The 72089-nt window shown below is 38.9% G+C and overlaps 1 non-coding gene across 1 annotated transcript; it reads right to left on the bottom strand.

Moving 5' to 3' along the window:
* Positions 1-36136: 36136 nt before the first annotated feature.
* Positions 36137-36245, bottom strand: LOC118347816. Its single transcript, XR_004800963.1, has one exon. It is a non-coding gene; the product is annotated as a small nucleolar RNA R71 (small nucleolar RNA).
* Positions 36246-72089: the final 35844 nt, after the last annotated feature.

Below are 72089 nucleotides of genomic sequence, written 5' to 3'. Positions count from 1 at the left end.
CATTCATTAGAGGTTGGTGGGCACCAAGGAGTGAACAAAACGGTAGCTAAAGTGCTCCAATCAGGTTTCTATTGGCCCACCATTTCTAAAGATACTTATGCTTTTGTTTCTTCTTGTGATAACTGTCAAAGGAATGGTAATATTTCCTGGAAAAATGAAATGCCATTAACTATTATACTTGTTGTTGAGCTATTTGATATTTGGGGCATAGGTTTCATGGGGCGATTCCCTCATTTTTTCTCTAATCAATACATTTTAGTAGCTGTGGATTATGTTTCCAAATGGGTAGAGGTCGTGGCCCTCCCTACAAATGATTCTAAAGTTGTGATGAATTTTTTGAGAAAACAGATATTCACTCGATTTGGAACTCCAAGAGCAATAATTAGTGATGGGGGAAAACATTTTTACAACCGGCAATTTGAGGCACTCTTGAGCAAATATGGTGTTACACACAAGGTTGCCACTTCATACCATCCTCCAACTAGTGGACAAGTAGAAATTTCCAACCGAGAGCTGAAACGAATATTGGAGAAAACCATGAGCAACGCAAGGAAATATTGGTCCATAAAGTTAGATGATGCACTATGGGCATACCGGACAGCCTTCAAAACTCCAATTGGTATGTCCCCCTATCGTCTAGTTTTCGGGAAGGCATGTCACTTACCGGTGGAGTTAGAACACAGAGCCTATTGGGCTATCAAGACTCTTAATTTTGACATGGAGGCAGCAGGTGAGAAGAGGATATTACAACTTAACGAGATGGATGAGTTTCGACATGCATCCTATGAGAATGCTCGCATATACAAGGAGAGAACCAAGAGAAACTTTGAAGTTGGCTTAAGAGTTCTACTTTATAATTCCAAACTTCGCCTCTTCCCTAAAAAATTATGATCCCGATGGTCCGGACCATTCACGGTAACAGGAGTTTTCCTCGTATGGTGCCGTTGAGGTTTCTAACGACTCAAAAGGCATTCAAAGTTAATGGTCAACGTCTAAAGCCTTACTTCGAAGGAGATTTCAACAAGCAAAAAGTCTCCATTGATTTGTTTGATCGGTGATTCAAAGAAGGAAACGTCAAGCTAAAAGACTATAACCAAGCGCTTTTTGGGAGGCAACCCAAATTTCTTTCCATTATTTTATTTTGTTTTCGTTTATTTTTCTGATTATTCCAATTTTATTTTGTTTTTCATGCTCTCACTTTTCAAATAGTGCAACTCCGCGCCGTTGTGCTTGAAGAGCCTTCCACAACATTCCTTTGAAACACACCCAGGCACACACACATGAGAGTCAGCACCGCAGTGCCCAAATGATTGCCTCAAATGTTCCCCAGACCTAGCATTGCACTCATGTAACATTTTTAGGGAAGTTTACTTTTATCCTTTCAATTTCTCATCTTTTTTGATTCTTCACATTGGGGACAATGTGCTCTTTAAGTTTGGGGGCATGTGTCATTTATTTTGGGAGATCTAGTTATTTTCACAAACAAAAAAAAAATTATTGAAAAATTTTGAAAATCACAAAAATATTTTGTTTTCCTTTGGTTTTGTTTTTGGGTTGATGACCACAAGCCTATGATTTTACCTAATTGAAATTGAGTTTGATTCTTGGAAAATGCTAAATTTGTCTTGTTTGTGCTTTATTCTTGTGTTAGCTTGGGTTATTTGAATTCCTTTGAACACTTTTGCACAATACCATGATCAAATAAGTTACTTTGTTGATTTAGAGTATATTTATGTGAATTAGATATTTTGCAAGATCTCACTGAACTCTAGAACCTATTTGATAATCTCTCGAGGAGAAATCCTAGGAAGCACACGACTTGAGAAATGATCTAGGCCATCTTTGGAACGTTTGAGCTTTTCTAGCCTACCCTAATTATCTATCTCTAGTCACCCCTTTGAGCCTTAAACACATTGGTCATTTTTCTTTCATTAACCCACATTTACCACACCTTTTAACCCATAAACAATCATCCTACCTTTTCAAGAAATTTAGTTACTTGCTTAATTATTGGATAAGAGAAAAAGTTTACTAAAGAGTTAAAAGAGCAAGAGCAAGTTTTGTTCATCTATCATAAAAAAATAATAATAATAAAATAAAAAAATGAGAAAAAATTGAAAAAAAATGAAAAAAAAAATAATACAAATAATACAACCCGAATTATAAAAAAAAAAAAAAAAAGTTTGGGGGTTGTGGAAAAAAAAAAAAAAAGAGATGACTAAATTGCTCATAAGTTGCTTTATGAAGTAAATGTAAAACTTTGTCTCTCTCTTTATTGGAGAAGCTTGTGTTGAATTTTCTTGCTTTGAATTCCATACCAATTTTTTTCTTTTGCCATCACCTTAAACCGAACAATACAAGCTTTTATTAAAACCTTTTGATCTTTGGTGGTGTGTTTGTACTACATTAGTGGAGAGTTGATTTGAAAAATAGGCATATGAAGTTCAAAAATCTCATTCTCATAGAGGTCAATCATAATTCAATCGAGTTTGCATAATTTGATCCGAGTTAATAGAGTAGCAAGTTGAGATTGGTTATTCACACACACACTCAAAGGTTTTCTTGTAGCCTAAGCATGCTCTTGAATTACTCTAAAAACTTGTTAAATGTTTAGACTTTCCTTGAATCAGTTTCTTTATGCAATCCATGAGGCAATCACTGTGAGAAATCAACTTATTCTATTTGTTTAATTTTTCTTTTTTCTTTTCTCTTTTTTTTTTTTTTTTGCTCGAGGACTAGCAAATCTTAAGTTTTGGGGTGTTTGATGTGCTTAATTTTTATATAAGTTTTGTCATACTTGTATTCTTAATTTTATGCTAGTTTGTGTTTAATTTTCTTATTTATTAGAGTTTTTATTTGTTTTGTTTATTTTTGTTTAGGAATAAATAAATTGAAGGAGTCATCAAGGGAATAGGAAACATTCAGTTCTCGAAATTTCTGAAGTACCCTTCGGTAATTGGAGGATAACGTTTTCTACACAACTCCAATAAGGGTAATTTCAGTCTCTAAAGAAATCTAAGAGAAAATTCTAGAGCTTTTGTGTTAAAGCCTTGGCAGAAAACGAAAATCTAGAAGGCAGAAAGGGTGCATCAATTCAAAAGTCGCAAAACTGCCAAATTTCAGAAATACCCTTCAGTCTTTAGAGCATAACTTCTTGTAGAAAACTCAAATAAGGGAAATCTCAGTGTCTACGGAAAGCTGGGATAAAAACCTACAACTTTCGTGTTAAACAGGGAGCCAAAAATGAACATCTGGAGGGACAAAACAGCGCCTCAAGTAGGAGGTCAAAAATCTGCAGAATTGGAGTTCGTCAACGATAGAGATTCTTGATCTACATAAAGTTTCCTTCATAACACTTTAATCTTCTCTTTGTATAATTCTCATTATGAAATTCAAAATTATTATGGTTTGTTTTGATTAGATTATGAACTAATTTCTATTGCTAAGGCTACGATATAGCCTCTCCATGACAATCCCGAATCTTCATTTGTTGTGATCATAATTTTATCTTTCTTTTTGAGTATACATCATTGAGTTTAATGCCTTCAATTATTTGGCCAATAGTTGAATGATTTGTTGTGCATGTTAATTCGAGAGATGATGCATGTAGTTTAGCTTCGTATGATGTATGCCATGAATTGAACGAAAGACAGGAATGTGCCTACGTGATTGTGCTGCTTTTATGTGAAATATTATTAATCTTAATGTGCCCAAATGCTTTTAAATTTGCATAGACATATCGCGGGTTATCGTATGTTGAGTAATTCTAATTCTACTCGAGAGAGGGTCTTAGATAAGTTAAAATATTTCGCTGTAAAAAAGGATGATAATTGATTGATTGTATAGTTAGGATTTGGGATTGGATTGGTTAGATGAGTCGGATGCCTTAATGTTTTCTTCTTGAGTGAAATCTTCTTCTTTTCAAGTGTTTGGTCAATTCTTTAGCTGTTGATTTAATTTAATTTATTGCTATTTTTCTAATTTAAAATCCAACATTTTTCTTGATTTTCAAATAACTTAGAATTAGAACAATTTCTATAGTTAATAAGTAAATAGTCCTCGTGGGTTCGACATCTTTCTTATCATTATATTACTTGGTACAATTTCGTACACTTGCGAAATTTCACAACACTCACTTTAATTCCAATTTACAATTAAGGTGTTTTCCTTAACCCATTCTCACCTAATGAGCATTATCTACAAGGTACAACCTTAAACCCATTTAGCTACTCACCATACATGGCACTTAGGCCAAAACATTAAAATCCTCATTCCAAACATTTTAAAGAAACTCATGAAAGTAAATAACATGCTTGCTATCCCTTTAAAGGCCATTGCTTTCTACATGAAGGATAGATGGAAATCATAAGTTAAGAATGCATAGATGGTAGGAATTTATTTTAAAATGGAAGGGAACAAGGAAGTGCTACAAAATCTGAAACTGTCATCGAAGAGGGCATTTATACAGCTTTGTAATATCATGTGGAAAGTAAATCCAACAAAAGGGCCAATGCTCACAAGGGGGTTGATTTTTATCACTTGTTCTTCAATAATTTTTCATACTAAAATTTATCTTTGGTTGAACAAAAGGGTGAAACTGAACAAGGGATGAAATGGGCTGGTTTAGGCTTCAAAACAGAACATGATGAATAAATTCTGTAGTGCATGGGCAGCTAGCAAGTCTTGGTACATTCATGGTCTTAAACATCCCTCATTTAGCCAAAATCTCAACTACATAATTAAACAATACTAGAGTTGTAGAAAACTTAAGAAAAACTCACATGTTTTTTCTGAAAACATGGCATAAATAAAAAAAGGTAGAAGACTTGGCAACTTAAAATTCTCAAAGCAAGCTTACTAGCTTAATTAAAATTCTTAGTGGCTTATTTAGGCCATAAACCTTGAGGAAAGTATGTCTATAAATACCCTCAACTCCTATTAATTTAACACATAAAAAAAACAAGACTTAACATAATTAAAACATGACTTAAATTTGAGAAAATACAAGGTAAGGCTACAAGAAAAATGTCATGCAAAACACATGGCTAGGAACAAAACATAGTATAACACATATGGGCTATCATTTTACTACTCGGTTACCACCCAACTAGAATAGATATTAGAGGAACAAATGAGAAATCAGTCTAGAAACTACTATACAACAATTGGCCAACAAAGAAAACTCAAAAACCCCAAAACCGAAACATAAAAAATCATCAAAAGAAAACCCACCTGATCAACTATGGCTAAATTCGAAATACACAAAGGAGAAAGATTAAGGGTACTCTTACCTTGCTATTTTCCTCTTGAGAAGAAGGAAAAATGGATGGTTGGCTTGAAGGAGATGAGAGGAGTTTGGTTTCTTAAAGAACAAAATAGAGGAGAAGAAGAGAGGATATGCTTTAGCTTGGAGGAGAAGATGAAGTTTTTTATTTTTTCTCTTCTCTCTTTTTGACTTGCCTTAGACGATGAGTGCAATAGCTTCCTTAGGAAGCTTATGGGTCAAAGGGCTTGATGGCTTACTTTAGAAGCTTATGGGTAAAAGGGATAAGAGGGACTTTTTGCATTAGTCAAAGCTTATCACATAAGCTTAGAAGATGAATGGTAGAGATCTATCCACCTTAAGGGAAATTTTCATCTACCAATCCAATGGTAGAAAATAATTTGGCCATTTCTTAAATAAATAAAATTAAAGAGCTTAAGGGAAATTATTTCAAAATCTTAAAAATAATACCCTTGATTTATTTTAATAAATTATATTTTAAAAATAAAGCATACTCATCTTAAAATAAAATAATTAAAGTAGTAAAAATCTTTATCTCAAAATATTTAATTTAAAAAATTAATAAAATGACGTAAGGACCTATGTAGTAGGACTCGGGTATTACACCTCAACATTGACAAAGTCGTCCACCCTATCCATGAATTGGAGTAGAGTGGTTGGGGTCTTTCTTGCTAGCTCTACCAATTTTCTCCTAGTAAAGCCGATAATGTGATCTTTTCGTCTTGGTCAGATGCCATCATGCGTTCCTTGTTGAAACGAGCAAGGTAAGCCTTTAGGCTTTCGTCCTTCCTTTGTTTCTCGATAAGGAGATACACAATAGGTCTCCTTCTCCTTCTACTCGCCAAAAGTTGGGTTAGGAACTACCTATCTAGCTCCTCAAAGATGTTGATGGAGCCCAACTATAACACTCCAAACTATCCCTGGGCGACTCCCTTTAGGGTTAAGGGGAATGTCTGACATGCAATCTCCCCGAGAAAATCATAGTGTCATATGAGTTTTGAACGTTTCCAAATGTTTGTTGGGATCCTTGGATCCGTCATACATCTCGACCTGTGTAACCTTGAACTTTAGCGAGAGTGGTATCGCCATAATCTTTGTGCTATACAATAGGTCAGTGCTAGAGAGTAGCTGGTTAAAGGACGAGGACGCGCCTATCTTTCGTGCCATTTCCTCAAATTTGTCCATGAGGCTGCATAAATCGTGGTGCATTTTCCTCTTCTCCATCTTCGTTACCATGGAGCTTGCCCGTGCTCTACAACTCTGCCTCTGCCTGCTCAACATGGCTTGGGCGCCTTCCCCCGTGGTGATGCTCCTACACTTAAAGGCTTCATTCTCGTGCTGGAGAGCCTCCATTTCTACTGTCATTTTTCTTAGCCTTTCTTCCATTCCGCTAGTCTTTCCTCCATATTCGTAGAAGTGGCTTTTTGGTCTCCGATTGCTCGAGAGTGTGTTGTTGTGGGCATGTGAAAGGCACGTTGAGATACAAAGATCCCACAGACTGCGCCAATTGTAATGGACGCTTTTCACATACCTATGAATGCCCTCAGCGAACCATCACCAGAAGAACCAAAGAAGACTTGAAGTTTTTATTAAACACCTCCGTTACGTAAGTCAAATTGCTTGTACTATATCTATGTGAATCCATGAATTAGATCAACTTACCTTGATTGTCAATTTCTTCTAGTATATATAGAGTAGGGAAGAAATCATTAGGGTTCTTATAACAACCCAGTCCTTTTATTCAAACTTGGTTCGGGTTTGTTATTATTTGAAAATTTCATTATCTGGTCTAAGATGGTTATCTGGGAGAGCATTTCAATTCCCATGACTTTGTGATTATCCTATTTGTTGGTTATGCTAAGTGGTTTGAGGGCTCGTGATTATTAGCTAGGGATAATTCCTTAGCCCCGACTATCGTGGGCTGGCGTAGTGGGGCTTGTGGGCAAAGGAAGATTTTAGTCCCTCCATATTTGATCACTAATGAAACAAAATGGTGAATAAAATTACTATTTCTAAAAAACCTTATTCAAGATAAACCATTCGCTTCAACCAGGAAGGAAAAGCTATTTTCTCCTCTCAAGCAAGAGAGAACTAGCACTTCCTTCTTTTACGTTACAAGACTTTGAAAGCACTATTTTATTAGAGTTTTATTACTCATTATCTGACACACCACACATCATATTTATTTTTATTTTAAATTTATATTGATTTTATTCTTTTTATATTAATTGATTTTTTTACTCATTGTCCATATACTACATATTTGATAAAAAAAAAATTATATATAATATATAATATAAAAATAATAACTATAATTTTTCATTTTATTATCGTCATGCCCCAAAGCCAAGGCTCTTGCCCTTCCCAGTATCTATAATAGGACAAAATATCATAAGTGATCCACCGAGTCAACTCTGGATAGGCCTTATTGAAAAAATTAAAGTCTAATTTAATTACATAATTCAGATGACATGATGATGCTTTATTAAAAGTTAAATAAAATATTATTATAATATAAATTTTTAATATTATTTTTATTTTAAAATTTAAAAAAATTAAATTATTTATTATATTTTATATAAAAATTTAAAAATATTATAATAACTATATAAAATAAAATAATTTAATTTTATATAATCAACCAATGGCGTCGTACTTTCTCGGAGCCAAACCAATAAAAACCCAACCGTCCCCCAAATTCGTCATTTACACAAATAAATAGCTAAACGGCGGGAACCCTCGCAAATTTATTAAAAAAAATGAAAAACAGCTGAAACTTTTTCTTTCACTATTCGCTCAAACGTCGAAATTGAAATCCCCAATCCTGCGTAGCCGTCTTACCCAAAACCCTCTCCGGCAATGCTGAGTAACAACGACCCCTTTGCCTCAATCACTGTTCTTTGCCACGTATCCTCCTCCCAAGAGGATCGCTTGCTTAACTGCCATTTTGCCCGTGAATCCGACGGATGCTCCGACCGTGAAGACGACAACACAACCTCTGCTACCGGCGTCCACGTTGCTTCCACCGGCATTCTCATGGTCTCTCCTCCCGATAGCTCCGATGGAAACGACGATAGCAACCCCCACGACGTGTTCCAGACCCCACCTGAGGGTTCCGTACTGCTGAGCTCAGAGGAACAGGGATTGATGGCTGTTGATCATCCCATTGATCGGATGGCTGATGAACCACATGACGGAGAAGCTCTTCGCGACACTCTGACCGTGCATGGAGGATGTACAGAAGGCACCGATACCATGGATTTGGGGAAGGACTCAGATCTAGGGCTTTCCGTGGTGGCACTGAGGCAGAGAAGCGACGACGATTGGGAGGCGAATTCTTCAAGCAGGGAATGGAAGAAATTAGATCTTTTGACCAGGGAATTGTTGTTCAAGGAGGGCTTAACCGAGTCTCTGTCGAAAAAACCAAAAATTTCAGAGCAAAATTTGGTTTCGGAGGCTCCAGAACCTTGTGTGGGAGCTCCTGCCGACCAAAATACGGAAATTTTTGAGCAATTTGGCGTGAGGTTGGAATGTGGGAGGCATCAAAGTCTGGAAATTAGTAAAGAAGTGGCGATGGTAGCAAACGGTTACGATATCAAAGTTTCCAAAGAAAGCACAGCAAACGGAATGCTGAAATTTCCCAACGGAGAATCGGAAATTCTTCAATCAGAATCCAAAGAAGACCTCGAGGGTGATACCCAGCTTGAACCATCAGAGTCTGAAGAGAGCGGCGAGGAGGATTGGGAAGAAGCTGAGGAAGGTGAAGAAAGTGGTAGGAGGTGTTCACAAAAACAGAATACTCAGCCAATAGAGCGATTGCAATACTTGAGCTCGAGCAAGCTGCGAGAAATTGGGAATTCCAGCGAGGTGAGACTGGAGTCTCGGAAGAAGGCTACGACATTGGAGGTGTTGAAAATTCTGAAGGAAGGCTATGATGATGAGGATGATAGCCTTAAGAATGTCAGTATTTTCGAGATCTGTCAGCAGCGCGGAGTGATTTTTCCACAACCGAGGTGGTGGCTGGAAGAGGGTTTTAAAGTAATTGAGGGTGACGATGCTGAGGGTGACGATGCAGAGCAAGAGAAAAGAGAACAGTAGGTTCGGAATGGAAGGCAAAGGGTGGTATTTTTTTTTTGGGGTGTTGTTGTTGTTGGGGGAACATGAGAATGATAGGTTTGCCGACCCCGCTGTCGAGGGAGATGAGAGGTGAAGTGGTATAACTTGGAATTTGGAAGCTAGGTGTATGTAACAGTAATTTGTGTTCATGAACTAACATGTCTACTTTTTTTTTTTTGAATAATATTACGTACAGTTGAACAGTCTTAACTGGGAGAATTTTGCAATGAACGTTGGATATGTATATATGACCTTTTCTACGGAGAGTCAAATGAAAAAAGATGGGTTAAAAGGATGTGTATATATGTAGGTTATGATAGAGGAAGATGCAGCGTGTGAGATTCACACACAGTATGGTGGTTCATAAACCACATGCCTTGGAGAGAGGTATTGTGGGGGTTGTTGGACGCAAACTTGAGGTCATGGAAGTGGACGGGAATGGGAGAGTGAGGCAGAGATCATGAGGAAGTTTCCCCTTTTCAATTTTCATTGGAGTAGGTAAGGCTTTATCTTTTCAATTCCAAAAATGCAAGAGAATAATGGTGAGAGGTTAAAAACAATAAATAGCAACAGCTGTCAACTTAAAAAAAAAAAAAAAATTTAATCAATTTAACATACAAAATGTCATGTTCACGATATGTGTGCAAATTTCTTTAACTTCATTTGATAATATACCAAAATGTCATGTGAAAAGGGGTGGAAATTGATACAAAATGAAAGTTTACTAATATTAAGTGTCGAAAATAAAATTTTGGAAAGATTATTGCAAATGGTTGTTTATTTGGAGTATATTATCCCAACGAAGGAAGGAAAACCCAAGAAACCTCTCAAATATAGGATCTCATATTTGTCTGGACCAAATTAGGTACGCCGTACAAAGGATAGATTTGCGATACGTGAATTCTCACCCCTGTGAGGATATGAAGATACGCTAAAAGCATCTATAGACCCCAAAAGAAGTAATCATAACGGAAGCTCTAGAATTGTTTGTGTTGATATCATGTTTCGTAGCCTAGGCAACTCAACGAGTCATCTGTGCGACCTGCAAGTCTTAAGGAGATGAGAGCTCGGGGTGGTGAGGGACACCTCTAATGCCTATGTCAGAATTATCTATTTGTGTGGGAACGTAAGGAGAAAATGTTCAGAGTGCTAACCTGAGCCAGAGACGTGTTTATATACATGGTTGTGGTGGTCCCCACCCACTACTAGCATATCATTGAGGGGTGTACGGGACACTGCATTGGTGGCAAGTTTCCTCCCCTGTCATGTCAGCCATCCCCCTGCCACATTGTGTGTGGGTCGCTAGTCTATCCCTTGCAACAGGTAAGGGGTGGGAGGTGCGCGCACTACCTTGTCCACAGAGGTGAGTGGACGTCTGACTTTGTAGTTAAGTGCTATCTTCCCAAGCCATTTAATGCAGCGTGCCTGCTGTCCGATCATGTGGGTTGTGGTCTGAGCGTGTGATGTGACTAGTCACCGTATCTGAATGGCCTCCTCGAGCCTAGCCTAGTCCTCTTCCCTTCATTGGTTTTGTATTGGGCCATCTACTGGCCAATTTGGGCCCTAAAGGGGGCCAAACCCCATACAGCTTAAGCAGGGAGGTAAATCCCCTTTCTCAGTACCCCGTGAATTCCTATCGCACACGTGTGATGACAATTCAAAAGTTACTCATCGTGGTCGGTGTGACTTTGTCCATTACCATGGGCTACAATCACGTTGCCACGCGTGGGGTGGCGGTTCACTTTTGTGACGCCCCTAACCTCTGCTTGGGACGTAACGGAGACTTAGAGCATCGGGACATGCAACATAAGGTTACATACTCCCATACATGACAGTTAATATGTAATGCTCTAAAAATATAACTAGCAGTATGCAATAATCGCAGTGGAAAGTAAGGGTGAAAATGAACTTATGCCAGAATAACTTAAATCATCCCAATAATACTGATTAAACTATAAGTTCAAATCATTAGGTAGCTTAATCTTAGTACAAAATACCAAGTTTCCAAAAATCTAAACCAGCTGCTTCATGCGGTCTATGGCACTAGGGGTCAGACCTAGAAATATCAAAATAAGATCAAGTCTCTTGTCGACGTCTGGTTCCTCCTCAATCCTCTTGATCCACTGGTCCATTGGGTTCATCTGCATCTACAACTTCTGTCATTTCGAATGAAATGATAGTGGATCCACAAAGGGTGAGATTTACTTGAAATCTCAGTAAGTTAGACAACCAACGTGCACAAAGATAGACTATGCATGAAGAATGATAAACATAAGATGCATGCAATGCAGAAAAAACTGTATTTGTCTCCCATTCCGTGACATCTCGAATTTAGCCAAGTCTTCATATTTTTATTAACAGGTTATGTATAGTTGTTGGGCTATGCATGGTGATAGAGGATGCTTCGAAATATTTTTATATTTTTGGACATTGGTGCATTAGGCATGAAAGCCCACAAGAAAGCCCACAAGACCCGTAGGAGATTTCGGCCACTAGCAAGATATTAGGGCTTGAAAACCCTAAGTTGAACTCTAAGGTTTAGATGGAGGCGCCCCATGGCAAGGGAAGATCTTTTGGTTTTCTATAAGCTCATCTTTGGATACCTAGGGAGGTATCAACAAGTGACACTTGGCCAACATGCACAAAGGTTCTAGAAGGAGGTAAGAGGATAGACAAGAGAGAGGATTCGGCCACACATAGGGAACACGCCACTCTCACCAACCATATGCCACATGTCTCACATGCACAACTCACTTCTAGGTCACTTTGAATATGGACGTGAAAAAGGGCAAGGGGAGTGAGAGAAGATTAGGGTCTTGGTGAACCCCAGAGACCCTACATGCCATCCATGGGATTTTGGCAAGTTCCAAGATGTTTGTAATGAATTGAGAAGAGGAAGAGGCACCTAGGAGCACTATAAATTAGATGGCACAAATAATAAGGGACTTCTAGGGTTCGACCATGGGGATTACATGCCCCCCATGCAAGTTAACGATCTTGGTTGACACTTGTCATGCATGGATGAAGGGCCTTAGAGTTCCAAGATATTTTTGCTTGGGAAGAGGAAGAGACTCATTGGAAGGCACATGCACCTAGATTTTAGAAGAATCTTACTGAAGGGAAGTGCAAGGAGGGACGACAAGGGCAAGCTAATGGGCACACACCACCCACCCTCCTAGGGACCAACCATACATTTCCCTAAGACCTAGGAAGGAGAAGAGATTTCTTGGGGAGGTGAAAGGGTTTTCGACAAGCCACATGTACACACATGCCCCACTTGCCACATGGCAAACATGCACACATGTAGTGGTTCACGATTGATTTAGGATTTTGAGATTTACCTTTTTGCCACCAAGTACATTGAACCTAGACATATGAAGAAGGGCACAAAAGGGGATTAGGGTTTTGGATTGGGGAGGCCACGCACCACTTATCCAAGAAGAACTTTAGTCTTCCAACACAATCCCATCATAAGGGAGAGATGAAGGGACTTTTCGGCCAAGTGGCATCCATGCACCAAGGCTCTTGGTTTTCCAAGGAGAGGAAATGCCTATAAGAAGGTTGGAAACTGAATGTGGGAAGTTCGTTGGTCATTTTCAGATTTCTCTTGGTGATACACATCTACACCATTCTCTCCCACTTTCCATCACTTTCTCTCCAGCCAAACGTTACCCACACATCCCCCATCTTCCTCCATCCACCATTTCTAACTCACCAAGGAATACGAATGCCACCTATGGAGGAGAAGCATATGGGGTAAGAACCATTCGCTTGTTTCTTACACTCACAAACACAGCCAAAGAAAAAGAGAGATTCGGACTTCAAGGGTTTTATATGCCCACGAACACCCACACACACGCACTAACTCGAAAAAATCTAGGGTTTCTCTTCAAAGCAGAGAAAGGGACCCGAATACCATTTTCCTTGAGCAAATAAAAGATGAAACTTTGAAGAGGAAGGAGAGCCACGACAATTACACTTAGTAAAGTTAAGGTTTAATCTTACATGGAGTTTCGGTTTTGAGGAGCCTCGAAAGTGTTGGAGTTTTCTTACTGTAGGGATGGACCTCATAAGCCTTATACTCGAATCACACACTCACCAATGAAATTAGGGTTTTCATATGACATTGTCTAATGATCCTCAATATATATTTTCAGCTTGTTAGTTGTATTTGTTGGATTTTCGTAAGTAGACCTTTAACATACTCTCGGATAATATGTGCATATGACGTGTGAACATGTACTTGCTTGTCATTTGATTGGATGAAGTTTTGTTCCATGATGTGTATTTGGTTTTACCTAAATTATATGACAACATGTTGATTATTGTATGTTATCATTCGGTTTCTCTTGAAATTCCATGTTTGCACTCAGATCTATGTGACCATGTTGCCATGTTTGCTTAAGGATGCTAATTCGAATATGTAAAAGGTTGTAAGTCCATGTTACCTTGATAAAATCATGTTTTCAACTTGTTATATGTTTCGGCCAAGCATAGAGAATAAGGATGGGAATATGTTTTACCCTTTGTTAATCGTTGAACATTATATTTTGTATGTACTCATCAAGTTTACGTATGTTCTAATATTTTCAAGCCGTAACGCGGGAAGTGTATCATTGTGTATAATTGCATGATTTCAACATGCTGTTTATAGGATCATGAAAAAAATGAAGCATCATGAGTCCATGTCACATGTATTGGGTTTGTGCACTATTTTTAAGAAAATGAGTTGGTATACATTTTTTCACGACCCCAAATGCTAGGACGGGGAAATGTCCTAATGAAACTTTTCTGTTCACTCTAGAGTTTGAAAAATTGAGTGGAAACCCTTGGGTCAATGAAGTACAGTTGACGGGCCTTGAATGGATCCTTGTGGAAATGATGTCGGAGCGGGGTTGAACCTAAAGCTAGTGGGTGTCATACGGTGGAGGCGAAATAAGTGAATTTCCATAATAAGTATGTTGAAGTCTAAGACGTAGTGTCCTCGGTCAAGTGGACCATTGGATGATGCGGTAACTAGCGAGAAGCACACGGTGCATAGGGGAGCCGTGAGGTATCCAACCATAAGTTATAAGAATGATTAAGGCACTGAGCTCTACGATATGATATGATATGACATGATATAATATGACATGTTATGGCATGATATGACAAGATATGATATGATATGCGAATGACCGAGAACTTGAGCTCATATGATTTGTTATATGTTTAAGAACCAAGAATGAAAAGATGAAAATACTTTTTTTGAAAAAGGTTAAAAGGGTTTTGTTACATGTTATTTTTTTGAAAAAGTCGATGGTGCATAAGTCAAGTTTTATTTCAAGGTACATGCCCATGCATTCATTATGGTTTGCTCTTATATGGTTATATTCTCTAGTGTATGTTGCGTGTTTACTTACTGAGATTTCTCGAAATCTCATTGTGTTAGTTTTCACTACCATTCCCCACCCGGAATGGTAGAAGCTGTGACAGGTACACAAGACCCTATAGACCCATGAATGAGCTAAATGAGCTGGTAGAGGATGAATTCACAGTAGAGGCCCGCTATGATTTTACGCCTACCATTTTGAAGCTTACAGCCTAATGCCTTAAGGACATTTTGGAAGCACTCGATAAGGATGGCGGCGGAACCAAGTCCAAGAAGGCCTCTATGATTACGGAATGTGTGAATTTTGTAACTAGATACTTGAAAAAAGCAAAAGATTCCTCAATGGAGGCAAAAGAAGTTGCCTATAGTTTGAGACTTCTAGAACCCGAGCCCCTGAGGACTAGGGGTATTTTCTTGAGTCTTGCTAGCAAAGGGACTTTAGTGCTAGTGAAGTTCCTTGTCTCATAACATAAGGTTTATTTTGGAAGGTCCCTTGTTTCGGGAGACTTTTGAAAACAATGTCTATTTTGAAAGTACTATGATGAAGTTTAAAAATTTTGGGATGCTTACACTTCGGTACCATGTTATTATATTACCACCGGTCTTATGTGGTTGAGAAAATATTTTCGCTGCGATTTATTGCATATTTCTAGACCATTAGGTGCATTGCATCATAATTGTCTTGTATGGGGTGTGTTGCCTTGAGTTACATGTCCCAATACTTTAGTCATCGTCCAATCCTAAGCGGGGGCTGAGGGCATCGCACATTCAGATTTCTCAAGAATTTACATTTTCTTACAGAGAACACAATTTCACTTCTATTGTTGAAAACTTAGTTTTTTTTCTTCTTTTTTTTTTTTTTATCGTGAATCACATGAAGTCATAGAATTAACATAACGTATGGTATAACACCCCGCCTAATTAACCATTAGGATTAACCTTTAAATGCTCTAGATTAAGCTTATGATTTTGGGCTTTAAATATTTTATATATATTCATTTTATTATTTTATCACATTATTTTGTTTGTCTATTTTATTTACTTACTTGAATGTTGACAGTGATATTAGTTTAGACCTTGGCACTTAGTATCATTAAGCAAAGGGTTAGAGAAGCAAGCCCATTAGTGATTCTAGTAAGGCCTTTAGGACCTTAGAACATTTATGGGCCAAGCCTTAGAAGCCTTAGACCAAGCCTCTTAGGAATTCAAGGCTTAGTAGATAGCCTTGGCCCAAGTATAAGGAATGCTTAAGGCCCTTGGGCCAAAAACTTGGTGTAGAATTAACCTGTGGCCCAATTACATCAAGGCACGCCCCACCTTGGTGGACTTAAGGCCTTTTTTTTATCCTCAAAATCTGGAAATAAGGCCCCCTCTCATTCAAGACCAAAAACCCATGATGCCATCAACCCACACTCTTGGCCCTTTTAAGCCCACAAAGCACAAAGTCATGTTTGTGTTTATTTCACTATTCAAGTTGAAAGCCCAATACACCATACCATGGGTTTATTTAATCCCATATCATACCCTAGTTTCCCAAATTAAGTTTTGAAAGTTGGCTAAGACCATTAATCAACATACAAAGCTTTAGTGATCTTTAAGCCATGCTTTGAAGCTTAATTTTATTTTAATTTTTCCTTAACCTTTTGATCTGAAATTTTCTTGATTTATTATTCCATTTCATCATTCGTAGACCTTACTAATACCCTAGATAAACCTCCCCACATCTAATTAAGAGAAATGAATTATCAAGCCCCAAACCTACATCAATTGGCTCATACGTATGCCCTTTAAGTACATGGACTGTTTTGCCCTTAGGCCCAATAATTTTGTGCCTTTTTCTCAAGATTAATATGGCTCCTAGACACCTCATGAGACCCTTGTAAACCCAGACCAAGCCTTGGATGAAATTGGTTTCACAAACCAAACCAAGTAGTCAAAACCAATTGCACCATTAGGCTAGTTGAGTGGGAACCTGTTGGGTTGAGTTTTAACCAACCACCTGCCATGGTTGAGCCACCACCCCTTGCCACCTCCTGCACCACCCAATCCCAAAGAGGTCCCATGGCTATCATGAGCAATTTGACTTAGTTTTCCCACCCAAACACTACACAGAACTGAAGCATCACAAAATTGTCCAAGAAGAAACCACTTGAACCTGACCACCTTGGGTGGTTTGGTGGACTTTTTCTCATCTGACCTCTGCCCCATGACCTGACCACCTCTACCGGAGCAATGTAGCCACAGTAGGGAGGAAATTATGGTGGTTTAAGGCCACTATTACCCCGACACAACGAGACACAAGCTGGAAACGCAGCTTCTTACACTACCGCCCACTTCCACCAATCCCCATGGACCAAGGCCAACATCTCCACCCGCTTGGCTACCTATAAAAGGCCCCTTCACCCCCTCATTTCATCCACACCTCAGCTCCGAGCCTTCTCTTGAGCCTTCAGAGCATTTCTCCCCCTTAGAGAGCAATAGAGTGAAACCGAGTAAGTTCTTGTGAGTTCTTGAGTTAGGAGCTTGAGTTGGCTACGCAATTTGTAAGTTTTCTTGCCCTTGATCTTAGTTTACATGTCAAGCTTTGTTTTCAAGCGTTGGAGTGAAGTTTGGTTGAGTTTAGAAAAGAATACCATGATTAATGCAAACCCAGGTTCATTAAGGATGTTTAAAATGTTTAAATGGTTTTAAGTGGAAATTTAGTTATGGCATGTCTTAAGTATGTTTTGATATGATTTATTGATGTCTTAGAATGATTATGGAAGGTTTTATTTTTTTATTAAAAGCATTCCATGATAAGTTTTAATTCTATCTTGTTTTGATCATCAAAGCATGCATATGTTTTAGTAAGTTTGTGATTAAGGCATGCAACTTGATTCTTCTTTGATGATTAAGCATATAGGAACCTTCTGATTGGGATAAGAATGAAATTTTCATGATTTGAAGGAATTTTGAAAGCATACCTTGATGATTTGCACTAAGAATATCAAACTTGATTAATGGAAGATTATTGAAGATTTAGGTTCTTAGCCATGATTAAGTGTTGGGATGAACTGGATTATCCAAGAATTAGCCTTTTTCATATCATTAAATACTTTAGTGATTGTTTATGATTAAATAAAGTTGCTTAAGCATGAATTCATAGGGATCAATAGTTGAAAACACTTGAAGGCATCAATTCTAAGAGTTGAAAACACTTGAGTGCATGCCATGGGTTAGGAGTATTTGAGCTAGTTTCACTTTGAATTTTACAATTCTAAGAGTTTAGATGATTTTAGAATATAAAAAATATGAGGTCCATGAAGTTTGGTTGAATTTGAAGTTTGTTTGCAAATAATGAAAATTTAGGGCCATAATGGCAAATTTGGAAAGCTTGGGGGTATTTTTGTAAATACCCATTTTTGAAGCCTTTCTCTATGAACCTCATCCATAGTAGTATTAATCCTAACTTAGTACAAATTTTATTTCAGCCACTTTGACCTTTTTTGAAAAACTCAGAAAATTTGTATGTTGGCCTCTAACTGACACCTTGATAAGTTATTTATGAATATTCATATCATAATTGTCATTTTGAGCATAAAATATCATGTTATATGATACATTAAGTGCATACTTAAATGGTATGTGATATTGTTCACCATTTTTGGATATTGCATCTATAAAGGTCATTTTCACATGAAAACTTGCTACATGTCAAGAAATATTTTTTCAGTGTAGTATGAAAAATATTTTTTGTCACGACCCCAAAAGCTAGGATGGGGAATTATCCTAGTAGAACTCCTATGTCCACACTGGAGTGTTTAAGAATGGAGTGGTAATCCCTGGGTTGACGAAGAACAGTCAACGGGCTTCAAATGAGTTACTTTTAAAGAACGTCAGAGCGAAGTCAAATTTTGATTGACACCTAAGGCTAGTAGGTGTACACGTTATGATGTACTATAGTCACCGACAGGTACTCATAGTGCATATAGGAAACTGTGACGATACCACACGTTATGATTAATTATGAATGGCTAATAATGATGAAATGTTATGATGGAAATTTTATCTTATGGCTAATACCACAGTGCTATGGCATGTCTTAAATATGTCTTTGTTTTTCTGAAAATGTTGAGGAATCTGGATGGGAGACACACACACATTTTTTAGCATTTCCATTTCATATTTTTCATTCTTCATGCATAATTTATCTTTGTGCAAGTTGGTTGTTAACTTACTGAGATTTAATATAAATCTCACCCCTTGTGGACCCACTATCATTCCACTCGGAATGATAAAAGTTGTGTCAGGATTCGAGGAGAAAGGATTAGATGGAGCACTGGATCTAACTGATTGAGGAGGAGCCTGATCTCGAGAGGAGATTGGACTTGATCCTTATGTTTATAGCCTTAGTTCTTCATGTTCTAGAACACATGAAGCGTTTTATTTAACTTTGGAGACTTTTATGTTTTGCTTCTGCTACTATGTGGTTTTGAACCTATGATGGTCATTAATGCATTTTGGATATTTTTAGTTATTCTGACATAAAGTTATATTTTCACCTTTAATCCGATGTGAATATTGCATTATACTAATTGCATTTCTAGGATGCATTGCATAATAACTGTCATGTACAGGGGTATGTAACCTTGTGTTACATGTCCCGACGCTCTAGGTCTCCGTTCCGTCTCTAGCGGAGGTTGTGGCGTCACAGGGTAGTATCAGAGCAACTGGATCTCTCGGTAAACCCACATGTCCTTAGGAATAATATGCTAGAGTATAGGATTTAATCTATAGAGTTGTTAGGCTTGAAATCTTGCAGCAGGAATTGGATCTGATACACGTGCCTCAAAAGATTTGGAGAGCTGAAGCAGCATGGCACGTGAAAGAAGGGAAAGAAACCCTGAAGGACCCAACACCCAATAGGATCAGGACCACTATTTGGATGGAGGACGTGACTTGGTGAATGCGATTTGTCAGATGATGGAAACCATGAAACAACAATAGGAGGTGATTCTGAGTCAAAACAACCAATGCTCGCAGTTTGAGAGATAAGAGAACCGAGGGTGTTCATATGAAAAGTTTCTGATATACAGATACCCTAATTTCATGGGAACTGAAGGACCCCTGAAGGCAAAAATGTGGTACTAGATCTCGACAGGACCTTCGAGATCAGCGGTTGTACTGAGGAGCATAAAGTACAGTACGTAGGGCATCTGCTTCAAGGAGAAGCCGGTATCTAGTGGGATACAAAGAGACAGCTTTTAATAAGAGAGTTGGGTAGTATCACTGTTTTGAATTGGGATAGGTTCATGGAGGAGTTTGATAATTTATTCTTCCCAGAGTCGATGAAGACCCAGAAGGCCCATGAGTTTGCCACTTTGGTGCAAGGCAATCTCTCAGTTGAACAATATGCTGCAAAGTTTATGGAGCTTGGAAGGTTTGCTCCACACCTGATTGCCACCGAGAAGATGCAGGCTTAGAAGTTCCAAGGGGGACTGGATCCCAAGATTCGCAGTTATGTAGCTTGGTTCTGCATTCACAATTTCCAGGAGTTGGTTAACATGGCTGCAATAACTGAGGCAGAACATTGAAGTGTGGCAGCCCAGATCAACCTTGTGAGAAAGACAGCTTCCTCTTTCTCTGTTGGTGGGAGTAATGCCAAAAGGAGAATTATCCAAGGAGCTAACAAGGGCAAAAGCATAAATAACAACTCCACTAACTACCTGCAAGAAGCGTGGAAAGAATCACGGTGAAGAATGTCGAGTAGGTTTAGGAGTATGTTTTCGATGCGATTAGTTAGGACATATGATTCGGGACTGCCCTTAGAATGTACAAGGTCGAAAGAATGCCCTTAACAATTGGCCCAATCAGAGGCCACCTGTTCAACCTCGTGTGTACGCCATCACCCTTAGAGAAATCAACAAGGAGATACCCGAGGAGGAAGAGATAGAAATCATCACTAGTATTTTGTTTAAATACCCCTCTTTAGAAATTAGTTATCTTTATAGCTGCTTAGTACTCAGTAGTTGATTACACCTTAGGTAAATTCATGTTATACAAACACACGGCTTACACTTTATTTGACTCCGGCGCTACAAGGTCTTTTGTGTCCGCGGCATTTGCATGCACGTGTAACCTACCAGTTCAGACGTTACCTAAAGCTATAGTAGTGTCAATTCCTGATGAGAGCACGATCACCTATTCCCGCATGTTGAAAAACTGCCCTTTAACCCTGAAGTAGAGATTGATGGAAGCCGACTTGATCGTCTTCTACCAACTAGGGTTCGACGTTTTACTAGGAATGGACTGGTATCGAAACATTGTGCTAGGATAGACTGTCAGAGCAAGGAGATTATCTTTGATTCACCCATAGGTGGGCAAATCTGTCATATGGGAATGACTGTGAAGTCTACCCTCTCTCCAATTTTAGCTTTGCAAGCAAGAAAGTGAATCGCTAATGGTGCCACAGCCTACTTAGCATTGATACTGGAGGACTATGGTTGTAATAAGGAGATTCAAGGGATACCTATAGTTGGGGAGTGTCCTGAGGTTTTCACCGACGATCTACATGGACTATCCCCAATAGAGAAATAGAGTTCACTATAGAACCAGAGCCCACTGCAACCCCTGTCAATGAAGCCCCTTATTGTATGACCCCTTTAGAACTAAAAGAACTAAAGGAGCATGTAACACACCGCTCCTTCCTTCTGACTTAAGCAAGTTCCGAGGGCAGAAATTATGTAACACTTTGTCCTTCTCTGTAGCGACTGTGAGCCTTGTTATGCGTGCCAAACCTTGATGGCAATGTTTTTAAATATATTATGTGAATTCTAAAGTACGCCCAGTGTTTTAAATGCACTGAAAATATTTATATGAGGTATTTCCAGTATTATTGAACTAAGTTTGATTTTTAAATCTTACAATTATAATATTTTTGAAGAGCTCCAAAAATATTATAATTGTCGAAAAGCATTTTAATATTATTTAAAATATTATGGGATTTGAATTATGTTGAAAACTCTAATTAATTAAATGGTTTTATCCTTTTAAAGATATTAAATAAGACTTCATCATTTTATTAATGATGAAGGAATATTATTTTATAAACTAAAATTTAGTTCAAATAATATTCTATCTTAATTCCTCTCAGTGCTTTTAATTAAGTTAATGTTTACGCATTTTAAATTAGTGTTTTAATTCTCCATCGTTAGATCGTTTTGAAGATCTGAAGATAAGGGGATTATGATTAAAACCCAGACCCCCTCTCTTTCTCACTCACTTTTCTCTTCCCTCTCTCTCTCCTCCCTCCCCCAAGTGTACGTCGCACGCCTCTCTCCCCCTAGCCGAATTCCTCCTCCTCCAGCCCAGCGCAGCCGCATGTTGCCCAATCTCACCGCCACCACCGGAAGCTTCCCTTCATGCCGGCGACCAAGCCAACGGCCACCGACCTCCCCCATGTGCAGCTATCTCTCTCCTCTCACGGTAATCCAACCGAAATGGGTAAAACTCATTTCTCTTCCATGTGCCACCGTGTGCAGCTAACCAGGCCACTGCACCTCCACCACCTCAGATCGGTGACCGCCTCTCACAAACCCAGCCACCACTGACCTTCCTCTCCCTCCCCGTCGCACACATGCACAACACCCATAAAAATGGGTTTCACACGGGTTATAGCCACTGACGGCCCTAGCGCTGCCGTGCGTCAGTTCTAGCCCCACCGAGCACCTCCCCTAACCTCCGTGACTCCTCCCTGAGCTCCTCCATGGCTAGCCACTACCAGCCAAGCTCCCCCTCTATTTTACACGCCTTGTGGCACACTGGTTTCCCTTGGAAACCCATGGCTCCACCACCCCAGCCACCATGAGACCACCCTCAGCCTCCCTTGGCCTCCCCTAACCTAGCGCTAAGCCCAAACCGCCAGTTTATGTGGTGGGCAGCCACCATACATGGTGGACAACCCTTGTACACGACTAGATACGCTGTGTACCGCGCCTCACCTACACCATGAGGCCACCATGAGCCCCTTCGAAGACCACACTTAGCTATCCAAAAGCCCAAATAGCCACTATATGTGGGTTAGCCGCCACGTACGACCCTTTCGATGTCATCAATCGTGATGGTCAGCGAGCAATGCACGGGTTATCCCGTCAATGATATAACCCTTTATCCCTCGTTATTTATGTTACATGTTAATTAGTTGATTAGGTTATGGACTGCACTGTTAGTATTGTGGAGTTCGCTGTGTAGTGTGGTGATGTGATGTGCTGTGTATGTGAAGTGTTGGGGACTGTGCGGTGAAGTGTGATTGTGAAGTATGTGATGTAGTGATGATGTGGTGTTGTGTTGATTGGGAAGAGTACACATAGAGTGTACTTTGTGTGGCGTAGAGTAATGTGAAGGGAGTACACGTGGAGTGTACTCCATGTGGTGGAGTGATGCACCATATGGCGTGTATGACGTAGTGGTCATGTGGCTTAGTGTGTGTGAAGGGAGTACACGTGGGGTGTACTCCATGAGGTGAAGTGATACACCGTGTGGCATGTCGTAGAGATAAGGATGGTTGCATAGTTGGTGGGCGTAGAGCGTGGTGAGTAGTGTCGGGAACTGTGGAACAGTGTCCCGAAGTAGGTGTGATGTGGCCTGAAGTCTGAGGTGACAAGTGTCACCGTGTTGACTTCTGGTTGGGAGTATGTGTGAAGTGACAGAACAAGTGTAAGAGTGCGCAGCGGAAGCATGACTGGGGAATGTCACGAAGTGACATGGTTACTGGCAGTCGTGCTTGTGATGGGTGATGAGTTAGTGTAGGAATGACGTAGCAGGAACGTGACAAGATATCACGATGTGACAGGTGTACGTGAAGGACCGTAGTCGTGATGAGTTAGGAGTTGGCGTAGAAATGATGGAGCGGGATGTGAAGTGACGTGTCAAGGTCACAGTGTAGCTTGGGAATAGTCTCGAGCTATATGACGTGATGTAAGGCATAGTTGTGAATGAAGTCTTGTCGTGTTAAGTGTTGGGATGAACTGTCAAGAAGGGACAGGTAGCATGAAGAGTCATGCTAGGCGAGTTAAGAAAAGGTTGGTATCGGAGTATGGCGCTTGTCCCTACAAGCATGTGATCAACGAATTATATGTTGGTCTTAGGTGATAAAGAGGTAAGGTACATGTGTAATCTGGTGAGACACATGTGCCGGACGGATTCACCATATGTAATGGGCAATCTATCCTAAGCATAGTTACACGGTGCTTAAGCCTCGGAGTTGGCTTAGAAACGTGTGGCATGTATGGATGGGAATGAGGATTTAGTGTGAGCTAAGGTGGATGGAGGTAGTGACGAGTGTATTGTCTAGGATTGGGATGCGTGACTTTGTCGGTCGGAATCATGCGTCAGAATGTGGTCAATAGGAAGAGTAAGATAAAGGTCTTAGTGTCTTAACCCTAAAGTGAATCATGGGTTCACCTTAGTGGATGGGTACTTGAGGTAAGACCTTGAGTTTAGAAGATGTAGTGACCGTAAGTTGATCCCGAAGGTTTTAACATAGTAAAGAGACACGTAAGAGCACATGATAGAAGAAGAGTGTTTCAAATGAAGTGTAGTTCTATTCTAAGTTTAGTTGCTTATGCATTAGATAAAGAATGACGTCAAGATTACGTGTATGCATGTAGGTTGCCGTCTGACACACATGAACAGACTGCATGATATGAGTATAACATGGAGTTCAGGTAAGTATTACGTTCATACTCTTCTAGAGTTTTCTAAAATATACAAAAATGAAAACGAAAAGCTTTTCCTTTACAATGCCTTACGAAACGATGTTTTTACGAAAGCATGTTACGTGTTCAAAGGTATAAGTATGTAAAGGCCCCACCTTGGCAGCCCCTTTTTACGCACCCAAAAGTATTAATTGTACGCATGTGAATGGATGACTATACGCTGTATCTATTGTATGTATTTTCTAAGAAAAGAAATGTCGAGGCTTATGCCTGATGCTTTAACTGATGCGTTAAATGATGCAAATAAAGTGTTTTAAAATGGTCCCTATGAACTAATGTTTTCAAACGTCCCTATGAATTGATGCTTTAAATGATGCCATGAAAGACGATGTTTAAGCCCATGATTTTAAATGAAGTTTCTCCATGAATGAACTGCTAAATGAGAAGGACTGAAAAGAAAGGACTGGATTGAATAAAAGGACTGAACTGAAAGGAAAGGACTGAACGTTTAATGTATGAAAATATGTAACGGCCACATGAATGAATGGAAAGGGTACCAATGAATAGGAAAATTGCAATGCCGTGTAAGTAGTACTGGTAGTGCACCCAGTGCAGCCTCCTATGAAAGGGATTCACAATTTGTGGCCACGGGTGGAGTCTGGGTCCAAAGGAAGACCGCTAACCCCATCACATGGGGCATAACAGTGTGTACCGGCCAATGAAAGTGATAAGAAAGAATGTCTGAATGCATGAATGCACGAACTCTTGAAGAAATGAAGGCACTAACGGGAGATACGTTTACGAAAAGAAAGCCCATTTTTAAAGAAAAACTCCTTCCAGTGATGTTTTCAAATGAACGCACGCATGCATGCACGTATAGTATGTATGGTATGATGAATGCATGAATAAAAACCTATGTTATTATATTTTAACTGTATGAAGTAACGCTTAAGAGTCATCGACTCATTTTAGTTTTTATGAATGCCCCTCCCCCCATAGGAGCCGAATGAACAGTACGCATCAGGACGGACATAGCCCATGGGGAAGAGCATGGAAGTCTAGGCATGAGAGTTTAATTGTATGAGAGGCCTTTTTATTGTAAGATTAATGTTTTCTGCTATGAACCTCTTTTATTCTCAAAGCACATTTTATTTTATAACGTAGAGTCTTGCACCCTGGGTATGGAAGTAAAAAGTTTTAAATCGAATGGTAATTCACGTCGTCCTTTCTAAAATCATTTTATAAATAATCCCACCACAAGGGCGAGCGTTACAGAGTAGATAGAATAGCTACTGGAGAAGTTTTTTATTCGACCTAGTTCATCACCTTGGGGAGCACCAGTTCTGTTCATTAAGAAGAAGGATGGATCATTAAGGATGTGCATTGATTATAGGGAATTGAACAAAGTAACGATTAAGAACAAGTACTCGTTACTACGCATCAATTGCAAGGAGCATCAGTGTTCAGTGTAGATCCCCTCTGTATTGGGACGAAGTTGGAGAAAGTAGGATTTTAGGACCTGAATATTTGCAGGAGGTGCAAAACAAGTAGCACTGATCCAAGAAAGGATGAAAGTAGCCCAAAGTCGACATAAAAGTTACGCCGACAAAAGACGAAGAACTCTAGAATTCACTATAGGTGATTGGGTATATGTTAAGATTTCAACTATGAAGGGAGTCATATGATTTGGCTAGAAAGGAAAATTGAATCCCCATTATGTAGGACCGTATGACGTGGTAGAAAGAGTTGGTTCAGTGGCATATTGACTAGATCTACCTGTCAAAATGCAAGGAGTGCATAACGTCTTTCATGTATCTTCTTTAAAGAAGAGCTTTGGAGAAAGAAGACACGTAGTGATGGAGACTAACAGTATTAAGCTTCAACCTAATTTATCTTATGAGAAATGGCCAGTGCAGATTTTGGATAGGAAGGAGCAAGAGCTAAGGAATCGAAAGATACCCTTAGTGAAGGTGCTCTGGAATAATCCATATTTTCAGGAAGTGACGTGGGAAAGAGAGGATGTGATGAGGACTAACTATCCTCATTTGTTTGTATCTTATATTTGGGTTTTTGCAATAAATCTGTGTATGATTGATTGTACTTTGGTTTGTCATAAATAAATTCGTGTTTGTTTTGAATGATCTCTTAGTGACGTAGTGTCCACTATACTAGGACATGGCACGAACTAGAAAAACCCCACGTATGTCTATGTCCTTAGCTACACAAATTAGAGAAAGACGACAGCGTAGTCGCAGGACCTGGCGTAGAAGAAGAGATTGCATGATGGATGCTCATTGGTGACAGTTGGAAAAGTTTAAGCATCATTGCACTTATGTGATGGATGCATATTCCTGTGGAAATATTTTCCTACGATGAGCATTACCACATGAAGAGCGACAACCCCACACGACTTGTTAGCATGGACAGACGCCAATAGAATATGCTTGCTCGGACTTGATCAAGAAGCAGACTCTAGTCGAGCTACTGAAGATCGCGCTAATAGATATATGCCCTTTGAGACCTCGGATACGTCTATGGATCGTATTTGTTTATGCGAAGAAGGTCAACCTGTCAAAGACACTAAACTCAAGATAGAGCATAAGTTGAATAAGATGCGGGTGAATATGTATTTTGACTATGATCTAGATGCGATATTTTATTTTTCACAAGATTTGGTAACAGAAGAGGAAGATGACGTACCACATCCATCATTGTCTGAAGATTCTATGTGGCTCCCCCCGACCCCCATGTAAGGAAACACAGGAATCGAGATGCCGGGATGATGATAACACGGTCACACATCCCAACGAAAGTGCCAAGTGTGTGTACAAGCGACAGTGTACAAAAACAACGCAGCGGATTAGTCAACTAAGTACCAGAATTTAAATACAAGTAAACATCAGTAAAGTTTTAAAGGTAGTTATACAGTCATCCAAAATAAAGTTTAACACATGTCCCAAAAATACAAAAGGGTAAAATAAAATACAATAACCAGTGATCCCAGATCACTCCTCGGGCGGAGCCGTCTCCTCAGGCTCGCCCTCCTCCTCCTCATCTGCATCAAAATCTGCGTTACCACAGAATGGTACCGCAGGTAAGTATAACCCAAATAATCCTCAGGAATAAAATGCATTTAATGCAATCAACATGCATGCATTTGATGAAATATGCATTTTCCTCAAAACATCATTTTCCCCGAAAATGATAATTTTCCAACACATGCCAAAATCCCATTTGGCCCAAAAATAATCCGTAAAACATTTTCCCAGAAAATGATTTACACAAAATCCAACTCATACTATTTTCTCAGAAAATAGTCCATTTAATCCGTCATTACCCTATGCACCATGGCCTCCCCTAGGGACCATCCGCACGTCCTGGCTTCGTAGCGATGCCCAGTTCCGCTCCCAGCGCGTTCATGGCCGAGCACCCACTACGCAACGAGCGATGCCCAATTCCGCGCTCAGCGCGTACATGGCCAGACATCTTCTAGTCCCCTCCAACAGAAGGACCACGGAGTCGGCACGAATCTCTCGTTCGATCCCATTGTCGCCCGGCAACAATCCAGGGGACGTTACTCAGTTTATTCCGCTCCCGAGTAACCAGAGGAGCTCCACCGAGATAATGCCCCATCTCGGCTTGGGGTCGTGATACACACGCACCCAAAAATATTCTCACATAAAATCATAACTTTCCAAATCACACATGAGCATGAATGCAATACATGAAAACCCAGTTTTCTTTACAAACATGATCATGCATGAAATAATGAAATGCACATGTACCAACACCAATCCAAAATTCATCAATAACCAATCCCAACAAATCCAACCAAACAACTCCAATCAACAATCCATCTGACCTCCGTACTCCTCGGACTCAGTTCGGCAAAACCAATCAGCAGATTAAATACAGTAAAATGCGTTAGTGCAAAAATATATTAAATTCACAAGAATTCTTTGGAGAAATACTTACAGAGCAATATAGCAATTTCCGAAGGATCACGAAGCTGCAAGAGGAGGCAACACAGCAACAGAACAGTGTCAAATACACTGTGGCCGTGGGTCATAGATACCCACTTTTTAACGGAGACAAACGAAGACCCAAAAATGGTAGGGTAGGGCCTAGGGAGGTCGGTGAAGCCAATGGTAGTGGCGGTTTGCCGTGGGTGGTGTTGCAAATGGTGGTTTAAGGCCAAAAATGCCGAAATCGGAGATGGGCTTGGTTGTGCTTCACCGGTGATGGATCGGAGCCGGGGTTGGGTCCATTGGGTTGCCAAGAGGTCGGGGATGAAGTGGTGTGAAGATGAAGGCCGGAGGTGGCCCGACGGCGGTGCGCGAGCACAAGAACGCCGAGGCTTCAAGCTGTGCGTGGAGGAGAACGCCGGGGAGTTAGGGGCTGAGATTGATGGGGAAGGACGACCGGCGGGAGGGGAAGCTACTGGGCTGGGCAGTGCAGGCCACGGCGGCGCGGCGGCAGTGGGCTGGGGGTGAGCGACGGAACGCACGGGAGAGAGGGGGTTGCTGGGTCGCAAGGGAGAAGGGGAAAGCAGAGGGAGAAAAAGAAAAGGGGAAGAAAGAAAAGAAAGGCAAAAGAAAAATGAGGAAAAGAAATGAGGTCCAATCCTCACATCTTGGGTCACAAAATGATCCAACGGAAACGATTTCAAAACCACAAGTTAAATAAAATAATTTGAACGTAATGGTAAAGTCAAATTGAAATAATTAAATCTCACAATAATTAATTAAATATGAAAAGTAATTTAAATGCACAACAATAAATAATTATTAAGAAAGCACATAAAAATTAATTTTCACCAAATTAAAAATCTTAAAAATAACCCAATTAAAAATCCAATAATTTTAAAACAAGAGAATAATTTTTGAATAAAATAAAAATAATCATTCAATAAAAATACACTAAAATACGGGGTGTTACATTCTACGGCAGCTAGTGCTCAAGGTAAGATCAAGTTTTTTGATGTCGATTATGTCATTAGTAATTACAGTGCAGATTTCAAGGATGGAATCTATTTTTAAGGGGGGAGGATGTGAGAACCCGGACTTTGCCAAGTCCCCATTCATATGTTTTTTAATGTTATTTTAGTTATCGAAAAAAAAAAATGGCAAGTGTTAGAGGAAAGCCTAAAGCTTTGCATTATTTTGGACCTTAGAGTTCTAAACTTAGAAAGCCCATAAGTGGAAGGAGAGGAAAAAGCCCAAAAAGGCCCATGTGGATTTTAACCAACTAGGTTGGAATTAAGGTTTGGACGTCCAAACATATTTCTAAAGGTTGGTACAGGCGCCACATGGCGCAAAAGGAGCAAGTTGTTATTTTCTAGAATGGAACCTTGGAAAATGGCAAGAGTGACACTTGTCCAGCATGCATGAGGTTCTAGAAGGAGTGAGTGGAAGATGAGGTCATCAGGATTAGGGCTTACAAGCCCACAAGCAAGGCCGCATTTCTGTGAGTGACACTTGTCAAGCATGGAGAGAAACCTTTGGAGTTCCAAGAAGATCTTACTTGGGAAGGGAAAAAGGCATGTTCTAGAAGAATGTTGGAAGAGCTAGAAGGAGAGGGAGGGGGTGATGACACAAGCATGGGGAAGGCCAAAGATCACCTTGGGAAGGCCAAAGATTACCTAGGGAAGAGCTAGGGTTTTGACCAACACAAAGAACACACACTTCACTTGCCACATGGCAACCATGCACACAGAGTAGAGTTCCAAGGAAGATTGGGTTTTGTGTTTTGACCCTTTTGCCACCAAGTACATTGAACCTAGACTAGTGAGGAAGGGCATAATGGGAAGGTGAGGCAAGAAAGGGTTTCGGTTTTGGGAGGCCACATGCCACATGTGAGAAGGGCTTTTGGTTTTCCAATGCCATCCCATCATAGGGAAGAGGAAGAGATTCTTTGTCAAGAATGCCAAGTGGCATCCATGCATAAGCCTCTTTTTCACAATTTCTCAATCAACAGAAGGCCTTGCCAGAAACGAGATGTGAAACGCGTATCCCTATCAGATATAATCATTTTCAGAACTATATAGTTGCACTATTTCTGATATAAATAACTGAGTTAGTCTTTCTAATGTGTTGGTATTCTTTATTGGCAAAAAATGAGCACTCTTAGTTAGGCGATCAACTATAACCCAAATATAATTAATTCTTGCCGATGTCCTTGGAAATTCGACTAAGAAGTCCATAGATATATCCTTCCATTTCCATTATGGGATTGAGAGTGGCAGCAATTCTCCATCAGGTCGTTGATGCTCAGCCTTAATTGTTCTACAAAAAGGGCATTTATTAACATACTCCGCTAAATTTTTCTTTAAGTCTTCCCAACAAAAGTGTTGCCTTAGTATTTTATCCCGATACATCCTTGTGCTTCCTGGATGAGCCTTGTATGGGGTATGATGTGCTTCTCTTAGTATTTTATCTTTGATCTCTAGATCTACTGGAATTACCTTCCAGTTTTGGTAATACAACAACCCATCATTCTTAAGGGTAAATCCTTCTGGCCCTTCCTTCCTTTCTACTTTCTGCCTAATTTCTGCCCATTTGGGATCTTCCATATGCTGCCTCTTTACATCCTCCATATAATAGGTACAATCTCTTGTGCTGTGGTGAGAGTTGCGTCTGGATGAAGATCCTTAATTCACAAGTTCCTCTTGCTATGCAGAAGTGATCCTCTTTCCAAATCGAGATCGTCATTCCTCGACTTTCGACTTAACGCATTCGCTAGTACGTTAGCCTTACCAGGGTGATACTTGATTTCACACTAGTAATCACTAATTGTTTCCACCCACCTTCTCTGCCTCATATTTGAATTCTACTTACTAAACAAGTATTTGAGGCTCTTGTGATCCTCTCGCATGTTGCACCTCCAAGTCATGAGTGGGGTAATTTTGTTCATGATTCTTCAATTGTTGTGAGGCGTAGGCAACCACTCGCTCATCTTGCATAAGTACGCATCTGAGTCCTAATTTGAACGCATCGCTAAATACAATGTAAGGCTTATGGGATTCAGGTAAAGGTAATACTGGTGTAGTTGTGAGTCTTTCCTTGAGTTCCAAGAAAATTTGGTTAGGGCAGTAAGAGGTCCGGATAGCTTGGAGAATCCCTTCATGAAACGTCGATAGTAGCTTGCTAATCCTAGGAAACTGCAGATCTTCTGCACACTAGTCAGGTGCTTCCAATCTACCCCAGCTTCAACCTAGCTGGGGTCAACTGATACTCCTTGACTTGAGATTATGTGGCCTACAAATCTCACCTCCTTAAGCCAAAATTCACACTTACTAAATTTGACGTACAACCTACGTTCTTTCAGCCTTTCCAAAGCCAAATGGAGATGTTACTTGTGCTCTCCTTCACTTCTACAGTAGATTAATATGTCGTCAATGAATACGACTACAAAGCTATCCAGATAGGGCTTGAACACTCGGTTCATCATATCCATAAATGCAGCAGGGGCATTAGTCAAACCAAACGGCATGACCAAAAATTCATAATGCCCATATCTAGTTCGAAATACTGTTTTAGGAATATCCTGATCCCTAATCTTGAGCTGATGATACCCAAACCTTAAGTCTATCTTTGAGAACACAGGTACTCCATACAATTGATCTAATAGGTCATCAATATGTGGTAACAAGTACTTGTTCTTAACCGTTACTTTGTTTAACTTCCAACAAGATGCTTGGATAGCCAGTCCATTCCTAAAATAACATCAAATCCTAATACAATGAAGATGATTAAGTTGGCTTCCATTTCTACTCCTCCAAAGTTCAGCGGGTAGCTTCTCATCACACGATTACAAGTGATTGAGCGTCCATTCGGAAACGACACTACTATAGCTTGAGGTAACGCCTGGGTCGGCAAGTTACACGTGCATGCAAATGCTACAGACACAAAAGATCTAGCGCCAGAGTCAAACAAAGGGCAGATCGTATACTCGTACTGGGTGACTTTACACAACGCGTAATCACTACCAACTATTTAGCAATTATAACAAGTAAACTACTTACTAAAGAGGGGTTGGGGATTTCCTTGTTAATCTCTCCAGGGGTGATAGCGTACACACGAGCTTGGGTAGGTGGCCTCTAATTAGGCCAGTTGCTGGGAACGTTTCCACCTTGAGTGTTCTGAGGGCATTCGCATATCATATGTTTGGATTGACCACATTAGCGACATACTCCTAATCCTACTCGGCATTCTCCACCATGATTCCTTCCACATTTCTTACAAGTGGTAGGTGGGGTCGTCATAATGCCTTTGCCCTTGTTGGAACTTTGAATAATCCTTCTCTTAGCATTATTTCCTCCTGCAAAGGAAGAAGAAACCCTTTTTCATTCTAAGTTAATCTAAGCTACCATGTTTCATTGCTCTGCTTTAGTTCTCGCGACTACGTTAACTAATTCTTGAAAATTATTGATACAAAATTCGGCCACGTAACTACAAATTCGGGGTTGCAGTCCTGCTAGAAATTTTTGGGCCTGTATATTTTCCGTAGGAATCAAGTGGGGAGAGAACCTTTCTAACTCAATAAATTTTGTGGCATACTGTTTGACAATGAGATTGCCTTGTACGAAAGTGGCAAACTCCTTGGCCTTCTGGGTCAACATCGATTTAGGGAAGAATCGATTATCAAACTCCTCTTTGAACCTATCCCAGGTCAAAGCGGTGATATGACCCAATTTCCGTATCAGTAATTGCCTCTTGGTGTCCCACCAGATACCAACTTCCCCTTGAAGCAAATGCCCTGGGTACTAATGTACTTTCTGCTCTTCCGCACAACTGCTAATCTCGAAGGTCCTGTCATGATCTAGTAGCCACTTGTTGGCTTTTAGAGGTCCTTATACACCCATACAACTAGGGTATCGGTAAATCAAAAATTTCTCATACGAACAACCTCGATTTTCTTGCCTCTCAACCTGAGGGTTCTGTCTCAGAATTAACTCCTGTTGTTGCTTCATGGTTTCCGTCATCTGATGAATTGTGTCTGCCAACTCGCGTCCTCCATCCAAACTCTGCTCATGACGAGTATTGGATCCTCCAGGGTTGCTTTCCCTTCTTTCACGTGCCATCCTATGATGCCCCCAGCCCCTGCTTGGGACTTGACGGTGACGTGTAACACAAGGCTACATACCCCTCATACATGACAGTTAGGATGCAATGCATCTAACATCTAGTAGAATGCAATAAAGATCGTAGCGGAAAAATTCTTTTCTATCTACTAAAGCATGGTGGCGAAGTAAATAAGACACATGGTACCAGTGAGTGCAAATATCCCAAAACTTTAGTATAAGTATGAGCACTTCAAAATAAACGTTGTGTTTCCCAAAAGACCTCCAAAATAAATAGTGTATTATAAACTATTCCCAAAACACGAGATCCATCAAAAGTAATGTGGCCATAGTAAATCTCCTAACTTCTCACTTTGCAATTTTCCCAATACTAGGGATCAATCAAGGGACAAAACCCAAAAGACTCCATGAGACTTCTGCATCTTTGGTGATAAAAGTCCTACTTCCCTAGCAAGTTCTTTTCCTTCAACATACGCCTTGCTGGCCTCCTTGAGTGTGCACATTACTTGATCCAATTTCTGAGAAAATTGTGAAGTCTTTAGTGGGTCAGCGAGTAAGGCACTAAATCCGGGCTCGTTCAAACTAACTAACAATTCCTGAAGAAGCGGGGAAGTCATCTCCAAGGCAGCCGCGGCATAGAGACATTGACCCTCAATGGTGAATTTGTCCTTTATCCGAGTATCTAAATTCATGGTTCGATAGGGTCTTGAGCACCTGTTACAACTTCTACCATTCCAGGTCGGGAATAGCAATGGAAACTACCACAGTGAAGTCTCAACAAGTAAACAAACAACATACCACATATATCATAAGCATATAAAAGCAAACACAAACGAATGCATGGACATGTACGTATGACATAGAACTTTGACTTATGCATCATGGAATTTTCTTGTAAAAATGACTTTTTCCTTCTTTTAAACTCTTAACACATGAGAGAAAGGGGGTTCAGAACCACATATTACAATCTTTATTCTATTTTTGTATTTTCAAAACAATCGTTGGAAGTATTTTTGTTTGCTACTAAGGTTTTCGAATCATCTTTCACATGATGATTCGTGGCTAATTTCTATAGCTAGGGTTGTAGAGGAAAGGGTTTTCTTTCACCATTGCAGATTGTTATCTGTTGTTGTTTCATTTAAGCTGAACTTGTTGCTATATTTCCATGCCTTATATGCTATCGGGATGGAAGGATTTCTTGTTCTTGACCTATTGTAGACTCATGGCACAACAGGACCTTGAAATAATCAAGGATCCATCAACCTTTGAGTCTTGAGATAAACATGGATGACAATATAGTGAGGGTTTTATTTCTTTTGGTGTTTTTAATCTGAGTAATAATGTTTGTTTTATTTCAAAGTGTTGATTTCTTGATTGAATTAGCATAAGCAAATGCACCCAACAATTATAACTTGATGGAAGAGGAAGCCCTAACCCTGTAATCCTAGTATTTACACTCTTTGAAAAACACAGTTTCAGTTTATGCGATTTGGAAAGTTGTTTTTGTATTCTTATTCACCTCGTTCCAAATATTAAGACTGCAGTTTTGGTTTTATACTAATGTTTTCCTTAGGTTAATTACAAATATTTGCTTCATCTGTCAAACCATTACATCATCCCACATTCTTCATAAATTCAGTGCTCTCGAGTCACTCTTGATCTTTCAGAAATTAAAAACAAATCAACTTCAAAAAGGAGATTTGTTTCACCATACTCTAAGTTCCTCTTTGATTGAATTCATTTTATTTTGTTGGAACTTTGCTGAATTATGTTGATATAGTCATCCCTGTGGAAATGACCCTAGGCACTCCCACTATACCCTAAATCTGCTTTTATACTTGGAAGCACTATTTTGGAGAGTATCAAGTTTTTGGTGTGTTGCCGGGGATTACTAGTGAAACATAATTTTTCTTGCAAAGAATAAAGAAAAGAAAAGAAAAAAAAGAGGAGTGTATTTGTGAACCTCTTCACAAAATGGGTAACAACTCTCACCCTTTTTGTTAAATAATTTTGGGTCTGTGTGTCTTGTTTTCTTTAAAGTTTGACTTACACCTGCTCTTAAATTTTCCTTTCCTATCTAGAATGTATGTCTATTTGGACTAGAGACCAATCATCAGGGCTAGCTAGAACTGGGTCATTTTCATCCACAAAGTTTGCATCCATATCCTTTGAGTCATCTTCTGAGAATCTAAGTAACATGGGGGATAATCAGCATCGGGAAGTATTGAATCAAAATAGGACATTAAGGGAGTACCTGCAGCCTGTTAGAACTAGCCCTCCTTCATGCATTATTCAACCTTTAAATGCAAATAACTTTAATGTTAAACCTGGAATGATCCCATTGATCCCTCATTTTCATGGGATGGAATATGAGAATCCTTACTTTCATATTAAAGAATTTGAAGAAGTGTGCTCTACATTCACGGATAGGACATGTACTGAGGAAGTGATTAGGTTGAAGCTGTTTCCTTTCTCTCTAAAGGATAAAGCCAAAACATGGCTGAATTCTTTTAGGCCTAGGACCATAGGAACTTGGCAAGGGATGCAGACAGAGTTTCTAAAATATTTTTTCCCTATGCATCGAACAAATGCCCTGAAAAGGTAGATCATGAATTTTGGGCAAAAAGACAATGAAACTCTTTATCAATGCTGGGAAAGGTTTAAGGACTTGTTGAATGCTTGTCCTCACCATGGCTTTGAACATTGGAGAGTTATTAGTTTCTTTTATGAAGGTTTGCACCCCAAAATGAAACAGTTTGTTGAAACTATGTGCAATGGTGAGTTTTTTGCTAAGGAACCTGACGAAGCCTTTGAATACTTCAATTATTTGGCTGAGAATGCTCAGTCATGGGATGTTTCTGATTTGGGGATAGGTTTGAAAATGTGAGAAGTACAGTAGGGTGAGGGGGAAAATACAACCTCAAGGAGGTTGATGATTTGCATGCTAGGATGGCTTTGATTTCTAAGAAATTTGAATCTTTTGAACCAAAAATAGATTAATGAAATGCATGTTTTACCCCCAAATGCTGATAAATGTGGGATATGTGAGGACCAAGGGCATAGTAACAATGCATGCCCCACTATACCTGCTTTTAAGGAGGTGCTGCTAGAACAACCTAACTATGAATATGATTGCTAAGAATTACTCAGGGCCATTTTCTTACACTTACAATGCAGGTTGGAAGAATCACCCCAATCTCAGTTGGAGAACTGATCAGCAAGCTTCTTCCTCCTCACTACCCTATATGCCTTATACACCACCTCCAAGCCCTTCACATTACCCCAACCAGCCTCATTTCACCAAGAAAAAGAATTTGGAGGAATCTATATAGCAACTCACTGTTAACCTCCAACAGTTCATGCAAAGCCAAGCAACCATAAATAACCAAAACTCCAAAGCCATAAATGACATAAGAGGAACACTCACAAAAGTAACCACTTCCTTGAGTGCTCAGTAAAAGGGAAAGTTTCTAGCTCAACCCCAACCCAATCAACAAGGTCAGCAACCTCAGGTAGAAAGGCCCAATGTGAAGGCTGTGAAAGCCATCACAACGTTGAGGAGTGGTAAGATTTTGGATAAACCTGAACCTAACATTGGAAATTCAGGTAAGGACCTTAACTCAAAACCAGATGGTGAATTACATGCTGAAAATTCTGAGATTCCTGTGTATATACCTGCTCCATTTCCTCAAAGGTTGATTTATGCACATAAAGAAAAACAAAATTATGAGATTTTGGATATTTTCAAGAAAGTCAGAATAAACATTCCACTTTTAGAGGCCATCAAACAAATCCCTGCTTATGCCAAATTTTTTAAGGATTTGTGTACTGTCAAAAGAAAGTTAAATGTTCAAAAAAGAGCTTTTCTCACTGAACAAGTTAGTGCCATCATCCATAATCACACACCCCCTAAATACAAAGATCCTGGTTCACCCACTATCTCTTGCATTATAGGTGAGGCCAGAATTGGGCAAGCTTTGCTTGAGTTGGGATCAAGGGTGAATCTGTTACCCTATAGTGTGTATGACAACTAGGATTGGGTGAATTAAAACCAACCTCTATAATTTTGCAGTTAGCTGATAAGTCCATCAAAATGCCTAGGGGAGTTGTAGAAGATGTATTAGTACAAGTAGATAGATTTTATTATCCTGTAGACTTTGTGGTACTGGATATGAAATTAACTGCTCCAACTAATGTCTCTTCTGCACCAGTGATCTTAGAAAGACCCTTTTTAGCAACCTCTAATGCTATCATAAATTGTAGGAGTGGGGTTTTAAAACTGAGTTTTGGCAACATGACTTTAGAGCTGAACTTTTTCAATTTATGCAGGCAGTCTCAAGAAGTGGAAGAAATGCAGGAAGTCAACTCTCTGGAAGCAATTCCCTTTGAAGATCTTTTCTTTAATATTGATTCTGTGGAAAATTTTCTGTCAACTGATGCTAATGATGTCTTTACTGTCCTTGTTGTAGGAAGCCCAAGTGACACCCAATGGAGGCAGAAAATTGAGCCTTTACCCCTCATTCCAAAATCTGTTGGGTCCCCAAGTGAGGATAGCCCAACACTGGAACTAAAAGCCCTTCCAGTGGAACTGAAATATGCTTATCTGGGTCTTGAGGAATCTTTTCCAGTGGTAATCTCATCTCAGCTCACTGCTGAGCAGGAAGGTAAGTTGCTTGAGGTACTTGTGCAGCACAAGTCTGCTATTGGGTGGACCATTGCTAATATGAGAGGTATAAATCCCTTTACTTGCACCCATAGAATTTATTTAGAGGAGGGAGCTAAACCTTCTAGGGAGGTGTAAAGAAGATTGAATCGTACATGAAAAGAAGTGGTTAAGAATGAGGTCTTGAAACTGTTAGATATAGGTATTATTTACCCTATAGCAGATAGTCAATGGGTAAGTCCCATTCAAGTGGTACCCAAAAAATCTGGTGTCACAGTGGTCAAAAATGAAAATGGGGAGTTAATACCTACTAGAATGACAATTGGATGGAGAATGTGCATAGACTATAGGAACTTGAATGCAGCTTCTAGGAAAGACCACTTTCCTCTACCTTTTCATGACCAAATCTTAGAAAAGGTGGTTGGGCATGAATTTTACCGCTTTTTAGATAGTTATTCTGGGTATTATCAAATCGAAATTGCCTGGGACCAAGAAAAGACCATGTTTACCTGCCCTTTTGGGACTTTTGCTTTTAAAAGAATGCCCTTTGGCCTATGCAATGCCCCTGCCACTTTTCAGAGATGTATGTTAGGCATTTTCAGTGACTTCATTGTTTTGGCCAAGTGTGAGGAAAAGCAGTTACTGCTTAACTGGGAAAAGTGCCATTTTATAGTGCAACAAGGAATAGTCCTTGGGCACATTGTGTCTGAAAGGGGTATTGAGGTTGACAAATCTAAGGTGGAATTGTGTAACACCCCGTTCTCGAAAAGACATTTTAGAATTTTCGAGGAGCCAGTGTGCTACTACTAAACTTAAATATAAAAGCTTTTCCTTTTTAACAACGTGCCAGATACGAAAGAATTCCATAAAATAATAAACTTCAATAAATACTGAAAATCCAAAATAAAGTCTGCGAAAGCATTTTTTAAAAATACAGAAGTCTTATGTGCTTATCAAAATAATTTATTTAAACTTTAAACCATAGAAATAGTCATAGCAAAATCTGTCTAGGCCTCAGCCTTGCCTCCCGGAGTCAAGTCCTGTCCTGCAGTCTCATCTTCATAAATGTCATCACCTGGGGGTTTTAAAAACATGAAAACAAACTAAAATGAGTCGAATACTCAATAAGCAACACATCATACAGTAAACATAATAAACATAAGGTTTCTTGAAAAGCATGCATATTCATAAATACATTCATAAATAACATGAGCATGAACATTAACTTATCTTTCACTTATCATAGGCCGTTACCCACTGTTGACCCCCGTGAGTTAGGGTTAGCGAATCTAAATAGATTCCGATTCTGCTCGTGGCCGCGGGTTGTGGAATCCATACATAAGGAAGACAATACTGGATACACTACTAGCATGCACGACCTGTCAATGCAATATGCCCATAATATAGGTACCGTTTTCATATCATAACATAGGCCGTTACATATTTTATCAAATCATACTTGCATACTTGTCATTTCATAGATTTCAAACGAAATCACATACGTACTTGTCATATCATATCATAGATTTCAAATGAAATCACATTATTTCATAAATGTCGTGATACATGTTTCATCACATAAAATCATGATTTTTCATAAAATACTTTAATGCATAAATCTTTATATAAAACCATGCATTTCATAAATAATTTTATGAAATGACTCTCACATAAAATCATGCATTTCGTAAATAATTTCATGAAATCACTCTCACATAAAATCATGCAGTTCATAAATAATTCTATGAAATAACTCACAAAAAAATCATACATTTTATAAATAATTTTATGAATAATCTCACATACAATCATGTATGATTTCCCATAATTATTTTAATGCATAAATTATCACCTAAGATCATCAATATTCATAAACTTTCATATACAATCATGGATTTTCATAAATATATCATGATTGATTATGTAAAGAGAAGCTTCCAAAGAAGGGCATGCATGCAAAATGTTTTTACAAAAGACATGTCATTTACTGTACATACGTGTAAGGATATAATCATGCTACTTACCTTACAATGCTAATCCACTATTTCCGGCACGTAATCGGTCGCCTATAAAAATAAATATGTATTTTGCATAAATTTCTAATTAAACAAGTGATTTTGTTGAAAATCTAAACTATTAAAAAATATCCTATATTTTCTAAACCTAAAATCTTCCTAACACTGAATTATTCTAAACCGTTAATCTTTGGAACAAAAAGACCTAAATCCAGTAATTAAGAGCCTACGGAAAAAAATAAAATTAAAGCTCAAAATAAAATATAAGTTCAATACGTTGCTATTTGGTTTAAAACTAAGGGACAAATATGTAATTAAACATAAAAGAATCTACCCTTCTGTAATTGAAGCCGACAGAAACGTAACTCATTCCAACTTGAACGCACAGGTATTTCCTCAGGGAAAAAAAAAATAAGCCGTGCGATATCCTTACCAAGAGAGGAAGCACGCGATGAAGCGGGGGCTGAGGAGAGGGTGGCGAGTGCGGCGGCAAAGATCTGAGAGAGAGAGAGGAGATGAAAAGTGAGAGAGAGAGTTATGAGAGAGGGAGAGTTTACGGGATGAACGAGAGGGAGAACACGGCTTGAACTTACATAGCAAGGGTGGCGGCTTGCTGTGGCGTCATAGGGCAGTGGAGGCTAGATCTCCGGCGTCGTCTGCTACTGCCAACGGTGGCGTCGCGGCCCAAAAGTGGCAAAACGTGGTTCTCGGTTTGAGTGGGGGTGCTTTGTTTCGAGGGCCAAAAACAGGGGAGGATGGCAGCGGCTTGATGGCTTTTCCGAGGGCAGGCCGTGCCGTGATTTTGCTATCTGGGCAACGAGGTGATCAGAGGGAGGAGCTGCGTCGTGGTTTGCTTGGCTTTGGCAAGGTGGTGCAGTGGGTTCCCGGTGGCATGCAGTGGTTCGGTGTGTGGAGGAAAAACGTGAACCAACTCGGCAATGAAGTTATTTTCTGGGATTTAAGGTGGGAGTCACGGAGAAGGTCTTGGGTGGTTTGCTAGACGAACTTGGGGGAGGTGGTAGAGCTTGTCTTCCCGGACGTGTGTTGCGGTTTTGAGGGGAGGAGGTTTGTGGAAAGTGCTCTGTGTGCGTGAGTGTATATAGACGTGGGTGGTAGTGGCTATCCCTTTCATGCAGAGGAGAGCTTAACCTATTTATAAACCTAGCCAGTTGAGAGCCAAGAGGAAAACCCTAGGATGAGAAACGTGGATGTGGAGGAACCGGATGAAGCCGTGCATGCATTTTTGGTGAGTAAGACATGTATATGTATATATGTTTGATAACCTAAAAGAAAACCCTAGATAAAAAAATAAAGAGACGTGCATGTGCATGTGCATGTGGGTGGCTTGTTTGAAATTCAAAGAAGAAAAAAAAAATTCGGTAGAAAGGAGTTGTATTATGAAGAGGATTCAAGGGCTTGGATGGAAAATAATAATAATAATAATAATAATAATAATAATAATAATAATAATAATAATAATACTGATGGAGCCTTAATAAAATTATTCAAATTTTATTCCTAAGAAAAAAAATAGGGACAGGTCGTTACAATGATTGCAAATTTACCTATACCTAGAAGTGTGAAAGACATCAGATCATTTTTAGGCCATGCTGGTTTCTATAGGAGATTCATTAAGAATTTTAGTTTAATCTCAAAACCTCTATGCAAGTTGTTGATGCATGATGTCAGTTTCACTTGGACTAAAGAATTTCAAATTGCTTTTACCCAATTAAAAGCTAACCTCATTACTGCCCCCATAATCCAACCCCCTAATTGGACATTACCATTTGAAATAATGTGTGATGCTAGTGATTTTGCTGTTGGGGCCACATTAGGCTAGAGAAAGAATAAACTGCCTCATGTTGTATATTATGCTAGCAAAACTTTAAATGATGCTCAGAAAACTTATTTCACTACATAAAAGGAATTGCTAGTCGTAGTATTTGCATTAGAAAAGTTTAGGGCCTATTTGCTTGGTTCTCTTGTCATAATCTTTACTGACCATGCTGCACTGAAATTTCTGTTAACTAAGAAAGATGCAAAACCTAGGCTCATCAGGTGGATCCTTTTGTTGCAAGAATTTAACATCACAATAAAGGATAAGAAAGGAGTGAAAAATGTTGTAGTAGATCATTTATCTCGACTTACATTGAACTCAACCATTCAAAATCACCCAATTTCTGACTCTTTTCCTGATGAGAATTTGTTTTCAATCAATGTATTACCTTGGTATGCTGATTTGGTAAATTTTCTAGTGACAAGACAAACTCCAGCCCATTGGACAACACAAGATATTAGAAGAATGAAAGCTGAGGCTAAGTTTTTTTATGATGAGCCTTACTTGTTTAAATATTGTTCTGACCAAATGATTAGGAAATGTGTTCCTAATAATGCGTTCTCTACCATACTCACTTTTTGTCATTCTGAAGCCTGCGGTGGGCACTTTTCTTCCCACAAAACTGTAGCTAAAATTTTACAAAGTGGGTTTTATTGGCCAACAATGTTCAAAGACACTTACAGTTTTTGCAAATCCTGTGAACCTTGTCAAAAATTAGGGGGAATTACCAAAAGAAATATGATGCCAATGCAACCAATTCTAGTTTTAGAAATCTTTGAATGTTGGGGCATAGATTTTTAGGGGCCATTTCCCTCTTCTTTTGGTTACCTCTACATGTTGCTTGCTGTTGACTATGTGTCAAAATGGGTTGAAGACATACCATCCAAAAATTGTGACCATCGCATTGTTTTAAAATTTCTCTAAGAAAATATTTTTGCACAGTTTGATATGCCTAAAGCCATAATCAATGATAATGGAACACACTTTTGTAACAAACCTTTTGCTCTTTTAATGAAAAAAAGTATGGGATCCATCACAAAGTGTCCACGCCTTACCACCCACAAACCAATGACCAAGCTGAATTAGTCAATAGGGAAATAAAACATATTCTTGAGAAACTTGTTAACCCTAATAAAAAGGACTGGTCTGTGAGGCTACCTAATGCACTTTGGGCATATAGGATTGCTTACAAAACAATTATGGGAATGTCACCATATAGATTAGTCTATGGTAAAGCATGCCACTTGCCTGTAGAGTTAGAGCACAAAGCATACTGGGCCATTAAGAAGTTTGACTTTGATGCTGACCAAGTCTGTTCATCTAGGAAACTGCAGATTGCTGAACTAGACGGACTTCAAAGGGATGCCTAAGACAATGCTAAATTGTCCAAGGAGAGTATGAAGCATTTTCTTGACAAACACATCCAAAGGAAGTCCTTTCTCCCAGATCAGCAAGTATTGCTATAAAACTCCAGACTACATCTCTTCCCTGGAAAGTTGAGATCTCATTGGAGTGGTCCATATGTGGTAAAAGCTGTTTTTTTTCATGGAGCTGTGGAACTTCTTAACCCTCAGAATGGCAACACTTTGAAAGTTAACGGCAAAGACTCAAACCATTTTTCTCAAACTTTTCACCTGAAGAGACCACCTTGAATCTCATTGACCCCATTTCTTTTTAAATACTTGCCCGAACTCATTAATAAGGTTCTCCCTTTTGGGTGTACTACTTTTCTATGCTTATTTCCCTTTGCACATTCCACAATCAGGTACTTTTCTGGGCTCATTCTTAGTTTCTTTTATTCTTTTTCTATTTTGCACCATTGAGGACAATGCTTGCACTTAGTTGGGGGGGGGGGGTGGAGTAGGATTCAATTTCAGTCTTAAGGGATAATTCATCTTAATATTTCACACCACAATGAACCACCAGAGGCATTGTCAATGATTGGTTTGAAAATAGCAGCAATAGCTCCCTTTTATACTTTCTTGGGAAGCATGATCAGACTTGATCAATTGAAAGCTTGTAGAAGTTTGGGTCAAGAAAGGGGTTTATTTATGTTAAGATGTCTCTTAAACCAAGAATTTGTATCATGTAAGGGATTTCTGCTGAGTGTTGACACCACTTACACCTAGACAACTTGTGAGACGCCCCCAAATTCAGCTTGGGGATCGGACGAACATTTGAAGCGTCGAGACATGCAACACAAGGTTACCTGCTCCCGTTCATGACATATAAGATGCAATATTCCTAACATGCATCTAGCATTATGCAATATTCGCAGCGGATAATTTTTTTTTCTTTTAGCAATACTATGCACCAAACCGAAATATCCCAAATACTTAAAACATACTTCATACATAATGATGTACTAAACAACTGAGATCACTACACTAGTCCAAAATGGTTGTGATCAAAAGAGTGTTGGAGATTGAACACCACATATACAAGTAGTAATGAGGTAACTACTGTACTACCATCTACGTCACACCATTGTTTAGTCGATCATTTCCAGTTGGTCGATTCTCGATTCTCCTTCAGATCCTGTAACAAAATCTACCATTCGGGGGGAATGGTAGTTGGGACTACTACAGTGAGATTTGATTACAAATCTCAGCAAGTTAACAGGAAACTTCCACACAGGTTAATGATGCATGCATGGCAGTAAAAGCATGAATGCATAATCAAATCATAAGTAAAAGCATGCATGCAAGGCAGGAGATCACTACACTGGTCCAAAATGGTTGTGATCAAAAGAGTGTTGGAGATTGAACACCACAAATACAAGTAGTAATGAGGTAACTACTGTACTACCATCTACGTCACACCATTGTTTAGTCGATCATTTCCAGTTGGTCGATTCTCGATTCTCCTTCAGATCCTGTAACAAAATCTACCATTCGGGGGGAATGGTAGTTGGGACTACCACAGTGAGATTTGATTACAAATCTCGGCAAGTTAACAGGAAACTTCCACACAGGTTAATGATGCATGCATGGCAGTAAAAGCATGAATGCATAATCAAATCATAAGTAATCATAGCATAACTTGACATACAACATAACATAACTGGCATAACTTAAACTGAAACTAAAGCTTAGCGTGAACGTGAACGTGAAATATAACATGGACTTGAAACATAGCATGAACGTGAACTTGAAACATAACATGGATTTGAAACATAACATGAACCTGAGCATGACATAACATAAATATGAACTTGGATCATAACGTAAACGTGAACATAACATAACATGAACTTGAAACATATTCTTGTCTCATGGGATTACCATGATTACGTGAACGTAAACTTAAACATAACATAACGAGAAACATGACTTGAACTTGGAATCTTATTCAATATACTTAATCATTAATGTGACCATATGGGTGCTACACAGGTCACCTTGAGCTGTGTGTCCCTGCCGATTACCGCATCACATTACTGGTTTCTATACCAGCTGTGAGTGCGTTAATACGTACTCCACAGTTGTTGTGGCCCCACGTATTCTACGTGTAACAATTGCTGTGTCTCACGTAGTGTATGCTCCACAGTTGTTGTGGCCCCATGACTTATCTGTTTGTGCCACACTTGCTGTGGACACATGTAACATAATGTGTGGCACCATCGGCGTTAATGCCTGGCGCGCACCGGTGACCAGCTAATTAGGCCTCATTCGCAACCTGTTGACCGTACTTCGTCAACCCAGGGAATTTCACACCTATTTAGACACTCCAGCGTGAACAAAGGAGTTCCACTAGGATATTACCCCATCCTAGCGCTTAGGGTCGTGATTGACATGAATGACTTAACTGGCAGACATGACATTTCGCAACGTGACGTAACATGAACGTGACATAAAAGACAGAAATCTTAATGTAGCGTAACGTGAAATGAACGTAAGATGACAAACATGACATACTTTGAAACATAAATGTAACAAACAACATTTCATAACATGACATACATGTAACAGGCAACATTTCATAACATGGCATACCATGTAACAGACAACATTTCTTAACATGACGTAACATGTGACAGTGAATATTACGTGACATGAAATACATGTAACATATGGCATACTTAACTTAACATGACATACTTGCAATGTATAGCAATACGTGACAGAATATCTTGTGTAACAGATGAATAATTCATGACAAAATAAATTCTGTATAATAGATAAATATGTAATGACTTGGCATGGCACATATGATAACATGCATATATATAATTTAGTTCCCATACTTATCACTCATACACATTAAATTGATAGTAAGTTAAAAGCTAACTTACCTCGATCTTCGCGCTTCGAGACAAAATTCAAATGCGATCACGAGAAACTGAAAGTAGTGATTTCTAAAAATTAGAATTTAATCACTAACAATTAGGAATATGGAGAAATATCAACTTCGAGTAAAATTACCATTTTACCCACTACATGTGGAAAATTGACCATTTTACCCCTAACTTAAGGATTTTGCATCCTAACTCCAAAAATCACCAAAATTTACATACCTTATGTAAATTTTGTCCTAAGCTCAAATATCGATTCAGAAAAATTTAAAACTAAACACAACCATCAAAACTCTATATGGCCGAAACTTACAAAGGCTATTTCCTTTGCTTTTTGTTGTAATTCTTTCAAATCTCAAAACTCATGATTAAACCAAAATTTTTCTTCTACTACACTCATAACATATTCCTAAGAATAATCATGTTTTGAATCATGAACAAAAGTCATCAAAATCACTAAAACCTTACTTGAACTTTTTGATTTGTCTTCTAAGTTCAAAACAGAATTTTGTTTCTAACTTGTTTTGATCAACCTCTTGATCCATGACTTATAAAGAAGTGATCTTCAAATCAAAACATCACATGGTTCAAAAAGGTGTCCTAAAACAGATCCAAGCTTCAAACTCAAGATCACATGGTTAAACATCACCCAAAACATAAATTTAGTCAAGAACATAATCACTTTGGCCTAACCAAATATCTGAATGCATAAAATTTCATAGGTTCGAAACTATCATCAAATATCTTCAAAATAACATTCTAACATGTATATAAGATGCTTAGGATCTTCCAATAAAAATATCAAAGCCATTGGAATAAGATTAAACCATAAAAGATTTAAATTTTCTCAAAACAGAAACTGTTTTTCCTCTTCCAGTTTCTAAGTTTCTAGACCTAAGAAAATATTTCACCAAAACTTTTAATCATGCAACAAATCCTCAACCAATAATCATATACACATGTTAATAGTACTCCATAAAAATTTCGGACCAAGATCTATTCATTAGCTTGGTCAAAAACTCCAAAATATAACACACTCTCCAGTTTATCTCCCAGAATGACCTTTCTGGGGTCTAAACAACTTTTGACCGACCAAATGATCTCCAAATGGAACGAATAAGGTATCCATGTAAACTAGACTCCAATATAAAGAACTTTCATGAAGGAAAATTTGCGAGAAAGCACTTACAAAAACTTCAAAACAGGCGTTCAAAACAGGTACGAAAAACTGTCCGAGAGTGTCTTTTGTGTTCTATGAAGGAAAAGTGTAAAGGAGAGCTGCTTTTCGTGGGAAGTGGACTGGAGAGCTTCTTACACAAGCTATGTAAAGTGATAGCACTGAAGGAATGGTTGAGTGTTGGCCTTTTCTACTCATAAAAATCAGACCAAGATATTTTCTCAAGGTGGAGTGTGAGAGTGAAAGAGTGAGGTGGCCCTTTAGCTTTGTCTTTCAAGAACCTTCTAGGCCCTTCTTGTACAGATCTGGCCAGCCAAGTGGGGGTAAAAAACTTAGCCATGAAGCAATGCTAATGGTGACCAATTTCGTGGGCCTTAATGGGCCTAAACCGAATGGGCCTAAATTTTGGGGTTTAAAGAGGGTTTGGGTTGCTATCAAGCCCAAATCCAATATCACTTGGCCCAATCAATTTTTCAAGGTTAACAAGGTTGGATAATGATGTTCTAACACAAATTTGAAGGATTAATAGCATGTGGAAGTGATTTAATCAAGTGATTAAACACAATGCTAGAAATCGGATTAGAAAGGATTTAGAGGCCAACTTTAGGGTTTTGGGGAAACCGTTTAGGGTTTTGATTTCAACCATGCTTTTGGGCTTTCAATTGGACTCCCACCATTTAGGGTTTCACTAGGATTGAAGCCCTCTTTGATCTGGCACAATTTGGTTGAGCAGATGAAACAAAGTTATGCTTAAGTGACATGATTTCACATCTTGGTTCCTTCAAATCCATCAAACGCTCCTCATGGCGCCAAGTGTCTAATATTATTCACTAAGTGTGGCTAAGATCTTGCCAAGTGTCCAAATAAAACTTCTCTAATCTAATTTGGACATTCCACACTGTGATTTCGAAACACTACAATTGGTGCGCTTACCGAGGTTACTATTCACTCCAAAAAAGTGAATCATAAACTTAGCACTAAAAATTCCTAAATATTCATTTTAACCTACAGTGAAAATATTTTACCGAAATTCAACCTCGAACTGTCCCCTAAAAATAATTTTACAATTTTCAACAGACGTTTCGTCTGGAATTATGAAAATAGGCTATTGCGCCATAAAATCCTAAATAATCCACTGAGTCTAATGGCGTAGACCATAATGCGTTCTGACACTTCTAACCACCTCAAATAAATAAAACTCATATTTCTAGCACCATAGTGAGTGATAACACTGACTATGTTGACAGACTAAAACCTATGCAATTGGTCGATTCGTAAAAACTTATAGGGTTTTTACGAGATTCCTAAAGTCATTAGAAATTCCACCAATGAATTTCTACCGGGCTGTTACAACTTGGAATGACACTTTATGGTTATTAAACTAATCAAACTAAGCAGTTGTTTAAGGTCTCTAATGAACCATATCTTATTGGCTTAGGAAGAGTGCTAGTAAATCATTTATACTTGAGAAAATGGACAAGCTAGGGATCTGTTATTAAAAAAAAAAAAAAACCAAAAGACCAATTTAGTGTAATAGAAAAGGCTGCATCTTTTATAGTGTAGTAGGGTGAAAGACACTATTACAATGGTTTTGAATTAGAGAGAAACCTTAGGGCTCCACTTAAACAACTGCTATGGATGAGACAATTAATGACTTTCGTTGGTCAACCTTGAAATCTACACTTATTGTTATAACATAGTACTCAACAATACTCACCTTTGTTTGGATGCATACTTTGGTTATTAGACAGTTCAGTGCATAAACTCCTTGGTTTAAATTTTTTGATGAATGCTTGCATGCTTTTGAAACATTGAAAAAGAAATTAATTTCTGCACCTATCATTGGATCACCAGATTGGAATTTACCTTTTGAATTAATGTGTGATGCTAGCGATTATGCTATAGGGGCTGTTTTGGGGCAGAGAAAAGATAAAAATTTTCATGTTATTTATTATGCAAGTCGGACGTTAACAAGAGCTCAACTTAATTATGCTACTACTGAAAATTGTTAGCAGTTGCGTTTGCCTTTGACAAATTTCATTCTTATTTGATAGGTTCGAAGGTGATCATCTAAACCGATCACTCAGCTCTTAAATACTTGATGTCGAAGAGGGATGCCAAACCAAGACTATTAAGATGGATTTGTCTTTTCTATAAGAGTTTGATTTGGAAATAAGAGATAATAAAGGTACCGTGAATGTGGTGGCCGACCACTTATATCGCCTTAAGCTTAAAGAGGCGGCTAGTGAGGAGAATTTCCCAATTCATGAGACCTTCCCGAACGAGCAATTAATGGCTATACAAGTTGTTCCATGGTATGCCGACATGGTAAATTTTTTGGTGTCTAGAATTCTACTGGCCGAGATGACATATCAACAAAAGAAGAAGTTCTTCTCTGACTTGAAATATTATTTTTGGGAGGAAAATTTTCTATAACGGCACTGCATGGACTAGATAATCAAGTGATGTGTGCCCGACGAAGAGATGAAGAACATACTCAGACATTGCCATTCATTGGAAGCAGGTGGCCACTTTGGTGGAGCAAAAACAACAGCAAAAGTTTTTCAATGCGGCTTTTATTGGCTGACTATTTTCAAAAAATATTTTAACTTTGTTCATTTATGTGATCATTGTCAAAGGGTTGACAACATTTCTAGGAAACATGAGATACCTTTAAACAATATTTTAGTGATTGAATTGTTTGATGTTTGGGGTATAGATTTCATGGGTCCTTTTCCATCCTCCTATTATAACAAATTTATTTTAGTTATTGTAGATTATGTCTCCAAATGGGTGGAAGTTGTTGCCTTGCCAACCAATGATGCGAGAGTCGTAGTGAATTTCCTGCAAAATAATATTTTTTCCCGATTTGGCACGCCGATGGCCACAAGCAGTGATGGCGTTACCCATTAGTGACGACACCATACCAATATTGGTTGCTTTAAACAATGCATGTTATTTTTATGTGATTTTTATCTCTATTTTATTTATGAAAAGTGTCATTTTCCCTTCAATACTATTGATTTTATTTTATTTTTAAATAATTTTATTTATTTTCTTGGATTTGAAGGAATGAGTAGATTTAGTGCAAAATAAGAGCATTTTGGTACAAAAAAGAGACTACAGATCTAGACTGATGAGAGGCAGCGAGATCTAAAAAGTGCCAATGAGATTTGGGTGATGAGTCTTGTCTTGTGGGCAGTAAAGAGATTTCTCTCGCCCAAAGGTGAAAAGACATACCTCTTGATAGGCGAGGAGACTTGCGACCAGAAGGTACGAAGATTTGGTGACAAGGCTCTAGGTGGTTAGATTGGGTGACTAGTCTAAACAAACAACTTAAAAGACCAATCTAAACGACATCGTAGGCAACAACTATAAAACGCGAGAGGAGTCTTTCATCCTAGCATTCATTTTTTACCTCCATGCCAGTTATATTCAATGCACACGGCATGTAGCCAGTGGAACACTTCCGAGTTCTGCAATCAATCTATTGGTGACCAAATTCTCCCGCACTCCACAATTCAAGCTGCATATCACTGAATCTTTCATTTTAGATAATTTTGATAATTTTGGGATAATTTCCTTTTATATTAACATCTATCGTTAGAAACTATTTTCCAGATTTTTAGGCTAGATTGTAGCTATTTTTATTTTATTTCCGGATTTGAGTTTTGGCATCTATTTAATCCCATCTTGTGGGATTAATAGAGAGTTTTGGTTCTTAATCTTAGTTTTAGTTTTAGTCCTGGTTTGAGTTAGGGAGTTCTGAATCGGAGTCAAGAGTTTTTATGGTTTAGAGTCTGAGTCTGAGTTTAGAGTTTCAAAATTTATTCTTTAAGTGTTCTTTCGAGAAGGCGGAACTGAAGGGCAGAGGCAAGAGCTGCATGCTTCATCAACCGACTTCAACGAAGAACATCAGTTTTATTCTTTTTCTTTTCAATTCCATTATGAACTAATTCTATTTTCTAGGGATTTGATGTAGCCTAGCATTGAACATAGTTTATATTCCAAGTTATTTTATTTTCAATATTTTCATAATTAGTGTTTATTCCTTTACAATTTTCTAGCTAACTATTGTTCGATCTTTTGGATTGTAATGAGACCAAGACGTGATTTGTGATTAAATCTCTTGAATTAAACACCATTAGTTGAGTGAAAGCAGATATGCTTTACCATGACTAGTGTGATTTTCAAGAAAAATCCAAAGAACTTAATGAGTCTCCAATTAGTTAAATTCACAGAGATATGGAGTTATTAGTTAGAGATATCATATTGTGATTATATCACATTATCTCGTGTCATTTCATATCATATCATAACATGTCATGGCATAATGTAACATATCATAGAATATCCTATCGTATGATAACATGGAGTTAAAATGCCTTATTCATTTCATAATTCACATGGTTGGATACCTAACGGCTCCCTTAAGCACCGTGTGTTCCCCGCTAGCTACCGCATCAACCAACGATCCACCTGATCGAGGTGACTACGTCATAATATAAACATATTGTTTACGACAGTTCTCTTATTTCACCTTCACCATATGGAACCCACTAGCTTTAGGTGCAACCTCACTCCAGGAACCTTTCTATAAGGAACCATTAGAGTCACATCGACTGTACTTCATTGACCCAAGGGTCTCGACTCGACTTTAAACACTCCAGAGTGGACAGGGAGTTCCACTAGGGCATTTCCCCATACTAGTATTGGGGGTTGTGATAAAATGTACTTTGACCATTCTTTTTGAAAAGATAGACCAAGATGCATGAGACATGGACACAAGATGCTACACTTTATCATACTCATGCAACATGTAAAAATCAAAACAAATAGCCCAATCAGCAATATGCATCTCTCGATATGGCTTGAAAATATTATAACATGCAATCATATGATGAATACAAGTAAGCATAGTCGAATCAGACTTGCCAAAATAGATTTCTATACCCTTAATATAGCCTTGGCAGATTCATACAAGTCCTCCAAATATGGATTTTAATCATCACAACACATATACTCATATTTCTACACATTCATATATCAAAACAAGCATATTCATGTCAAAACTGAAACCTCAACAAGGCATATTCGAAATATACTTCAACAAACCATCATGAAAACATGGCATCTCATCCTTTTATCAAAACCAAGCATACATATAGCAAGATAACAAGATTCAAGCAATGATAAACAAACAAGAGTTCACGAAATATATACAAGTGTTATCAAGAGTAAGTTGAAAGTTTACTTACAAAAAATCCAACATATGAAATAGAAAAATCTGAAAAACATATTAAGACATATTAGAAGATGACTAGAGAAACCCTAATCTCAAAATAAGGGTGAATGTGAGTGTCTAAGGTTTCCGAAAACGCTTTCTCATGGAAAACCCTAGAATTTGAAACCCTCAAAGGACAACACTCTAGCCTTTCTTTCAAGTGGTGGTTGTGGCCTTCATGTACCCTAGACCTCATGTTCATGTGCTTAAAACAAGAACATTTCGGGTTCCTTCTTCCCTTGAAGAAAAACTGTGACATACCAGTTTTGGTTTTAGGGTATATTAGTAATTTTTCCTAGTAAACTTTTATTTTAGAATTTATATTTTTATGAGTATAGTTTTATCAGAGTTTATATTTAATTTATCTTTATATTTTCTATTATAGTTGCTATTTAAGATTTGTTAGAGTTTTGTTTTAATAAGGATTTCTAAAGTGTATCAGATTACGTTCACTATGATTTTGTTTTGAAATTTAAAGTTTAATTTTTCTTCTAGTCACCGAACCTCATCACATTGTTAGCCTCTGTTGAAAACTTCAAACCACCAAACCCGTATACTTCTCAGTGATTTTTGCTAGCATCCTAGTGGAAAATCCTACTCTGTTGCCGAGTATCTTCTATACATGCACGTCTCCACTCTCTTGCACGTGCACGTCTATGCTCTTCTAGGGTTTCTCTAATTCTCTATCATCTACCATTATAAAACATGCTTACCCGTACATGAGAAGACAAACCTGTGAGCTGCGAAGAACCCCTGTTGCCGAACCAGTGCCATCGCCCTTCTCCTCGGTAGCCACCTCAGTAGGCGCCGAACCTCTCTTCGTCGACTCAGAAGCCGCCGACCCTCAACCCCCGTCGAGCCACTCTTTTCTCCGGTAAGGCCTCAGCCGCCACATCTCTCTTTCTTTTCTCTTTTGGTTTCGGTCTAGTAGTTCCTCTCTCTAAACTCTCTCTCTCTTTCTCTCACTCGGTGCCGCACCACCATAGGAACCCCCAGTCGCGCCGCCGACCACTCCCAGCCACCAGAATCGCCGTCGAGTTAGCCCCTCTCCCTCAGTGAGCTCCTCCATCGCAGACTCTTTCTCTCTCAACTCTCTGTTTTCATTTTCATGTTAGACATGTTTTCAGATTCTTGAAGGAATTTGTGGGTCTTTTGGGCCATTGGGCCCTAAGCCCTTGTGCGTACGAGCCTGTTCTGTTGTTTGGGCTCTTGCAGTATTATATTTATGGGCCAGAGTTTTTAACCTTTTTACAGATTATAATGAAGTTTAATTGAACTTATATTTTAAGTTAGACTTGATCTTATTTTATTTCAATAATTGTTTTAGTGTTTTATATTGAGTTTAATATTACTAGTTGAGTTTATTAAATAAATATATTTAGTTAAAGGTTCTTTTTAATAAAAATGTCTAAAGAATTGGAAATATGTTTTAAAGTATAATTTTAAGTCTAATATTTGAGTTAGTATTTCCTTTGTCAATTTAGTAAGATTTTAATAAAATTTATTAAGTTTCTTCTAAGATTTAATAATTACGTTAAGAAATGAAACTTGGTTTAAGAATTTAAGTTTTGTGAATTATTTTAAAATAGCTCGAGTATTTCTACTAAATTATAAATTAGTAATTTAAGTACTATGAATTATCGATTTTAGTGTTAAACAAATATTTGTTTGACTATCTTTTAGAATTCCAAATTTAGCTAAATAAGATATTAGTATTTATTTATGTATTTCCAAACAATTTAGTGATAGTTATTTATTGAATATAGGTCTCAAGTTACGAAGTATTATTCAAGAAGAAACGCATCGAGGTAAGTAAATTTGATCATAAATTAGGATCATCACAGTTAACTTATATGTATGTATTATTCAAGCCAGTTCTTTGATAGCCATTATTTATGAACCGCTCATGTGCAAGCATGTCATTCAGCATAGCATACGATCATGTCATTCCGCATCACGTTTAAATTCAGAAATTATGATTTACGTATGTAATATGTCATGCATCTCATGTGTATAAGACATGTAAGCCATCTTAATTTCAAGTGTAAGATAAGTTCAGATCAGTTAATAAGATGGCCATTCAGATGCATGGTACCAATGCAGTTCAGTTCAGGGTGGTGTGCAAGCCACGAACTCAGTCGTGGTCCACCATAGTATGCTAGAATACTATCAGCAGTTCCCCTTGCTGCAGCGGGATGTGGGGCTGGTGCACAACCTTGCACACAGGGTTAAGTGTGTTGGCCAGTCAGATAAGTCAAATAAATCAGTCAGTTAGTTCAGATAAACTAGTCATATATAGCATAAGCATCAGCATGAATAGTCATAAATTTTAAGCTCAGCATGAAAGTTCTTATGAAAATCTTATGTTTATTACGTTTTCGTTATGATAGATTTCTTACTGAGTCATCGACTCATTTTAGCTTATTTTCATGTTTTTAACCACCCAGGTGAAGATGATGATTACGAGCAGGCAAGCCAGGAGTAGAAGGAGCATTTTAGTTTTCTTCAGACTTTCTAAAATAAAATGTGTCTTTTATGACGAATTTATTCAGTTTATTCCTTTAATGTTTTTGGGAAGACATTTTTATTAGACCTTTTATTTCATAATAAATTATTTCAGTTTATTTTTCAATTATGAAATTAGAGAATCGCTTGCCGGGTTTATTTTCATGAAAAATACGTGACACACCTAGCCTACGGGAAGGGGGCGTTACAAAAACCCTAGTTTCTAAAGTGAAAGTGTGGGTTCATGTGAAAGAAACCCTAAACAGAAACATTGTGTGTGTTCTCTCTCTTTGGTCATGTATGTGGTAGCAAGAAAAGTGAAATAATCCTTACCTCCGTGTGCTCTTCCTCTAGTCGAAAAGTTGAAGGAGAAACCTTGGTGATTTTTGAAATAGTGAAGAGAATGGTGGTGTTTGTTTGGAGAGAAAGTGTGAGAACTAGAGGGAAAAGTAGTGGTGTCCGAAATCCTTAGAAGAAAAGTTGAAAACATGAGCAAAAAGGCCTCCATGATTTTCGGCTATGTCCTTATATAGAGCTTTCCCTCATTCTTGGAAAATCCAAGAGCCATTGCATGTTTGATAGTTGGCAAAAGGACTCTTCCCTTTCCCTCATGATGGGATTGCATGAGAAATCCAAAAGTTGCCTTGTGTGGGGTGGCGTGTGGCTCTCAAAAACTGAAATCCTCTCTTGCCTCACCTTCCAATTTTTCCCTTCTTCACTTGTCTAGATTCAGTGCACTCGGTGGCTCAAAGGTAAACACACAAAAATCCTATTCTTTCTTGAAACCCTACTAGTGTGCATGGTTGCCATGTGGCAAAAAGGGTGTGTGTGTGTGTGTATGTGGCTTGCTGGAATCCTAGGTCCCTTCTAATGACTTTTGTCTTCCCAAGGTGAACCTTGAGTCTTCCCCATGTAGTTGTCGTCGCCCCATCTCTCTCTTGCTCCTCCAAAAAGCTTCTTCTAGAACATGCCTTTCTCTCTTCCGAAACAAGATATTCATTGGAACTCCAAAAGTCCCTTTTCCAGCTTGACAATTGTCACTCTTAGGGGAATGGGCCATGCAAGTGGGCGTGTAAGCCCTTGGCTGAAACTCTCTCCCTCGTTCCTTGATTCTTCCACTCATTCTTCTAGAATCCTTTTGCATGATGGACATGTGTCACACTTGCTTCTTTCCAATGTTCCAAATGATGCGTTTCTAGAACAAAAAGGCTCCTCTTACCTGTGGCAAGTCCCCCTTCCTAGAAAGTCAACTTGGGCTTTCCAAAAACCCTAATTTCTCTAGGTGACTGAATCCCTTATGGGCCTTCACCTCTATTTCCTCTTGTGGGCTCTTCAAGCTTAGAACTCCAAAGTCCAAACAAAATAGAACATACCTCAAGGTATTGCTCTAACTCCTAGTACTTATCCAATAACTAAAATAGTATCCAAATAAAAATATGAATGGGGACTTGGCAAAGTCTGGGATGTCACAATCATAAATAATCATCAAAGTGTAAGTTAGAGGCCAACTTATAGATTGTTGAAGTTGGAAGTGAGGTAGTGGTTGTAAGAAAAGTTGCACTAAGTTCGAATCTATACTATCTTAAAGAAGAATAAAATCTTCTAGATAAAGGAAATTATGAAAATACCCCAAACTTCCAAATACTGCTACTAATGCAAATGCTCTCCAAACTTGACCAAAATCCATAGTCCTCATATCTTGCACATTTTAAGATCGTCTATGCCTTTAAAACCAAAAGGATCTTAGCCTATTCATCCTCAATTCGTGGCATGCTCTCTAGTTGATGCCTATATGAAATTTTGACTATTGATCCTTATGAATGCATGCATGAAAAATTCATTCAATAAAATGATGATAACCAAAATCCTCAATGATGAAATAAAAGCTTAACCTTGAGTAAGTTCGTCCCAGGACTTAGTCATGCTTGATAAAATCTTTAAATTCTAACTAAACCTCAAGTGATGCATGATATGACCTCTCTATCAATGACATGCTAGAATTAAATCATGCATTCTTCTTATCCCAATCAGAAGGCTTTCTAAATGCTCATATTTCAAGCCTAAGTAAAATAAGTTAATTTCCTCGAATGAAGCATGATTAAAAGTCAACCCATACATGCTTTGATGATCAATACAAGATAGAAATTAAAACCTACTATAAAATGTTTCTAACCTCAAACTAAACCTTTAGAAATTATTCTAAGACATACTCAAATCATATCATGAATTATCAAGGCATGTCATCATTAATATCTTCACCAAAAATAATTTAAACACTAAACCTATCCACCAATATTTCGACTTCTAGCTAAACATGGTATCTCATGCTATATTCACCCAAGATTAATATGATCACAGACAACTTAACACATAAACTAAGGTCTAGAGAGAAAAACTTACAATGATTTCATGGCCCTCCTAAGCTTCCCACTTAAAATTTAGAAACTCAAAAACTCACTTAGAACACTTAAGAACACTCAAAGAACAAGGGAAGAGAACTCTCAAGAGCAGTCAAGGAAGGCTTGAGGAAATGAAGTGAGGAACAAGTGAAGGGGAGATGAGTTTATATAGGTTTCAAAGGGGTGGAAGGGTGTGGCAATGGTGGCTTCCCATTGGGGGGTTTGGGTGGTTAGTGATGATGCACCTAGATCCTCCTTTCCATGGGGTGTGGTTGATGTTTTCCACCATGATGACATCTATATAGGCTAATTCTGCTAGGGAAGAGGGAGAGTTGCCATGTGGGAGTGGAGAAAAGGGTGGTGCAATAAATGCATGGCATGAAGGCGTATTATCATACCTCCAGGTAGGGTGTTTTTGTGGCACCCTCGACCCTCACGTGTGATTTGGTGGGAGTCGTGACACCGAGATGATGACCACATGGATCATACACCCCATCGCATTGTGCAAGTGTGTGCAAACATGCAAAATGTGTACAGCAAAAATATCACAGCGAAAAAATATAAGGCAATAAAAAACTAAGTACCAGAAAGTTTAACAGCAATACAACCCAAAATAAAGTCATCCAAGAAGTTAATACAGTCATTCGGCTGAAATAAAGAAGAGGAAAACAAAGGTCCAACAACAAATAACGCGAGAAGTCCTGCCATCACTCCTCAGGTGGGGCTAGTCCCTCTTGCTCATACCACTCCTTTGTATCAAAGTCTACGATTCCATGAAATGGAACTGCAGGTAGGAATACCGCAATGATATTTTGCAATTTCAGTAAATAAATCAGCAGAGCGACAACTAAGTTTCAAGCATGAAATTATACCATAAACGAAGCACAACATCCATGGAAGCAATAACCTAAAAAATGTTTATTTTTACAACAATCCCCAAAATGCATTTCTTATAACCACTCATGCCAAAACCCCTTTTGTACCCAAAACACAACCATTTATTACAGTGTACACAAAGGTTTCCCCTCGATGTCACCTGCATGCCCTAGCTCCCTTCGTCACACCACGGGTAACGACCGTGCGTGTGACATTGTTATGAGCGATGCCCAACTTCGCACTCAGTGCATAACGTGACCAAGCATCCTCTAGCCCCTGCCAGCGGAGGGGCTCCATAGTCGTACCAAGAGCGTTACTGTCTTGGTCAAGCCTGTTGTCGCTTGGCGACAGCCCCAGGGATGTCTCTCAGTTTTACACGCTCCCGAGTGACCAGAGGAGCTCCACTGAGATAATAATCCATCTCGACTAGGGGTCGTGACATGCACGCACCCACACAAAAATATATTATTTTTCTAATGACACCAAAACCAGTTTCAGATTATGCCATATAGCATAGCATAGATGAATAATTTAGGATAGATTTCATAACGATGAATATGAAGATGCATGACAGGCAGTTTATTGGATGACATGGCATATCACAAATAGTCAACCACACAACAACACACAAGTCATCATACCATTGATTCACAAACCCCAACTATACGCATTTCCCATCCTCCATCTGGTCCTCAGCCCAAAATCCGATAACAACACAATCAATTATTCCCAACACTTCCCCTGGCCCAAGGCCCTTCTCAACATAACCAAACTGCAACAAAGCTAGCGATAAACTTGATGTTAGAATTCCAAGGGTTGCGTTGGAGAGTTACTTACAGCACGGAACGCAAATATTCTGGATGATTGCGTGTGATGGTTTACGGGGTCCCGCAATTGAACGAGTGCGCGTGTCCCTGGATAGATGGAAAAAGTTGATTAGATTAAAAATTGGTCATCCGATAAAAATGAAACACAAGGCAAGAGGCATTAAGGCTTATTGTCATGGCGTCTAGAGGGGTGGAGCACGACAGAGCAGTAGCAGCAGCAGTAGGCAGTGGCAATGGTGAAACTAATAGAAGAGAGGGGCTAAAATGGGTTTCTTTTAACAAAGATGGCAGATCTGATGTGCTAGTGGGTGAAGGTGAGGATTGTTGCAGCGGGGTGTGGCAGAGCAACGTCTACAGTGAGCTTTAGCTCACGAGTTAGGTGGAACCCAGGAAAGAGGACGACGAGAAAGGGAAATGGGGTACATAGGGGTGGTTGCGCGGCCACCAGAAGACAACTGGCGTTAGGGCAAAATTAACCCTAAAGGTTTCAGGATGTAGATCCGAGGGTGGGGAAAAGCTAGAACTAGGTTTTGAGAGAGGAGGAAACCAATTGAGGGGTGGTTTGAGGGACGAGGGGCTTGGCCTATTTGTAGGCCATGGGGTGGGTCTTGGCAAACGTAACCACGACTGTGATTGTGGGGGTAGGGTGGCACGGGCTTCGTGAGCAACACATGCATGGCGTGTAATGAGAGGCTCGCGGTAGTGGCTAGGCTTCACCATGGCCAATGTGAGCTCGGGAGCAAAGGGAGTCGGAGAAGACCATAGAAAAGGGGTGGTCGAATTGGGGAAAAGAAGGTGGGGTAGGTGACGATGGAGGCCCTTGCTTGATGTAAGCATGGCGAAGGCTGGCTGGCAACGGGGACGGCATTGTAAAAAAGAAAGGAAAAAAAGAAAAGGAAGGGTGCGGCACCAGGGGAAAAATAAGAAAATATTAGGATTTTACCCTTAAGCCCAAAACGGCATTGTTTAGGGGAAGGAAGCAAAACAATTCCACAGTGTCAAAACGGCATCGCTTCAAGTGGGGAAGGGGCTGGGCTTCAAGCACACGGGCATCGGGCTGGGCTTGAAATCCTCACGCACAAGTCTAAAAAAAAAAAATGCTGGCCCAAAGCACTTACAACAACAATAAAGAAAGCCCACAACAACCAAATGGGTAGAATTTCTTAAAGAAAATAATAAAAATAAAATAAAATAAAATAAAACACACTAATTTTTGGGGTCTCACAGTTTTCCCAAGGCCATCTATTTTTGTCTTATTTACTTGGACTCTTCTCTATGGCTGTTATGCCTAACTTAAATGCACTCTTAAGTGCCCTACATAGGTGATAGATGGTGGGGGATTGGTTGCCAAGTGATGATGAAATAACAACCCAATGAATAAGGTGATTTAATGGTGGTTGTTGAGATACTCAAAGGTGCATTTGAATTGGTTCAAATTTCTTCATGATAGTTGGAGGGCCTTTTGATGAATGGAAGTAGAATTGGGTGGCATGGGGTGGTGCTTCTACCATGGAAAAAATTTTAATATTAAAAAAAGTGCCATTCAGTTGCCTAATAGTTGGTGCACTTGGTTTGGGGTTTCGACTAGGGTTCTTGAAATCAATGTGACTGAAACTTGGTCGTATTTTAAGAAAGAGAATAAGGTGTTTAAAAGACATAAATGACTCTGAGAAAATGGCACAAAAAGGTTTGAACTAGGGGCACATCAGTCCATTGCACACAAGAGTACACATGGGTGCCGATTGGAGTGAATTCGGGTTTTGACATGTCATTATCCTTAATGACATATATAAAAGTTTAATTAAAGTCCAAATATGATATAAGAATAATGGAAATGGATGCCAAAACAAGGAAATTTTAGAACAAAAGGATGAGAAACGATAAGAATCAAAATCAAGCTTACAACATGGTTTCAAGATCACTAATCGTGTGGTAATCGATCAATGCTCTTAACCAAAATTATAAACTTAATTTAATTCTTTCTAAAGCTCTTAGGGTCGTGGACTACTCTAATGAGCTAGTCTTCTAAATTCTAGTGTTGACCTAAGAGTTAATCTATAAAGGTAATAGGTGGGGTGTTACAATTCCTAATGTCAATTTTGTCCTAAACTCAAATATCAACAATGAAGACCAAGATTTTTGCTAAGCTTTCAATGCATTGTATTAAATATTGTTAATTTGGGCCAAGAAAGGAGTAATAACCCATTGAGAAATTAGGTTGGAATAGACGAAATATGAGATCTTGAGGACGGCCCAAGCCCATGAGGAATTTAGCCTTGTAGTGGAATTTGGGTTTTGAAGCCCATTGGAATTAGGGTACACGCCTACCCTAGGGAATGGATTCCTTCTTGCCATGTGTCATACATGCAAGAAGAATTTCTTGGGAGGTGATAGTATGGTGACACTTGTCACTATGGGGGAGAGCTTCTAGAAGGAAGGTGAAGAGACATGAAAAGTTGGAACTTGAAGGAAGTCCAAAGGGTATGCACGTAAACCATAGAGGGACATGACTTGATTTTCGCCATGTGTCATGCATGCAAATGTAAGGTGAAGATTCTTGTCTTGGGAAAGGGTAAGATCTTGTTGGAAGAAGGGGCTACAAGCCTGCTAGGGTTTCTAGAAGGATTCTTGAAAGAAAGTCCCTTGAGGTGGATGGCTAGGGCAAGGAAGTTTGTGCACTTTTGCCACCTTTGGGACCAATCATTGGTAGAGGAAATATCTTCTTGGGAAGAAATGGACTTTTCGGCCATCATGCACACACACACACTCCTCATGTGCCACTTGGCCCACATGCACATTTGTAGGAGATTAAGGAAGATCTTAGTTAGGTAAGAGATCATTTTACCATGAGGTTCATTGAACCAAGACACAAGATGAAGGGAAACTAGCGGAGGGAGGTTTCAGTTTTGAGAGGGAGGCACCACTTGTCCAAAAAGCTCCTTTGTGTTCCCAACACAATCTAATGATGGAGAAGGAGAAGAGGCTCAAGGTTGAGGTGCCACTTGGCATCCATGCAAAAAAGCTTAACTTGTACAAGAAGCCTCTTATGTTTGTAAAAGGGAGAGGATGCCGAAAACCCTATTTTTTTTAGTTACTTGGAGGACTTTCTCTTGAAGCTTTTAGCCATCACCTTTTTCTCTTCTTTGCATCATTTTCTCACCATCCAAACACCACTCACGTTACTCTCTTTCTTTCAAACACCATTTTGAGGGAAGGCAAAGTTAGAGGATACATTCTAAGGAGGAAATCACATAAGGTATGAAGCCAAAAACCACATTTCCATTTCACCACACACACGGCCATGAGAGGCAAGTTTCGGTTTTAGCAAGTTCACCATGAAGTCATGCTCTCATGCACACACACTCGAGCTAGAGGAAGTTAGCTCTTGTTTTGTTGAGTTTCCCATATGAGCTCCCATAAATACACACATGATTTTAGGGTTTATTCTAAACTAGGGTTTGAATTGCTGCAAGTTTTGGACTTGAGGAATGGAGGTCCAAAATATTGGGAGCTTTTCCTTAGACTAGATGTCATGAGCTTACACATACACACAAGGGTTAGGGTTTTAAATAACTGAACCTAATGATTTTTGTATATATATTTTCAGCTTGCTTATTTATCAATTGTGGATTTTTGTAAGTAAACTTCTAACTTGTACTTGATATTTTATGTATATGCAATGTGGACTTACTTGTTGTTTGGTTGTATGATTATGCTTGATATGATGATGTTCTTCTTTGTGATATAATCGGATCCTTGTGTGAATGATGAACCTATGATTGAAATGGTTCATAGGTTGATTCTTAACAGATCAACCTATCATGAATATGGAGTGGAAGGACACATTAAGGGTATCAGATTTTTGCCTGATTCCTAACATGTTCGTGAAGATTGTCGCCTTACCTAATCTTTTAAAGGGATTAAACTCAAAGAAATGCTTGTTTTTCCTAAGCATGCTCACTCATATATTTCGGCTACACATGGAGGCTCATTGATAAAGTTTTGTTAAGCACATTAGAAAATTCTAAGATCACGAAAGTTAATGTAATGTATATTCAAGAATAATAGGTTTCGGCCATGACCATAGATGAAGGGTTAGTATGATGTGATGAAAGTTTTAAAGCAATAAAAATAATTCTCATGCATGCTGCTAGTGTTTATTGTCTCATCCATTGCATGATACATGTGAAGTTGTGAATGTTCGCATTTTGTTTGTTGATTGAATGCCTTAGAATTTATGAAATAGAACATGGTCACATGTTCTAATATTTTCAAGCCGCAACGCGAAATGTACATGAATATGCATGATTGTTTGTTATATGGTGATGATTAAGTTTCGGCATTGCATGCGTCCCATGAAAGTTTAAAGTTTCATAGTTGATATCACATGCATTGAGTTTGTGAAATCTTTCAAAAAGAAAACGAGTCTTTTAAAATTTTGTCAGGACCCCAAAGTCTAAGATGGGAAAATGCCCTAGTGGAACTCGTCTGTCCACTCAGGAGTGTGTAAAATGGAGTGGAAACCCCAGCATCGATAAAGTACAATCGGTGGACCTCGAATGGTTCCTAAAAGAAAAGGATACCGGAGCGGGGTTGTGCCTAAAGCTAGTGGGTGCCCTACGGTGAAGGCGAAAATCGAACTGCTGTAATATGAATGATTGAAATAAGACGTAGTCACCTTAGTCAAAGTGGGCCAATGGTTAATGCGGTAACTAGTGGGGAACACACGGTGCATAGGGGCACCGTGAGGTATCTACTTATAAGTTAAAGCCAAAGAAAGGCCTTGAGCTTCAAGTCATGCTATGCTTTGTTATATGAACAAGAACCCGAGCTCACAAGTATATTAATTAATGAACAAGTATGAAATGATAGAAAAATGTTTTATGAAAGAAAATTGTTATTAAAGCCATGATGTACACGGTATTTTCAAAAAGTCAAATGCATAAGTAAAGTTTCATGTCCATGCATTCATTTTGAGTTTGCTTACATATGCTTACGATATCCATTGCATATTATTTGTTTACTTACTGAGATTTTTTGAAATCTCACTAATGTAATTTTCACTATCATTCCCCTACTCGAAATGATATAAGTTGTGACAGGAACTCAAGAGGATGGTGATGGGGAAACCCAAGAGACCGGCTCCTCAAATTCCTAAGGAGACTCCAAAGAGACACAAGGTCTCTCAGGAGCCGTCTATTTTGGAAAGGTTGGAAGCTGCCAACCATCTCATCATTGAGGTTTTGCATCTTTTTGAGCAACTGAGGATGATTATGAATCAAGACAAGGCAAAGTAGGATCGGCCTCACTTAAGGACTTATGTTATGGGACCCTTTTGATAATTGACTTATTTTGATGACACTTGATGTGATGGTCCCATGTTCTGTGGAGTTTCTTTTCGAACAATTAAGTCTTTTGATGACTATTATGAAAACTTCTGCTTTGGGATTTATGTGCCTCGGTATCATGATATATGTCTTGTTTGTTTGACCTAAGTAAACTTTCCACTATGATATACTGGATACTGTTAGATATCAATAGGTGCATTGCAGCTTAACTGTCATGTACGAGGGGTATGTAGCCTTCTGTTACATGTCCTGATGATTCAATCACCATTAAGTTCCAAGCTAGGGCTAGGGGCATCATAGAAGTGGTGGTATCAGAGCAATTATGTCTCTAGGTAAACCATTAATTGTCCTAGGAATACATGGTTTTTGATGCTAGGATTGAAATCTAATAGTTATATGCTTAAATTTTATAGCTATAGGTTTGAATCCTTAAGGAGGCACATTCGAAAGATAAGCGTGCGGTTGAACTCAACTTGTGAAGTGAAGAAGGAATAAATCTCTACTTTTAGGAGAACTGGTTTGGGAAGTTGAGGAAGCTACAGATGCCAGAGTAATCACTGTTAACATTCCAACCATATTGTAGTTGGTAGCTTGTGTTTGCTAAGAATTCCTAAGTAACCTTAGTTACCCTTGTAGGTAAGGTTAAGTTGATGTAACAATTGTATTGTGCTCTGTTTGATTCTGGAGCATCGCATTCTTTTGTGTCATATATTGCATGAGAAGATGTAAGTTGAGTTCGGAATCCTTGTCTCAGAATGTTTTAGTATTTATTCCAGACAGGAAGTTAGTTGGATGCACTCGTATAGTTAGGAATTGTCTGTTGGAAGTCACAGGGCTGACCCTAACTGAGGATTTGATCATTTTACGTTTAATGGAATTCGATTTGATCTTATGAATGGATTGGTTGTCTAGGCACTATGCTAAGATATATTGCCGTAGAAGGAAGGTGATCTTCGAATTACCCTCGAAGGACATAATTTGTTACATGGGGGAAGTAGTGAAGTCGATTATGTCAACCTTAATGGTAGGACGAGCGAAGAAAGCCTTGAAGGAAGGAGCCGATGCATATCTAGTGGTTATGACTAGTGCAATAGAGGAAGAACCTAAGGAGTCAAAGGGATTCCAGAGATAGAAGAGTTTCCTGAAGTTTTTGCTGATATTCAAAGTAACCATTAAGAATAAGTACCCTTTACCTCGGATCGACGACTTGTTGGATCAGTTGCAAGGAGCATCGATATTTTCTAAGATAGGCTTACGATCAGGATATGTGGCATCCCCAGCCCCCGCTTGGGATTGAACAGTGACTGAAACGCTGGGACATGTAGCACAAGGCTACACACCCCTCGTACATGACGGATAATATGATATGCACCTAAGTACACTAGCAGTATGCAATAATGTAGCAGCGGAAAAATAGCAAAGGTCGAATAATCCAAGCAATTGCAAAGCATATGACACCGTATTAATATCATATCCCAACATTGCCCAAAACATAAACATGAGTCATAAAGATATAGCATCCCAAAATCATAGAGTATAGTTTAAATCTAACAAAACACGGGACCTCCTCAAAACATAGTTCCAAAAAAGTTGGGGTCTAAAACAATAAGTCCCATCTCTTTTTTTTTTTTTTTTTCCCACAAAATAACTTAGGTTTCCATTCTCTTCAAGAGGGTTCGGGCTTCACATGCTTTTCCAAGGTCTTATCCTTGTCCTGATTATTACACCTCCTGAATTATGCAATGAACTCAAGTATTCCAGAGATCTCTAGGTCGATGGCCTCGAGTCGCTCTAGGATGGAGGGTCAGGTTGACTTGCAGCCATCTTAGGCACCATCCTCTCCAGAGGAGGAGGTGTCGTTCTCTTCCTCTTGGTCATGGGCATCGTCTGCTACACCTGTCACAACTTCTACCATTTAGGTTGGAGAATGGTAGTGGAAACTACCTTAATAAGATTTCAAGAAATCTCAACAAGTAGTGACACAACACACCACAGTTAACACAAGCATACAAGAGGTATATCATGAAATGCGTGCATGGATATGTACTTGACTTATGCACTTAACCAGAATTTCTCTTGTAACAAAACTTAACTTTTCATAAAAACTTCTAAACTTTTCTTATTCACGTGATCTTAATCAGAACTTGCCTTATCGGAACATATCACAAGATTTGTATCGAGCGATCCTTATCACATAAGCTCTTATTCTTATTCAGAGGGTGGACACAACACGATTTCCCTTAACACCGCTTGCTCTTGCTAGTTACTGCACCATCCACAGTCCGTGCACCATAATGAATACGTCATAAACAAAGATTCATACTAAATCGGCCTTACTTTGTCGGGTTACATGCCTTATGCACCCACTAGCATTAGGCGCTTCCTTGCTCCGACATTCTTTGAAAATAATCCATTCAAGGCTCGTTGAAGATACTTTGTCGACCCAGGGGTTACCACTCTATTCTTAAGCACTCCAGAGTGGACAGAGGAGTTCCACTAGGACATTCCCCCGCCCTAGCACTTGGGGTCATGATAAAACTTTTAAATCCTTTTCTTTGAAAACACTTTCTTTGAAAACACTTTTATTTGAAAAACTTTTATTTGAAAACACTTTTCCCCCAAATGCATGTGACATGAGACTTACAACATGCTTACTTACAATTGACGTATGACATATGAAATGCCGTGCATAAAATAACTAATCATAACATGTTCATTTGATAGCATGATAACATAAACCATATGAGATATCAAAACATATACATGAACCCATGAAAAAGGGCCATGGCTAAAACATATGGATGCAAAACATGAAGATTCATCACTTAAACATGCTTAGGAATCAAAGCATAACAAAACGAAACATAAAATCATGGTATTTGGCCAAGATCCGAAACTTCTAAGACATGGTATAGCCAAATCATCAAATAACACCAATCAACCACAAGATCCGAAACATCGAACATTCTTGCCATTTTCATCTTAAAACCAAATCATACCATTCATGTAATATTCATATTCCAAGATCATACAAGCATATTCAAACCAACAAACAAGAAATAGCAAACAAAACAAACAGAACAATGAAAGGATTTACACAATCATAAACAAATATTAACCAAGAGTAAGTTGAGTGAATACTTACAAAAATCCGCATAAAGAAATACTAGCAAGCTGTAAATCCGAATATACTACATTAGAAAGAGTGTCCAAAAACCCTATTTCGTGTTCTTGAGTGTGTGTGGGCTTCTATGGCATCACATGATCTTAAACCACTCAACTTTTAGAGTTCTTAGGTTAAAAAATCCCTTTATTCCATTCATGTAGTAAAACAAAAATACATGAACTCCCCCCCCCCCCACTGTTCAGCTTCAAGGGTTTCTTAAAAACCCTTAAGTCATTCTCCAAGAAAATGGGTAGAAAAAAGTGTGTCTCACCATTCTCGAAGTCTTATGAGATTTGAATCTTATTTTTGGGTTGAGAAAGTGATATGTGTGCGCAAAGTTAGGAGAAACGGATCCTTACATTGTCTATCCTTGATGGTGCCGAAATCCTCTCTTGAAAGGAATCCTCCTTGTTTGGTTGGAAAGAAAATACGAGAAAATGAGAGAATCTTCAAGTGAACATATGAGAATTGTGTGGAGAGAGTGAGAGTTCATGCAAACTCCAAAAAATGGCAAGGGAAAAGCCCATAGGTGTGCACTCCCTCCTTGCATGGATGACAAGTGGCAAGTCTTTTGCCAAAGGGATGACTTGGGGTGGCGTGTAGGGTTTCCTCTCCCTTGGCCGAAATCCCTTCTTTCCCCTTTATGCCCTTCCTTTCCTTAAGCAAGTGAATATCTCTTCAAGGGTATCTTTGTAAAACATCTTGTGCCTCTTCCTTTTCCCAACAAACAACCTTTGGCATGGATGACAAGTGGCATGGGTGTGTGCCTTGCCCTAGCCGTCCACTATCTCTTCCACTTCCCAAGTTGATGCTTCATCTTCTATTGCTCCTTCCCAAGATGACTCCTCATGTGCCATTGGTCTAAAACTAACCTAAGTGACAAGTGGCAAGTGAAGAGATACATTGGAAATGTGGTAGCCAAAATCCTAGGGGCATATTTGTCCTTTGATACAAGAGTCCCTTCATCTAATCTTCTAGAAGCTTAACGTATGCTTGACACTTGGCAAAATCTAACAAAAATCTGAAATCCCATGTGCCCCTTTCGGTTTCCCATGTACCATTTCCAAGAAACCTCCTTCCTCTTCCCTAGGCTTCTCTTTCCGAGAAATGTACCTTGAAACTCGAAATCAGGCCAAACAAGGGTGTAGGCGGTGGGAAAATGAGTTGGCCAAAAATCCTTTGGCCTTCCTAGGTCCCTTTTGTCCCTTGATTCTTCTAGAAGGTTTCTAGCACGTTGACAAGTGGCAAGTCCTCTAGGGTAGGCGTGTAAGCCACCTCTTGGTGTTTCCCTACACTTATCTCTCCCCCTTAGCCTACGATCAAGATAAGATTCATAGTGCAACACATGCATAACACATGGCCCTAGTGACTAAGGTTTGGGCCATGGACCAAAAGCCATTAGGCCTGGGTTTTCTAAATAAGGCCGAAAATTACAAGGCAATCTAGGGTCACTCCCCTCTTGGGCTCAAATCATTAAATCAAAGACTCTAAGGCCTTTCAAAGTAACTAAGGCTCTTAAAATGCCATGGCAACCAAGAATGAATTCTATGGGCCATGTTTAGACAAACTCGGGTCATCACAGGATATCATCAATTGAAGATTAAGGATCCAAAGTACCTAAAATGGCTTTCCAGACTCGTTATGGACACTTTGAATTTTTAGTAATGCCTTTCCGACTTACAAATGCCCCAACAACATTCATGGATTTGATGAATCGGATATTTAGGCAGTATTTGGATAGCTTTGTAGTGGTGTTCCTTGACAACATTTTGATTTACTCCCAAAGTGATGAAGAACATAGGAAGCACTTGAGGATAGTGTTGAGGACTTTACAAGAACATCAGCTTTACGCTTAGCTCAGCAAGTGTGAGTTTTGGCTCAAAGAGGTGGAATTTTTTGGACATGTCATTTGTGAAGATGTGGTTGTAGACCCTACTAAGATAGAAGTAGTAATGGAATGGTAGAAATCAACCAATCCCCACGAGACACGTAGTTTTCTTGGTTTGGTAGGATATTACCGAAGATTTGTCGAAGTAATTTCTAAACTTTATGGTTCGTTAACGACATTGACCAAGAAGAATGCCTAGTACGTTTGGAGTGAGGAATGTGAAAGGAGCTTCCAAGAACGCAAAATGAGGTTAACCATGGCACCTATGTTGGCTTTACCTGAGCCTCAAAAGTTGTATGTGGTTTATAATGACTCCTTTAAGATGGGTTTAGGTTGTGTATTAATGCAAGAAGAGCAAGTCGTCGCTTATGCCTCACGACAACTCAAGGATCACGAGCGAAATTACCCTACTCATGATTTGGAACTTGCCGCAATAGTCTTTGTGCAGAAGATCTAGAGACATTGTCTTTATGGAGAAAAGTATGAGGTGTACACTAATCATAAAACTATCAAGTATTCGTTTAGTCAGAAGAACCTGAACATGAGGCAAAGAAGATGGGTTGAGATGATCAACGATTACCAGTGTGAGATTAAGTATCACCCTGAAAAAGCCAATGTGGTAGCAGATGCCCTTAGTCGTAAGACTCAGGTCGACGTGCAATCGCTTTTGGTAGGAATGCCGGATTTGCTAGTAGGAAAGCCGCCAAGAGATATCAGGTTAATGGTGGTGAAGGAGACTGTACCATTAACTGATGGGGAAATTATCGAAGGACAAGGTAAGGATGATAAATTGGAGAAACTTCGGCATAAAATTTTGAAATTTGAAGGACCACATAAATTCTTTATTCATAAAGATGGGATGTTGTATTAGAAGGAGAGGAAAGTGATTCCTAATGTTCCTGAATTAAAGCAAAGGATTTTGAAGGAAGCCCATTGCAGACCATATACTGCTCATCCTGGTAGCACCAAGATGTACTGGGATTTGAAGGGAAACACTTAGTGGTATGGAATAAAAAGAGATGCGGTAGAGTTTGTTTCAAAATGTTCAATTTGTCAGCTGGTAAATGCTGAGGATCAAAGGCCATATGGAGAGTTGCAACCATTACCGATCTCTTAATGGAAGTGGGAGGATGTGTCTATTGATTTCGTGACAGGTTTGCCAAGGCCATTGTTAGGGAAGAATTTGATTTGGGTCAGAACGGGAATTACCGTTCGATTTAAAAATTTTTACTTTCATACCCAGGGTGCAAGACTCTACGTTATAAAATATAATGTGCTTTGAGAATAAAAGAGCTTTACAGCGGAAAACATTAATTTTAATAATAAAAAGGCCTCTCATACATTTAAACACTCATGCCTAGACTTCCGTGCTCTTCCCCATGGGCTGTGCCTGTCCTGACTCGTCCTTCTCATTCAATTCCTGTGGGGGGAGGGGCATACATGAAAACTAAAATGAGTCGATGACTCGTAAGCATTACTTCAAACAGTTAAAATATAATAACATAAGTTTTCATTCATGCATTCATCATTCCATACATATTATACGTACATGCATACGTGCGTTCTTTTGAAAACATCACTGGACGGAGTTTTTCTTTAAAAATGGGCTTTCTTTTCATAAATGTATGTCCCGTCAGTGCCTTCATTTATTAAAGAGTTCATGCATTCATGCATTCATACATTCTTTCTTATCACTTTCATTAGCCGGTACACACTGTTACTGATGTAGGGTAGAAATGAGACAAGAGGTAGAGCAGAATATTAAGAGAATAGAGAAGAGAAAAGAACGAGAGAGGAGGGAGGGAGGAGAAGAAGACAATCGGGACTGAAGGGGGCGGCTAGCGCATCAGTTTTTCCATTCAAAATCAACTGACTACAAAATTCCTTCAAATGTCTTTAAGTAGTAGGGCAACACAAACCCTAAATGAAATAACTAACACATTAATAAAATGACAAAAATAGAAAATGTCTTTAAGTAGTAGGGCAATACAACCCTAAATAAAATAGACAAAACATTAATAAAATAACTAAAACATTAATAGAAGGAGATGTCCTCATCAGTTACGCCCCGTGTGTTGGGGTTAGCGGTCTTCCTTTGGACCCGGACTCCACCTGTGGCTATGGGTTGGGAATCCCTTTCATGGGGCAGCACTGGGTGCACTACCAGTACTACTTACTTGGCATTGCAATATGCCCATTCATTGGTACCCTTTCCATTCATTCATATGGCCGTTACAAATTTTCATACATTAAACGTTCAGT

This window comes from Juglans regia, chromosome 2 (genome assembly GCF_001411555.2).
Source record: "Juglans regia cultivar Chandler chromosome 2, Walnut 2.0, whole genome shotgun sequence".
Lineage (NCBI taxonomy): Eukaryota > Viridiplantae > Streptophyta > Magnoliopsida > Fagales > Juglandaceae > Juglans > Juglans regia.
Note: the sequence above shows the minus strand (reverse complement) of the source record. Positions and strands in the feature narration are given on the sequence as shown.